Genomic DNA, 72,089 nt, shown 5'->3' with positions numbered 1-72,089 from the left:
AGGCTCTGACAGACTGGGGTGCTCTCTTGCGCCCACCAGGTACAGGTGAATAAGGTGCACCAACGTTCTTGACTTGGCTTCAGGTGTTGTCTCCTTCCCATCCTCCGCTTCCACTCAGCTCGCAGGGTGCTTCCCTTCTTTGGAAGCAGTGGTCTGGCTCTGGTGGCCAAAGGCAGACTGGGGTGCCAGGCCAAGGTTTTGCCTCAGCCAGCTGCTTCGTCCCGGGCCTCATTTCTTCCTGGAAAGACAGAACCACAGCCTCACCCCACGCCTGAACTTTTCAACTCCAACCAGGTGGAGGAAATGCTCTGTGGAGTCAGAAAGGCCGAGACAGGCATAGGACAAAGCAGTGAGTGTGGCCCCAGCAGGCTACAGGCCTAGGGAGCCGGGGCCACACTAGACAAGCCCTTCTGATGACAGGTCCCAGCCTCTTCTCTGGAGTCAGCAAGGCCTGGCCTTCTTAATGCCCAGGCCATGGCTCTGGGGAGAAATCCATGATGGAGGGCACACATGAATCCCTGTGCCTGAGGGCCCAGGTGCCATACCCAGGGCAGACTGCAAGGCTGTCTCGGCTCGTCTGCTTTGTCCAAAGGAGTCTGGCCAACAAGCTGAACCAGCCACGTGTGCCAGGCCCCTTTCAAGGGGACAAGTTCTGGAGCAAAGAGCCCTGGGGCCTGCCGCCAAGTTTTCTGGGGCTTGTTCTGGGCCCCGTCAGAGGAAGAAGCAGCCTGGCAACCGGTGTGCCAGACCTGAGATCTGGCGCCCTACCACACCCGAGTTCCATTCCTGCCCAGGCCTCCCAAGGGAGGAAGACGGACTTGGCAGTGGCGAATATGGTGGGGCTGGTGCTGAGCATTTCCTGGGATGCCCCAGGAGAGGGCGCCTGGGGATGGGCTACCCCTGGCCAGGTCTCAGGGACCAAGCCAGCTCAGAGCTGTCGGGAGCAGAGAGAGAATCCCCCTCCGCACTTTCCCTTAAGGTTCTTATGACTGGCCAAATCATTAACAAGTCAGGTTAGCTGGAGAAAATAGTACCAAGCTTAAGAACTTGTGTACATGGGAGAATCCCAGGAAACTGAATCTCTCAGCACAGTAGCAGAGATTGTCCTGTTGAATCCTATTTTCCACTAAAGACAAAGGAGGATGTTGGGGGTTAGGTTTTGGGATTTGAGAGGGGAAGAAGACAATTCCCATGGAGAGTGACATGTAAATGTTTCTCTGAACCCTTTGCCCAGCACTGGGGTCAGGTCCAGAAGGGCCAGAATGGAGAGAATCAGGAACCGGCCTCTCTGTGGTGGGGTTGGAATGGGTGAGGGCGTGGGGGTGGTGGGGGAAGTGGTATGGTATATGAGATGTCACCAGCGGTGGCGGCAGAGACTAATGGTCTGGGATTTCTCTCTCTCTATCTCTCTCTCTCTGTGTTTCTCTCTCTCTGTGTCTCTCTCTCTCTGTCTGTCTCAGGGACCTGACAAGAGGAGGGGGGCATGCCCTGCGCACCTTGCCTACCTCTCCCATGGGCCTTTCTTTCTCTGGCCCCTCCTGGGGCCCTGTGTGCTTGGGTTCAACCTGTCAGGCCAAGGGTGCATGCGTGGCCACTGGGGCCTATGGTGGGCCTTGGGGGTCCTTAGTGAAGGCTCCCCCCATCTGCGAGACTCTGACCAGCTTGGGCATTCCCTCATGCCTGCCAGGTGCAGGTGAAGAAGGTGCACAGCCATTCTTGACTTGGCTTCAGGTGTTGTCTCTCTCCCATCCCCCACTTCCACTCAGCTCGCAGGCTGCTTCCCTTCTTTGGAAGCGGTGGTCTGGCCCTGATGGCCAAAGGTGGACTGGGGTGCGAGGTCAAGGTTCTGCCTTGGCCAGCTGCTTCGACCCAGGCCTCATTTCTTCCTGGAAAGACAGAACCATGGCCTCACCCCACGCACGCACTTTTTGACTCCAACCAGATAGAGGAAAGGCTCTGTGGAGTCAGAAGGGCTGAGACAGGCATACAGCAAAGCAGTGAGTGTGGCCCCAGCAGGCTACAGGACTAGGGAGCCAGGTCCATGCTGGGGAATCCCTTCCAGCGACAGGTCCTAGTCTCTTCTCTTGAGTTGGCAAGGCCTGGCCTTCCTAGTGCCCAGGCCACAGCTCCAGGGAGAAATGCACGATGGAGGGCACCTGTGAGACCCTGTGTCTGAGGGCCCAGGTGCCACACCCAGGGCAGACTGCAACGCTGGCTTGGCTCGCCTGCTTTGTCCAAAGGAGGCTGGCCAACCAGCCGAACCAGCCGAACCAGCCACATTTGCCAGGCCCCTTTCAAGGGGACAAGTTCCGGAGCAAAGAGCCCTGGGGCCTGCCGCCAAGTTTTCTGGGGCGTGTGCTGGGCCCCGTCACAGGTGGAAGCAGTCTGGCAACCTGTGTGCCAGACATGAGATCTGGCAGTCTCCCACACCTGGGTCCCTGCCCCACCCATGCCTACCTTCATCGAGGGAGCACGACGGTCTTGGCAGTTGCGAGTGTAGGTAGTCATTAGAGACTTAACTTGGACTTGTAGTAAAAGAGCCTAACATAAGAACATTGGGCTTGGGCTCTGCCATTTGTAACCTGGGTGAGTTTCCTAGCCTGTGTACCCAGTCTCTTCATCTATAAATTGTGAGAAGAAAAACATCTACTACATCTGGATATTTTGAGTGTTATGTGCGTTAATGTATGTTCAAGCGCAGAATTAACATTCAGAGTGTAGTCCCTGGCTCAGAAGAACTGTTTGATGCTATTATCATAATTATCATTATTTCACGTCCTTATCATCCTCGTCAGTTGCCTGTAAAACCAACCATTATCCACAGTGTCAACAGTTTTCTTCCTGGTCCCTGCTTAAAGGCCTGCAGTTGGTGCCTCGTGCTCTTAATCTCCTGTTTTTATCCCAGTCCTTGTAGGGATACATTTATTCCTTTCTTCTTTGCACTAAGGTGCTGAATTGGGGGCCCACACCCAACCCTGCATGTTCTTTTAATATCCGATGCTTTTGAAACACTTATTACTGTTTACCTGGTGGATTATACTCCCTCACATGAACAACGTACAGAAGATAGGATGTAGGAATCGTTACATGTAGGACTCTGAGTTTATCATAACACAGATTACAGTTGATCAAGGACCAAAGTAGTGTTCCTTAATGCAAAAATCTTCAGAGATGAGTGTGTTCTAATGTGACACCACCTGAAAATAAAACAAGCACATAAAAGCATAAGTAGTTTTAAAAGGAAAAGCACACAACTAAAAGAATTGATCCCATTAAATACACTATTCTATTTGTTTATGTATCAAATTATTGATAGGAAATAGCCAGGTGTAGAGATAGTAGAATTGAAGAATTTCATAGAGAATTATTTAACAATTGTTCATATCTTGTGTTTTACATCTTTGATTAGGGTAATATTTTCACCTTTTCCTTTCCTGGTGTCTCTATCTTTCTCAACTTTTCCAAGAGATATATTTATATTATCCTCTAAAATTTTAGAGAAATTTTTAAAAAGTTCTGAAACATTTTAATTTGTATTAAATTAATGTTGTTGATTTTGTATATTGGAATAGCACTAGATTGCAAGTTAATTAGTGATAATTCGAGATTTAGTTTGGTAAAAGATGGTAGTTGGAATTAATACCAGGATGTTTGTAACCTAGTTTTTCTTCATTATTTGATGTAGTTTTCAAAGTGCCAGAGCTGGTCATTTTTAATATAATAAAGAGTCTCATTTTAAAATATGTGTTCCTGGAGAGGGTGATGGAAGTAAGTAGAAAATAATTTACTGTAGTGACTTGTTTTTCTCTAATGGATCTGTTATAAACCCAACAGCCATATAGCATTCTTTTGTCCAAATGACCTGATGGCACATAAATTTTCTTGCTGTGAATCGAGCAATCTGGGATCACACTATCTTCTCCCTCTTAGTCAGGCTTTCAGTTGTAACAGTGACATTGTCAATAATATAGTGACAAATTTGCACACAGTCTAATATTTACTAAAATATATATATATCAATTGCAAACTTTGATAACATAATTGTTAAGTAAGGAACTATTTGCAGTGCACTTAAGAACTGATTGCTACACATTACTGTGTAGTGACATCATGGTTAAAACCATTCTTTGCAACATGTGGCCCATTTCAATTTTATTTTAAAGGAAAAGGTTCAATAATCTTTCTCTTTTTGAAGAAGAAAGAATTGCATTTCCATCTCAGAAAATTGAGAACTTGTTTTTTGCCTTCGTTTTTCTCTTCAGCTCTTTATATTGCTTATTAATTCACATGTCCAGTTACTTCAGATTCATGGTGCTACCTCCTCTGCCTTTTTCATGGTTCTCACTTTAATTTTTTCATAATCCCGTCTGTGAGAGAGGTTTCTCTCCACCTTCATATATCAAGGAAGGAACTGACCCTCCTTTATGTGAACTTGGAGACAGAGGCCAAAGTGAAGCCTCAGTGCCTCTCCCCACCAGTGAGTGGCAGAAGGGCTGCAGATTCCTGTGAATCTTTTCCTCCCCTCCTGGCTCTCTACATAGTTGGCATTGTCTCCATGGAGGAGCCCAGCTTGTTACAATGGAATTTTTGAAGTCTATAGGAGCTGGCTGAAGGATGAGACTGGCTAGAAAGGACACCAACAAGCAGTGTGTTCCTAAAGTTGGTGGCAGAAACATTAAGAAGAAGAAAACCTTTGCATTTATCTTCTTTTGTCTTTATCTTCTCGCTCTTTGTTTTCCTTTACTTATATGGTACAAACCCTGTCCACCCCCCATGGCGGTTTTTTTTTCCCTCAAATCCCCAGTACTTAGCTGTATATCTTGGTTGTGGTTCAACCCCTGGTGGTTCTTTTTCCTAGAGTCCCCTTGCATTTTATACATATCTCTTTAGTTCAAATTATTTCTGTAATGTAATTTATCTGTTTATACATATCTGTCTTCCTTGCAGACCCCCAACATTTCAAGACCTTTGGGCACATAGTATATACTTAAGTATTTGAGTGAATCAATGAAGATCTTTTGTGGAATAAGATCTAAATAAATAAAATACCTACCCAGCAAACGAATGCAAGCATTTGAGAGAGAGTTTTGTGTCTGCTGAAGCAGGCTGTGGACAAGTTTAGGGGCTCAGTGCCAAGGTTACTCAATAGATTTAGATAAAATGAAAGAGATAATTAACTTCAGTTTTAAAATTCATGGAGAACAGGAGCAGGATATCTAGGTGTGACTCAGGACTTGATCATTCTTGTTGCATCTTTGAAAAATCCAGTGCTTTATCTTTCTATGAACATGTGACTGGCCAAGAGAGTGAACAGAGGACTGGCTTTTAGAAAGGCTATTTTGTCACAGGAAATCCTGGAGGAAAATATATGGAAGGAGAGCTGGTAGAAACATGGCAGAAACTTTTTGTGTAGAAACCCTAAAAATTGTGTTTACATGCTGGCTGAAAGAATTGTAATCCAACTTTTCTCCAATATAGATTTGAGCAGCTTTTAAATATCTAGGTATACAAAAGGATTACAATGGAAAATAGATCAAACCTAAAGGAATTTAGGATGGAACAATGAAATGAAGCTGAAATAAGCCAGTGCACTGAAATGTGTTTCAGAAGGACCTGCAGTTTTTTTTTTAATGTTTTAATTTTTTTTGTGTGTGTGTGTGTGTGTGAGGAAGATCAACACTGAGCTAAAATCCATACCTCTCCTCCTTTTTTTGCTGAGGAAGACTGGCCCTGAGCTAACATCCGTCACCAATCCTCTTCCTTTTTTTCCGCCAAAGCCCCAGCAGATAGTTGTATGTCATAGTTGCACATCTTTCTAGTTGCTTTATGTGGGATGCAGCCTCAGCTTGGCCAGAGAAGCAGTTCGTCGGTGCGTGCCTGGGATCCGAACCCAGGCTGACAGTAGCAGAGCTTGGGCACTTAACCACTAAGCCACGGGGCTGGCCCGAGGACCTGCAGTTTTTAAAAGTAGTTGGAAATGTATCCCTCAGGTTTAAAGTAGAAAGGGAAATGGGAACAATTCTCTATCATCTCATGTCCATGAGATTAAAAGCAACAGTCTCTCAGAGAAGCAAAACTTTTCTGGCCTCTAATGTCCCAAAAAAGTGTTTTGAATGGTGCCTAATGAAAGAGATTCTGTGTGACGTAATGCAAATACAGTGTCATCAGCTCATTTTCAAGTTTAGTTCAAACACTTTAGGACACGTTCGGTTGAGGCAATGCAGAATTCTATAAGGGGCCAAGGAAGAGGCTGACAGCATTCCCTCTCTCAGCTTCTCACTTGAAGGGAGAAAATGTTCTTGAACAGAATGACCATGTCTCCTAAAGATAATGCTCCATCTTCAATTTTTCTTTTTGTAAACTCAGCCCACATTTCCCCTTACATATGCAAGCTAAAGCCTGAGTGTAGACATCCTTTGTTGGCAATGAGGAGCAGATCCATGCTATTAAATGATCAAATAGGCAGAACATACGGTTGGGCCCTTTCAGGAAAATTACAGGTTCAACCCCACCTTCATTGGTGGAGGACATGGTATACCAGAATTAAAATATCTACCATTTATTATGTAGTTAATCATAAATCATGTTATTTAAATGAAATTTAATGAATTCTTCTTCTATTAAGTTGACTAGACTTTAGTCAACCTGATGTATAATTTCATATAGGTGCATTTTTACTTAAAATGTAAAACTCTTTAGAGACAGCTTCATTCAGTTTTAGAGGTGTATTTTGTATATTTTGGTGTGATTTTATTTATTTTCCTTCATAGCAGAGAGGCACATCCTAGTCTTTTTCTTGCTGCCCTCTCTCTACAAGATAAAACTCATCCAAGTTTATTTTGTTTTTTAAGGCATAGGCTTACTTTGTGATGATACAGAGATCATTTCTGAAACATATTTAGAACTGTGGGGAGCCCAGAATTTTAGATTATGCTCAGAATTTTGTGATGTAACTTCAAAAAAAATGGAACATTTAAAGTTTTGCCAGGAAAGTTTTCTCCTACTTTGCTTCACAGTAATTAAAAAAAAAAAACTGTTTAGTTTCTTAATTCTTCAGAAGGGTGAGTGAAGGATTTGGCAGGTTTAAATGTACCCTTGAGAGAGCTCTCTCTGAGTTACTCTTTCAAAGCAACCATCCCAGTTGATGAATATTTAATGGGGACTCTGTCAGTCCCAGAGATGAGAGAGGCAGTTCCTAAAGCTCCAGCAGGTACTGGGAGAGGAGAGCACTGATAAGCAGTGCCATCAGAGCTTGGATGAAGAGTGGTCATTCTCAAGATGTTAGAACTGAGTGGAGTTCTCAAATGCAGCCCAGGGACTCTAGACCTGAGCCCTGTTCAGAAGCCAGTTGAGTTGTCATTTGCTCTGAGCATGGTGTTGTCAGGGAAGAGGGAGGAGCCCCCTCTTCCCTTTTCCTTAAGGTTCTTCGGGCTGGCCAAATAATTAAAAGACAGGTTAGCAGGAGAAAATAATACCAAGTATAATAACACGTATACATGGGAGAAACCAGGGAAACTGAGTTTCTCAACACAATGGCAGCGATTCTCATCTTAAATACCATCTTCAGCTAAAGACAAAGGAGGATGTTGGTGTAGGTAGTGTTTTCGGATTTCAGAGGGGAAGAATGCAATTCACAAGGAAAGGGCAATGTAAATATTTGTCAGAAAATTCTTTACAGGGCTGCCTATAGAGAATGTGGTTAGAGAGACAGAAATCACAGTAATCAAGAGTATATAAGGCCGGCCCCGTGGCTTAGCGGTTAAGTGCATGCACTTCGCTACTGGCGGCCCAGGTTCAGAACCCAGGTGCGCACCGATGCACCACTTGTCCAGCCATGCTGCGGCCGCGTCCCACATACAGCAACTAGAAGGATGTGCAACTATGACATATAACTATCTACTGAGGCTTTGGGGGAAAAAAGGAGGAGGATTGACAATAGATGTTAGCTCAGAGCCGGTCTTCCTCAGCAAAAAGAGGAGGATTAACATCGATGTTAGCTCAGGGCTGATCTTCCTCACACACACAAAAAAAGTATGTACATTTAAGACCTCTCCTTCTGTACTGATAAGAGTTTCCAGAGACAAGGCCATACCCCCCCTTCCCAGTACATGGAGGGAGATACCTTTACAAATGTAAATATTTGGTAAACAGAACATTGAAAAGAATGGCCTTATTGAGGACCCTGCCAGGCTGTCCATACCCAGAGTTAAATTCCCTTAGGCAGTTAGTGGGGAAGGTCAAATGTCCGCCAGAGAAAATAATCAAAGTAACGTGATATATTTCAGGGTGGTCAATTTTGATTTCCCACAGTGTGTTCTCTCTGCTCGTGCCCCTTTTTGCCATTTCTCATGCTTCCCCTAACTCTTTCTCTTTCCTACACCTTCTTTCTTCTTTTTTCTCTCTTTCTTACTTTTACTCTATCTTATATTCTTTCTCCTTATCATTTTTTTCTTCTTCTCTCATTGTTCTCATTCATTTTCTTTTTATTTTGTAGTACAGTTACTCTGTACATCACTTTCATCTTAAAATCTTGACCCTCTACAACTCCTATACTTCAGCTAGCTATTTTGAAGAGAGTATTTTGATAAATTTCTCTTAGATGTTATAACATGCTGATTCAGGGAAATAAAAACTATCACGAAAGGGATGGGGATGGAGAATGAATTCAGTTCAGGTAGTCATGAAATAAGACAGAGGGAAACTGAGAGCTTAGGTGTGGGTGTTCAAAATATTTCCTGATACATCTTTGTAGTTCATTGGTGTGGTAAACTGCACACAGTCTTATTTACTGTTGGAGCCCAGAAGTTTGCTCCTCTGGGCAAGTCAGCATGTCTTGGCCTATAGAAAAGACTCTAGGAAACACTGCCTGCATTTCTAATGTAAAGAGCTGTTCGTGTTCCACCAGGAGACCCTTTGGGCTCTTCCCTGCACTATCTGAATAGAAACAGAGGAAGAGAAGCTTTTCTCAATCTGCACAAAGCCGGGACCCTATCTTGAGTTTGAGAGGATTTGCATGTGACTGAAAACACAAGTGTTCCAGAGTTTGGATTTGCTTTAATAGGATCTATTGGCTGGCTTTGATGTTAAAGGTCTTTATTCAAAATTGACTACCTCTAGTGCTAAGTTCAGAGTGGAGATTTGTCAGTATAAGAGAGAAGAATCCCTTTTTGATTAACTCAGTGAAATATAGTATTTGGGAAAATGGTTATATTTGAAGGCCACTTGTTAATATTCTGTTGCCACAGTGACATCTGTTGGTAAGTGACTACTTCATGTTATTCTTAATCATTTCTGTTTGAAAGACACACCTTGAGCTTGATAAATAAATGGCAAGCAATAGGATATATTGGAGTATATGAGGAAGCCATTTGGGGTAAAGCTAATTCGGCCTGAATTTGTTTTTCCAAAAAGGCCTGTGGCCTGCATTGTGTAACTGCTTTGCCATGTCCCAAAGAGAAGAGTAAATGCCTTTAAGATAAGGATGCAACTTCCCCGCCACTGGCATTGCCTTAAGGATAAGCATTTCTCCCTAATCTAGGATTTGATTGCTGCAGTCATCCTGTGACCACCCAGCTCCAGACAACAGACCTGACACCAGCCAAGCCCATCGAGACAGCAGACCTGCTCCCCGCTGTGTCCATCTATATCTATTCTGGCAGGGCAACCTGGCAGGGCGGATCTTGTTATAGTAAAAGAGACATTGCAATCATATGTGATACTTTCTCTTTGACAGTATGTAACTGCTCTGTACACCCCACTTCTTTGTTGCCCTTCCTTCCTTAGGGAAGGAAGGCCCCGGGCCACGGTCCTCAAAAGTTGGCTCATAATAAACTCACCCCAATTTTGATTTATAGTTTGATTATGGATTATTTACATCGACAAGCTGACATACAGGAAGTAGTAAAGGCACAGTGGTATCTGTGTTGCCAGATATAAAATCTTTCCTCCCTCTTTCCCTTCCCAGGATGCCCACTCTTCATGGTTTCACCTACTTCCATGCTGTGCTCATTCTTCTGATTACTCCTTTCATTCCCTCCTACAATTACTCAACAAATATTTAAACACCTACTCTATGCCAGGCTTGGGATACACTAAGGAAAAAATTTTCTACAAAATCTCTGTCTTCACAGAGTTTGTTTTTGTTGGGTAAGAGAGATAATGGCTAAGTAGGCAGACAAGTGAATTACATAGTCTATCATGTGATGATCTGTTTCATGAAGAAGGTAAGTGACAGGCAATGGGGAGAGCTAGGGAATGAGTGGGTTGCTACTTTAGAGAGCCCAGGGAGGCTGGAGCAAGGCCCAGAGGGAAGAGACAGGGCAGGAGGACATGCAGATGTCCCAGGGCTGCAGAGATGCTGTGGAGGGACTGTGACTCGGATGTCAGTGGGCAGCAAGAAGCCAGTGTGGCTGGAGCACAGTGAGCAAGAGCAGAAATGCAGAGAAGGTTTGAGATGTCAGGGAGGGTGAGCAGATGAAAGAAGGCCCCTGGGCCCATCAAAATTGTGCTGTAAGTGAAATGAAAACTTTCAATATCATTTAACTATACGTTATACAATTTAGGTAGTAAATACCTTTTGTTTTTCTATAGCCTTGTCACGTACATCAACTAAAATGTTGCTAAATTGGGAATGTCTAAATTATCCCCAGGAGTGACTGCTGTATCTTGTCAGGTGTCTAGTCTGCACAGCAGTCGGAGGTGGGAGTGACGTGACAGTCAGGAGATGAAGTCTAGTCTTCAGGTTGCCACCAACTGCTTGTGTTATGTCTCATCTGTAAAACGTGGAGGATGGAAAAGACGAGTGGTTTTCAGACTCCGATCCATGGAGCACTGGGGATTCCTGAAGGCTTTTTGTTTTTCTTCTTATGTTTGTAAACATCGCTGCAAGCTTCACGTAGAAGAAAGTGTCCCCTAGCTTTAAAAAGATTCCTAGACTTGGTTATCCCTCAGGTTTTCCAGTATGAAGAATTTGCAGTCTCACAGACTCCTAAAGGACAGACTAAAGGAGCACAATCCCTTTCTCCCGAATGTCTCTGGTGACAGTGCTCATCATCTCTCATTCAAACCAGAAGGTGATTTGTCAATAGTGAGATGTGGCATTTGAGACCCCATCCTTCAAGATGGCTGAGTTGTCATCTATCATTGTACAGACTTACGATAAGTGAATAATATAAAAAGTGAATGTCTCAGCAGGTACTTTCTGGCACAAAATAGAAACTAGGAATTGAGAAAAGTAATTATGATTGATGTCTGTCAATAAGGGCATAGGGCTATTCTAATTCCAAAAGTAATTAACTGCATGAGTGTTAGTCACTGTACATATTAAATATATTGAAAAGCAGTCATGTTCTCATAACACAGAAGTATAACTGGAAGATAAACTGGATGTTTTTGGTACTTATAGCTAAAGATATATTTTATTTAGTTCTATTTTCTGATTGAGAAAATGAGAAAATTTATTTTTTAGTATACTGACTATCTTCTTCCTTTCCAACATAGAATCTCAATCTGCTATTTTGGAAACTCCGAAAAAAATGTTCAGATGTTGTTCAACAAGTAAGAAGATCTTGTTAGGATGTGGAATCCTTTTCTCTCTTATTTGTCATAAAATTGTGACAAACTCTGATTTATCTTCCTGTCTGCCCAGCTGGCTAGGCCACCTTGTTTCTCTAAGCCTGCAGGGGAATCCAATCAGGTGGAAGGGGATGTTTTCTTCCACTTAGACTTTGCAGAGGAAATCAACCTTGAAGTGGAACTGAGCACATGCTTTTCAGAAGCTGCATCATTCTCTACCCAGCCAGAACATTGGACCTGACAACAACTGGATCCAGCAGAAAACTGGCCACTCTAGGAGATGTCATGTGGAAATGTGCTTGGTTGGACTAATAATGACAAGGATATGATTTTTAACAAAATCTCTCAGAGCTTTTCTAAAATCAAATAATATTCTTAAGTTGCTTTAGTAGATGAAACATTAGTTAGTGTCTTTTTAATTTTCACAGCTTTTTTTTCTGTTACTAAAGAAGCCACATTTTATGTCTTTTTTTCTTGTACCAAAATGGACTCACTATTAAAAAAAGGAAACCTGCAAGAAAGGAAACACTCATATGGGATAGAAATTGTGGATAGCAGTTGCTACTTTTTATATAAAACTATCTGTTTAATTTATTTATACTTTCTCCCAACTCGGCTTTTGAAAATAACTTAGCATTAGAAATTACCAGTAAGAAGAGGGTGTGCTCTCTTGAGTGTGGTCCAGTAGAAGTCAGGCGACTGAGACATGAGTTCTAGGCCCAGGTCTGTTTCTGGGTAGTGTGTGAAAATGTACTTAGGCTCTCTGGAATGTAGTATTCCTTTCTGTAAAATTAAAGAATTTGATGATTTTTGAAAACTTTTCCAAATATTAAATGACTTCTCTTTTAAAAAGAAGCAGACATATCCTCCTTAAACTTAAAAATTATCAAAAATGTTTTGTGACCTTTCACTTGTCAAGAACAACTGATGTCCCTTTAATTATATTTATTGAAAATAAAGATCATAAAAGTATAAATTTAGGAATCTAATAAATGAATTAGCATAAAAATGATCCAGGAAAAAATTTATGATCAATCAAGATACTACATTATGAAAGTATTACTGCTTATTACAGTATATAAAATTATGACACTAAAATAGCAGGTTTTTCCAGTTTGTAAGTTTATATTGTTACTCACATATCACTATTAACCCTATTATGTTTTACAAGTAATAAAATATCTTGAAAGGAAAAAACAATAAACCAGCAGCCCTGCATTTCACATGAAAGTTGTGCTCCCCTGGAGGGAAAATGAGGATACAACATTGGTCGAGTACTTCATTTTGTAATCCATTGGTGCCTCTCAAAACTATAGCTATTATTGTAAGAGTAAAGATACTCTTAAGAATAGTGCCACAAAACAGGTTTTCCCAGCTTCTTTTTGTCAAAGCTGAGACCTACATCAGGCTGGGGCACTTGAAGAGGCATGGTGGACTCAGCTGAGGGTTACTTAATTACTGTGAGATGATTAGCAAATAGCGAATAAGATGGAGAAAGATTAAAAAGAGGTAAAGGGAAACAAAGCTGGAAATAAGAATAATAGTGCCTTCAAAATATCCTCTCGTTATTTTTATAGCTTTTTTTTTTTTTTTGAGGCATGACTAGGATAGTATGTTAGATTTTTCTGAATCCTTATCTCCAGGGCATATATTACTGAGTTCTTCATTATATATGAAAATGCCAAAGAAAATCTGGACAAAAGTATTCTATATTATCAACAAGGACAAAACATGTACAACATGTTAATTTATTATTATTATATTATTTATTATATTTTATATAATTTATATATATAATTATATAATTTTATATTTATTATTATATATTAAGATTCCAGCTGTAATAGTCAAGATATATATTCACGTGTGTAAAATTGTGATGATTTTCTATTTTTCTCGGGCTATGAACCGTGGTAAAATATACAGTAATAAGCAGAAAACCTGATGAACTAGGTGATTTAAAACACCTGATATTACAGCTTGGCCATTCGAGGGTGAAATGGATGAATTTAAATTTCACAGCTTCTCCTTTCTTTGTAGCCAGTGAAGTGTCTGGAAGACAGAAAACACATAAAACTAATTGAGAGTTAACAGTATTTGGAAGCAGTTGATGTTAAGTACTCGACAATGATGTTCCTTACTTCTGGAGCTATTGACTCTTTGTTATGAGTTTATTGTATAGGCGGGTTCTCTTCTTAGATGATTTGTGTATGTGTCATAGAAGAGAGACAAAGAAGGAGAATTAACTGTCAATCTACTGTGCACCGGTTCCTTTATTGTATTATCTCATGCAATTCTTACAGTAATCTTTTAAAGTAACTATTATAATTCATATTTAACTGATAAAGAAAACCATGTTTACAAAATTGATCAAGGATAAGAGGGAAGATCTGAACATCAGTCTGTTGGGTTTTATGCCTCATATTCTCTCCACCGTGATAAAAATGGTACTTCAACATGGGTACTCACCGTCTGGCTATTTAATACCAGGTCCTGCCAACAGCATTGGATGAGATGAGATGAGAAGTTTATTTCCAAAGTTATTCTACTATATTTAAACTATATTATTTATGAGTCAGATGTCAAGACATGTTTTAGAGGCAGAGAGAGCAACTGATTAGTTCACCTACACATTTTTCAGGTTCACTATAACTTTCGTGTGCCACCTTGTGTCAACTTTACCAACTTTAGTGCTTCACTGTTCTTCTTTAAAAAACTCACAATTTCACTTTTCTTGTAAAGCACCTTGCTGTTTTCTTCTTAGTCACTAGATGGCAGTTCTGTATGTCTGTAAATTACCACTGCAGCAGGAAACGAGAGGTCTTAAACCAGTTTACTCTGTACAAATGATGGCCATAGGAGGATTTCTGGTCCATCAAGGCTGCCTGTGTTTTTCCGTGGCCGTAACGGGGATGTCTAGGACAGCTTAGTCAGAGGCACGAAGCAGAGTCAGAAAGCATCCTCTAAGTTCTTCTTCAGATGTGCGTTCAGTCACCTGCCCTCTCACCTGAGTACAATGGAGTTTGTTGAATGTGTTCTGACTCTTACTCTCTCTGTAGTTAATAAGTCTGGGAGCTCCATACCCCTAGAAAAAACACATGACTCATAAAGAATTTTCTCAACTAAACGGAGTTGAGGGTTGTGGTGTTGCCAGAGAGTTTGATGCTTAAAGAAAATACAGCTGGTGCTCATGAGGAAGAAAGAGGGTCACCTACTCCTGGAGGGCTTTTATTGATGCTCCTATAGAATGAGCAAGTTTAAAATAAAACCACATTGCTTAAACCTCACTAACTGATTGTTTTATTTTCAAATAATGTGCTCTGAAAATCTGCTATGTCTAAAAAACTATTTCATAAAACTGACACAATTCTGTTTTTTATTCTCTGGTATTTGAAATACTATTAAAACTGTAACTCCTTTAACATTCTACAATATACAAACAGGCAAATATCAATTATATTCTCTAAAAATGTTTGCTCCCATGCTAAATATTAATATATGGTAGCAAAACTGGTTACCACCCAGTTTTTAACTAATTTTTTGCTTTTGAAATTACATATAAAATTTGTGTTTTGAAGTATTTTCCTAAAACTCAACATCTTTCTGACATAAGTGGACTAGTTGAGAGGTAACTAGAATGAAATTTGATCTTTAAAACTCTAGCTTTATGTAAGAATTGATAATATCAGGCAGTTGAAAGTTGAGTCTCTCCACATTATATTTATTAATTGTGAATAGCCACATCTATTACCAAGTGCTGAATAATAAAAAGAAATTAAACAATATCAGCACTCTTACCCCACATGTGGTACAGTTTATATGCAAATAAATTCTCAAAGGTCAGAGAAATGCTTATGATTTCAGATAACTGGTAATATACTTGCTCATTCCAGTTTTAACCTCATTTGAAATTGACTTAAAATTCTTCTCTTAGGATCCTGGTCTAATCAGTGCCCCCTGCTCCCCTCAATGCCTCATTTGATTGCAAAGTTATCTGAAGAATTTAATATTCTTTTCCATTTGTTCTCTTTAAAATATCTGTGATAGTGATTTTTATACAATGACCAGTTGGTTCAATTTATTATTAGTTTCAGAAACATCTTTATTTAGGAACAAATCAAGGAAATGTAGCCAGAAAAACCCAGGACCCTGTCACCGTAGCCGAATCAATGAACGCAATGACCAGGGACCGAGGAAAAGAAAAGTGGTTTAATTTTGCCAGCAAAATGAGGCTGTAGTGGGCACATGCCCCAAAATCCACAGTCCTCCTGAGGCATTAGGAGTTGAGGCTTTTAAAGGAAAGTCTGTGGGAAATAATATATCCTTGGTGACTGATTATTTGTTGGAGGAGTGATCCCAGTCTTCTGGCGCCAAGCCGCTGTCATCTCTATCTACAGCGGGAGATCTAGGGCTCCATCAACCAATCTTCTCTCATCACCAGAAATTTGGCCTTGGGGTGTGGACGGCAACTGCTGCCAATTAACGATTACAGTTTACAAGGTTTTAGGTGGGGGAGGGGAGCTGCGGCTTTGCAGTTCGGCGTCCTCCCATCAGCCTGCGTTTAGCTGAGTTAGGGGAGCTGCAGGTGTCCTCTGTTTGTCTGTCCCTGTGATGAATGGTGGATTCGGCGCCAGGAAGCGGGAGTTGGGGAGCTTCAGCTTCTTGATAATTTTGAGATCTCAGTCTCCCTGTAACAAACCACAAGAACTGGTAATTAGTCAGAGTTTCAGTTTGTAGACACCTGGGCTTTCAACAATTTATTACCTCCATTTGTCTTGTGGAATTCAGGAACACAAAGGGTAAAACAACCCATATCTACATGTGAATATAACTTAGAGAAGCAGAGAAGGGGGAATGAGTGCTTTTTGATTTAACCCCATATATGGTGGGTTCAATGCTGGGGAACAGATATCAGGGCTGGTATCAGAAACAGATGTGAGGAATGTGGGGTTGCCTAGCTGATGGTGCTTGAGGGATTCCTCATGGGAGTCTTGGCATAGAAAAGTTTAAAGAGTAAAGCATCATTGGTCAGATCAAAAGTGTGGGGTGAACATAATTCTGAAGGAATAATGATGGAGATATAAGAACAAGAAGCCACTTGAATTGCGTTGGAAGGTATTAGACACATCAAAGAGCTGGGAAAAAAACCTTGTTTAATGTAAGTTCTTTCTAAACTCTAAGGCAAAAAGTAATATGAATTTACATGGTAATTATAAGCCACAAAACAAAAATTCACAAGACAAGTAAAGAACTAAAGTAGAAACCAGAGTAAGAAAAATAGAGGTTAAAGGAGAGATGGAGAGAGATGGTTGGGGTCAGAAAACAGACAATCCTTGAAGTCTCCCTCAGACTCTGATCATTCTTAGTGCTCAGTAAACACTTTGAGCCCATGAGCCTGGGGAGGGGCAAAGTGAGAGGTGGTTGGGAGGGACCACAATGCAAGGATACCCTTGTGGAGGCACTGACATTGAAAATCAGTGACATTTTGCCAAGGTGTTTACCATAATATATTAAGGATTATTCTGGAAAGTTAAGGATTTTTCTAGAATGTACATTTTCATTTTATGGAAACTCCAACTAGCCTGGAGAACGATTTAGACATTTCAGCTTTAGAAATAAACAGAGGGGTCGGCTCGGTGGCACAGCAGTTAATTGCGCACACTCTGCTGTGGTAGCCCCGGGTTCACAGGTTCAGATCCCAGGCGCGCACCAATGCACCTCTTGTCAAGCCATGGTGTGGCGGAATCCCATATACAGTAGAAGAAGATGGGCACAGATGTTAGCCCAGGGCCAATATTGCTCAGCAAAAAGAGGAGGATTGACATCAGAAGTTAGCTCAAGGCTGACCTTCCTCCCCCCAAAAAAAAGGAAAGAAAGAAATAATGAGAATCTTTTCTGTCAGTTTTAAGAATGAAAACCAGTTAGCATCTGGAAAACAGTTGCAATTTGACATGAGAATGTGAAGAAAGAATTAGATGTCACACGTTGTTTTTGCTTTTCTCTGGGGCAGTAGGGCTTGCAGGGGGAATGAAGTTCCATCTTTGCTCTATTGAGTTTGAGAAGGTGTAAAATTCATTTGTGCTGGGCAACACTGTTGACCTGTGGAGAAAGACAAATGGTTCCAGCAGCTGATCTAAAGGAATAACTGAGCTCATAAAAGTTCTTAGCTTATAAAAGGTGCTTCTTCTTTATTGAACTTTACTGGACATCCATTGACCTATATGTGCAAGATATTTGTGGTAGGTATTGAAGAAAATACAAAGAATTATAAGGTTCCAAGCTCCTCCACATACATGAAACTGTTTGCAAGATGTAATTAGGTTCTGCCAAGGTATTTAGTGTATGTTGTATTACAGAACCTAAAAAAATTGGGAATGTTATTCAGAAAATGTAATTAAGGACAGCTCCTTAGGAGAGGTAGACTAGATCAAGTCCTCAAATGGATCACTTTTGGGCAGGTGGAGGGAAGAAAGAATGAGGATTTCAAATGGAAGAAGAGGGGAAAGGTACAGACGTAGAAAGGAACATGGCGTTTGGGCATGGGGGTGGGGAGGCCATGACAGGCACAGTCTTCCTGTGACTGAGAGGCAGCTCAGTTTCCTCCTCCAGGAGCCCAGCACTGCTTCCCACCTCCTGGCCTCCTCCACCTGCAGACCCCCGGCCTGAACCAAGGCCTATTTATCTGGATCGCTGCCCAGTCTCCCAACAGGTCCCTCTACTTCCAGTCTTAATTTCTTCTAATCTTTCCTCCACAATACCTCCAGAGTTACCTTCTAGAATCTAAATTTGCTTAAATCTGATATCTGCTTAGACTGCTACAATGACTGCTCAGAGCATCCGAGAGAACATTCAGACTCCTGAGCTGGACACGCAGGCTTTCTCTTGCTGTCCTCATCTTTAGCCTCATCACCCACTGTTTCCTACATGTTGGCTTTTTTCCAGCCTTAAAAATACCCCCATACTCTGAAATCCTTAGCATCCTTTATATCTGTCTTTTTATATGTGTTTCTTCTGTCTTCCTACCCTCTTTTTTGATCAACTTAATTCCTATTTCTCAATCTAAACTCATGTCAAATGTTCCTTCCTCTTGGACACTTTTCCTGGGAGGTCTCCATTTAGAGACCCCTTTTGATGTCGCCACTCGGGGACCTTGTACTTATCTACTTTTTCTTAACTGTTGTTTTTTTCATGTCTCATTGACAGTGAGCTCCTTAAAGCTGAGACTATCCTTCTTCTTCATAAATAAATGGCAAGCAATAGGATATATTGGAGCATATGAGGAAGCCATTTGGTGTAAAACTAATTAGGCTTGACCTTGTTTTTTTTCCCCCCCAAAAGAGGCCTGTAGCCTCTGTTCATCCATTGTATATCAGCTTTAAGCAATTAACATGTCCCAAAGACAAAAACAATGACCTAAGGTGCTGATGTGATAAATGCAACTTCTCCCACATTGGCATTTCCTTAAGGATAAGCATTTCTCCCTAGGCTAGGATTTGATTGCTGTGCTCATCCTGTGACCACCCAACTCGAGACAACAGCCACATCCATGGAGACAGCAGACCTGATACCTACTGTGTCCATCAATCAACGTGCTGAAAGGTCAATGTCACGGCTATTATGAAAGGAACATTGCAATCACATGTGAAACATGCTCTTTGATGGTATATAACCACTCTGTACACCCCACTTCTTTGGAGTGCTCCATTTCTTAGTGAAAGGACTCTCCCCGGCTATATGGCCCTCAAATGTTGGCTCATCATAAACTCAACCCAATTTTGATTTATAGATTGGTCATGGATTATTTGTGTCAACATTCTATTTGTCCCTCCAGTATCTAAACACAGTACCTGACACCTTTGGGGCACTCAGAAAATGTTTGATGATTGAATATGTATGTGAGAGACCACACTGACTGGAGAAGAAGAGGCTTTTCGGGGCGTGCTAGAAAATTCGCTCACATTCCTACCACAGTGGTTGAGGCTGTGTGCTTTGGACCAGTTTGTCTGGGCACCAATCCCAGTTATTCCACTTTTAACTGGGGAACCTGTGCAAAGTATTTACTCTCTGAGATTTAGTTTTCTCATCTATAAAATGAGGCTACTGAGAACTCCTGTCTCATAGGGTTTCAGTGAGACTGAAATGCATTAACTTATGTAAAGTGCTTAGAAGAGCTCCTGGCGCATAGTAGGCACTAAAATGTTAGCTGTTATGTTATCATTATTGCTCTTATATATAAGCAATACTCTGGTTTTGAAAAGATGCTTTCATAGTATAGTTGATCCTCATTATTTGTGGATTCCGTGTTTGCACACTTGCACACTAGCTAAAATGTACTGACAGCCTCCAAATAAACACTCACAGGGCTTTCATGTCCATTTGCAGATATGCACAAAGTGGTGAAAAACTTGAGTCACTCGACATGCACGTTCCCAGCTGAGGGGAACAAGGTGACGCTCTGCCCTCTTGTTTCAGCCCATGCTGTAAACAAGTGTCCTTCTTGCAGTCTATTTAGTGCCTCATTTCTCATCTTTTTGTGCCTTGTGTTGGTGACTTTGCTGTTCAATATGTCCCCCATGTGTAGCGCTGCAATGCTGCCTGGTGTTCCTCAGGGCAAGAGATTGTGACATGCCTTTACAGAGAAAGTATGTGTGTTCGACAAGCTTCTTTCAGACATGAGGTACAGTGCTGTTGGTGTGAGTTCAATGTTAATATATCAACAATATATTTTAAATAAGGTGACTTTAAAGAGAAACACACAGAGAATAAGGCTACGTATTGATCAGTTGAAGAAAATGTGACTAAGGCTTGCAGCAACCTAACCCTGCATTTCTCGTAGGAGCAGTGGGTCATATTCACTGACTCAGTGTTCACAGTGACTTTATAGAATGTCACACTGTGCATAACAACCATCATTGTGCATATCTTATGTAATCCTCACATACTCCTTTATAGTAGGCAGGGTAGGGAATAGGTTGTCCACATTCTACAGGCTATTCCAGACCTTATGAGCCAAGTAGAGAATTTAAAATGTCTTGTGCTCAGCATAAGAGCCATGAGATTTTGAGCAAGGAAGATCTATGATGAACTGATGTTTAAGGAAGAATTACCTAGCAAGAGAATGTAGTATCAAGAGGAAGAGGGAGAATTGAGCCAGAAAGGAGGACCAGTTGTTAAACTCTCCAAGTATTGCCAATGCTAGATGAGGAGATTCGGAGCTAAGGTGCTGATGTGATAAAAGAAAAGTAGCAGACAAATGATGAAATAATGGATTTGGTAACCATATATAGGGTGTAAGTTAGGCTGTGGTTCTCAAAGTGGGGTCCCTGGACCAGCAGCATCAGCATAACCTGGGAACCGGGTAGAAATGCAAATTCTCAGGTGCTGCTGCACACCTGCTGAACTGGAAACTCTGGGGTGGGGCCTGGCAATCTGGGTTTCAACAAGGCCTCCAGGTGCTTCTGCTGCCCATCAAGTTTAAGAGCCAATGAATTAGAAAAATGATTCAAACACGTCACCATGCCCAGGTAAGCGACAAGGCAGAGAGGTGGTATTTGTTTGGAAGATAAGATGCATTTTAAACTTTAAGAAAAAGTAGTTCAACGTCTGTTTCATCATAAGGATTCCAGCATTTAAGATCTTTTAGCTCTCTGCATTTAAGATCTTTTTTCCACAATATGTTTTCCTTTAGAGAGCCCCTGGTAAGTTATTTACCATTTACCACATGTTCTGAGAATCCCTTCTTTCTTGAAATACCCTTTCAGACGTGAAAATGTACTTTATTTTTGTACACAATCTCCTCTATTTAAAATTCGGATTTCTCTTCTTATAGGATCATGTACGGCACATGCAGCCTTACTGTAAATTTGGAATGTCATTGGTTTGTTCCAAAACCTTAGAATGTTTTAGAATTTAGAACAAGATGAAGAGAGAATTTATATGTTTCTCTGTAGGACTCATATTTTTCAGATGTCTAGAGGTATCCCAACTTGCCAGTAATGTGGCCTTAGATTTAGCAGAACTTGAAAATCCTAATATAGTAGGAAGTGAATTACTTCTTTTTTTTTTTTAAGATTTTATTTATTTATTTTTTCCCCTCAAAGCCCCAGTAGATATTTGTATGTCATAGCTGCACATCCTTCTGGTTGCTGTATGTGGGACACAGCCTCAGCATGGCCAGAGAAGCGGTGCGTCAGTGCGCTCCCGGGATCCGAACCCTGGCCACCAGCAGCAGAGCGCGTGCACTTAACTGCTAAGCCACGGGGCCGGCCCAAAAGTGAATTACTTCTCTCGTATTAACATTTACAAAATAAATGATCACAATGTTAACTTACCAATAAGCACTTTCCATATTCCAGTCTCTGAAAGTATCTTGCTTACATAATAAACAAGATAAAGTTTCAAAGATGAGCCAAATAACTTTTCAGCAAAAGCTTGACTTGAGTCTATCTTGGCTTCCTTTTTGACAGTTTTAGCCTTAATGTTACAGTATTGTTTTCTTTTTCTAGGAATCAGATAACCTTGTATTTGGTGAAAATTTTAATTTTTAATGGCCACTTGTATTTTGTGATACGCACGTGTTTAAACAATCTATAATAACCCACCATTACCACCCATATATAAGATTATACAGGAATGGAAGAATTTTGGCTGACACTGTATATAATTGTTCAGCCAAGGCAGATGGCAGACTCTACCACTTACAATGATTTAGGGGTTTGAAGCAGTATTTTTAAATACAAATAATCTCAAAATTGGTAATATATAAAATATAATACTGTGTTAACTAACCAAAAGAGTTAAATTTGTTACCTTTCCTCCATTTATAAGGATGCACCCATTATATAGATTCTGTACAAAATTGCAAAGATCACTTTTTTCCTTTTCAAAGTTTATTTATTTTAATTTTTAATAGTGAGAAGCTTAGTATTGGGTAAACTGCTGCACAATTACTGGAAATGCTGAGAGTCTTTTTGAAAAGTGTAAAAGTCTAAAGACAATGAAAAGTACATTTCTCCAATGTCAAGTCCTTTGAGCCTCTGTCTAGTAGTACACTGAAGAGATGGAAGATTAAGTACCAGCACAGGACACAAGAGAACAGGCTCCCAACTTGAGTCCTTCCCACTGACCACAGTGTGCCTGGCAGACGCTTGGAGATTAAATCTGGTCTTTGTCCATGGGTGGGCCCTGAGAGGAGGATTTTGCTTAAATGACCAAAGAATAGACAACATTTTTTCTTGATAATAAGTAATACTTACCATATAAATTTCTTTATAAATCTCTGAATAAAATAAAAAAATATAACCCGTACAGAAATCAACTCTTACTGACAAGCCCCACAGCCTTCTCTAGAAAGCTCAACAGAAAATGTCACAGCTGACTGTGAATTGGTCTTCTCTGAAAGCCAGCCAGCCCTTCACTGATAGCTTTGGATGAGGAAGGCCAGATACAATTCTTTGAAGATGTTTAGCTGAATTCAGAACCAAAAATCCTACCTCCAGTTGGCTCCTCTGTGAGAATGGATGGCCGGCTTTATTTCACAGGCTGGGCAGATGAGGTTTCAGATGAGCTCTGTTCCCCAGGGATGGAAAAGCTGGATTGTGACATTGATTCAGAGCTGACATTTTGCAGATAAAGATAGGGTCATAGAGGGAAACAAATATTTCAGCAAATTGGATTTTTGTTCTCTACAGTGGGAGTAATTTAACAAGCAGATAGTCTCTCACTCCAACTTCTCTTCCCTCTTCTCGATCTGTAATATCGCTGTAAAAATTCTCTCTATAAAAATTTCAGTCTTTTTTCTTTGCAGTCTATTTATTATCATCTTTACGAATTCTTTGACTTCACCACCTTCTTGGCACCACAACGCTAGCCATTGAGATATTAGTATAGATTCGGTTTTGCAATTTCATCCTCTTATCTCTATTTCCTCTGCCATTTCTTGGCTTTAGTTCTTATTGTATTTTATGCTTGAAAACATTTGAAGCTTACAAAGTATATCAGTTCCTTATTTTCTCAACTTTTTATTATCTAAGTGCCCTCAACTATCACTTTTTTAAAAAAAGAAGTGAAATACATAACAGAACAATACACTGTAATAAACTGACCACTTGTAAAATTAAGTTCAACCTGAAATCCTTCCCCACTTAACAGAGACCATCTTTTATAATTCACCATGCTTTAGTTTGGGCAGGGTCAGTTTATCAATGATTTTTGGATGTTTTAGACCACATGAGAGAAATACAGTGTAAGGTAAAATTGTTAATCTTGCAGAAGTTGTAGAATTTCCTGATGGTTAGGGAAATCAATGGCGGAGAACCTGAATCATAGGAAAAGTAGTTAATTAATTAGCACCTGACAGAGTTTGTTAATTTGGTAAGGATGATGATAAGACATATATGTTGAAAAGATAACTTTGCATATCAGAGTATTGTCAGAGGCTACTGGGAAAATTCGTAATGTTCTCAAATACTACAAAAAATGACCATTTTTTGATAAAAGATGTCATACATGATGGTATCATATACTTCTGTCAGAAAATTTGTAATGAAGAAAATGAACACTTGAGTCATTTTAATTCTAACAATTTTTTCATGCCTATTATTAGGTTAAAAAAATTTTAAGTAGTAAAGTGGTAAGTAATGTACTTGCTTCATTTTTAATTTCTTTTAGGAAAACAACTTTTTCACATTTTTAAAAAATATTTGTATTTATTTTATGCTGAATTTATTCCTGGGCACAAAGCCTTTTTTTTAAATTAAATAACACCAATTCTTTTCAAACTCTTTCAAAAAGTTGAAGAGGAGAGACTATTTCTAAAGTCCTCCTGTGGGGTTAGCAGTATGCTGATATCAGAGCCAAAGACACTAAGAGAAAATAAAATGACAGGTGTTTGAAACTACAGAAATAGAAAACTATAATAGAATACAATAGAAGAGAAAAGTACAATTTCTATTGTAGAAAAGTACAATATCTTTGATGAATATTGATACAAAAATCCTCAATAAAATAGTAACAAACCAAATTCAGCAGCATATTAAAAGGATTATACATCATTTTTAGGTGGGATTTATTCCTGGAATGCAAGGATGTTTCAATATATGAAAATAAATCAATGTAATAAACTACATTAACAAAATGAAGGAAAAAATAAAAAGATCATCTTAATGGATGCAGAAAAAGCATTTGACAAAACTGAACATGCTTTCATGTTAAAAACCCTCAGATATAAGGAAGCTACTTCAACATAATAAAAGCCGTATATAGAAATTCACACAGAACACCATATTCATGGGTGAAAGACTGAAAACTTTTCCTCGAAGATCAGGAACACGGCAAGAAGGCCCACATTCACCACTTCTATTCAACATGGTATTAGAAGTTCTAGACAAAGCAATTAGGCAAGAAAAAGAAAGAAATAGCATCCAAATTGGAAAGGAAGAAGTAATATTATATTTGTTTACAAATATTATCTTATATGTTGAAACCCCTAAAAATTCCAGAAAAAAATTTTTAGAACTAATAAATTCTGCAGAGTAGTGGGACACAAAATCAACATGCAAAAATTAGTTGTTCTTCTATACATTAATAATAAGTAATCTGAAAAAGAAATCTAGAGACATTACATTTTTATTTACAATATCATCAAAAAGAATAAAATACTTAAGACTCAACTTATTCAAAGAGGTAAAAGTTCCAATGATGTTTTTTGCAAAAATATAAAAATATGTCCTAAAATGCATATGGACCCTCAAGGGACCCTGAATAGCCAAAACAATCTAGAAGAAGAAGAACAAAGTTAGAGAACTCATACTTTCTGATTTCAAAACTTACTACAAAGTAATCAAAACAGTGTGGTACTGGCATAAATACACACAATATACTAATGAAATAGTATAGAGAGCCCAGAAATAAACCTTTGCTTATACAGTCAAATGATTTTTGACAAGGGTGCAAAGACCATTCATTGGAGAAAGGATAAGTTTTTCAACAAATGGTGCTGGGAAAACTGGATACCCACATGCAAAAGAATGAGGTTGGATGCTTACCTTACACCATATACAAAAATTAAGTCAAAATAGATCAAAGATGTAAATGTTAGAGTTGAAGCTATAAAATCCTTAGAAGAAAACACAGGGTAAAAGCTGTGTGTCATTGAGTCCAAATGCCATTGCCAACAATGATTTCTTTAATATGACACTAAAGACATAAGCAACAAAAAAATAACAAATTGGACTTCATCAAAATGCAAAAGTTTTCTGTATCACAAGATACTATCAACAAAGTAAAAAGGCCACCCACAGAATGGTTGAGAATATTTGCAAATCACATATCGGATAAGGGCTTAATATCTAGAATATATAAAGAACTCTCACAACTCAACAATTAAAAAAACACCCAATTTAAACATGCACAAAGGACTCGAATAGACATTTCTCCAAACAAGATAAAAAATGGCCAGTACACACATGAAAAGATGCTCAACATCACTAAGAATCAGGAAAATGCAAAATAAAACCACAATGAGATAGATCTTCATACCCATTAGGATAGTTACTATCACAAAATCAGAAAATAACATGTTGGCAAGAATGTTGAGAAATTGGAACCCTTGTGCTCTGATGGTGAGAATATAAAACTGTGGAAAACAGTATGGTAGTTCCTTCAAAAATTAAAAATAGAATTACCATATCATCTAGCATTTCCACTTATGGGTTCTGAAATAATAGAAAATATATTTATTGGTCTCTGCCTCTAGTTCCTGGCACAGAGCTCCTAAAACCCTTGTAATTTCCTAAATGATAAGAGCACTAGGAGCATCTCTTGTTCTAATATTTGTCTTTGACTCCATCCCTGACACAGAGCTCCTAAAACCCTTGTAATTTCCTAAGTGATAAGAACACTAGGAGAATCTTTTGTTCTATTGAGGCAACTCTGGGTGGGCTCCTGGATGGCTCCTGGATGGGGGCTGGTCACCAGACAGACCAAGCCCTGATTAGAAGCTTGGAATATTTAGCCCTACTCCTTATCCTCCAGACAGGGGAGAGGGGCTGGAAACTGAGTTAATAATTGATCATGCCTACATGAGGGAGCCTCAGTAAAAATCCCAATAGAAGGAGGTTCAGAGAGCTTCCAGGTTGCCAATGACAAGGAGTGACTGGAGAGTGGTGCACCTGGAGATGGCATAAAAGCTCTGTGCTCTTTCTCACATACCTTTCCCTATGCGCCACTTCCATCAGGCTGTTCTTGAGTTATATCCTTGTATAATAAACTGGTGATCTGGTAAATGTTTCTCTGAGTTTTGTGAGCCACTCTAGCAAATTAATCAAACCCAAGGAGGAGGTTGTGGGAAGCTCTGGTTTACAGCCAGTCAGTCAGAAGTACAGGAAACAACCTGGGCTTCTAACTAGCATATGAAGTTGAAGTGAGGTTGGGTGGGTGTGCAGTCTTATAGGACTGAGCCCTCAACCTGTGGAATCGGATGTATCTCTGTGTTGACAGCATCAAATTGAGTTGAATTATCTGACGACCAGCTGACATTCCAAGAATTGCTTGTTGGAGGTCTGGGGAACCCTCCCACATGGGAGAAAATGAATCTCAGAACACCATTTATGGGTATACACCCTAAAGAACTGAATGCAGAGGTAAAAAGACATATACATACACCCCTGTCATTAACAGTGTTATTCAAAATAGCCAGAAGCTGGAAGCAAGCCAAGTGTCCATCAACGGATGAATTGACAAAAAAAATGTGCTGGATACACACAGTGGAATACCATTCACCCTTAAAAAGGAAGGAATTCTGACACATGCTATGGCATGGATCAACCTTAAAGACTTTATGCTAAGTGAAATAAAGCCAGCCACAAAAGTAAAATAGTGTATGATTCTACTCATATAAGGTACTTAGAGTAGTCAAATTCATAGGAATAGAAAGGAAAATGGTGGTTCCCAGGGGCAAGAGGGAGAGACAACAGGGAGTTGTTGCTTAATGTGCACAGAGTTTCACTGCAAGGTAAAAATAGTTCTGTGGATGGTTGGAGGTTATAGCTACACAATAATGTGAATGTACTGAATGTCACTGAACTGTACACTTAAAAATGGTTAAAATGGTCAATTTTATGTTATGCATATTTTATGACCATTTAAAAAAATTAATTATTTCCAACAAATAAACAAACACTAGCTACATGCAATAGCATAGATAACTATCACAATCATAATGCGGCATAAAAGAAATTATATTCAAAAGGCAATATATTTTATAATTCAATTTATATAAAATCCAAAATGACAAGGTCTGGCTTCCAGTAATGGTGGAGTAGCTTGTTGAACTAACACTCTCACAGATAACAATGATAAAATCTGCATAAAATATTATATATATTTATAGAGAATCATTTATCTATATGTAATATACATATAATAAATGTGTATGTGTGTGTATGTATAAATCTCTTCCAAAGCAAGCAGAACTGAGACAGCGTCTTCCCTTAAGTGATGGGAATTGCACCAGGAGATATTTGCAAGCTTGAGTCTTTTGCCTCAAAGCATTCCAAAATCTGTACATGGCCCAGACAGGGGAAAAACTACAGTCTTACTTGTAATGCTACAGGACATATTTTGGGGCTGGCAGAGTAGCTGGAAAGTTAGGGGAGAAATTCTGGAAGGGAGGGACACACAAAGAGGAAAATCTCAAAATATGTATGAATGTCTCCCCCCAACACACACCAAATTGGCAGATCTTTGAACAACACACATGCACGGTAGGCCCCAGAGGGCCTTGTGTAAACAACAGTTGGAAGATGAAAGACCTGAATGAGGATTTCAGCTATGCTCACTGTAAAGGAGACAGGATTGGAGTTTCAGTCCAGCCAAGTTAACTCTCTGCTAGAAAAACAACAACACTCTTCAAAGGAATACAATAGAATCCAGAGTCTCTATAACTATCATTCATGGTTTCCAGTACACAATTTTGAAAAATCATGAGATTTGAAGAAATAGGAAAATGTAATCCATATATGAGCAAAAGCAGGCAGTAGAAGCTATCCTCAAGGTGTTGCAATTAGCAAACAAGGATAAGAGAGTAACTATTATAAAGATGATCATGGTGGTAAAGAAAAATATTCTCATAATGAATGAACAGATGTTGAAACTCAGCAGAGAAATGGAAATTACAAAAAAGTACCAAATAAGAAGATGAAATAAAAAAATACTTTTGAGTTTACCGGTAGATGAGAAACAGTAGAAGAAACATGAAGATAGAGCAATAGAAATTATCTAGCCTGAAGAAAAGAATGTAAAAATTTTGAAGAAAAATGAAGAGAGCCTTACAACCTGTGAGATGATTGAGTCTCCAGCAGAGGGGAGAGACAGAAAAATTAAATGAGGCAGAAAGGTAAATCAATAAGTAATAGCATAACTTTCAAAATTTGGTGGAAAATCTAAAATTTTAGATCCAAGAAAGTCAGGAAACCCACAAAATAAAGCACAAATTAAAACCATACCTAGGCACGTGATAGTCAAGCTGCTAAAATCCAAAGATAAAGGAAAATCTTGAAAGCAGTCAAGGAACTACATATATACATGGGAAGACATTACATACAGGGAGAAATAATGTGAATGATGGATGATACATTATCAAACACAAAAGAGACAAATCAATAACAAAATGACATCCTTCAAGTGCAAAATGAAAACCCAAAAGTCAACACAGGATTCTATATTTAGCAGAACTCACTTTCATAAAGGAAGCAGAAGCCACAATAAGAGACCGCACACATATTAGATAGCTAGAATAAAAAATCAAATTGCAAATACCAAGTGCTGGTGCGGACTAGGAGCAACTAGAACTAGGAATGCAACATGATAGTTGCATTTGGAAAACAGTTTAGCAGGTTCTTATAAAGTTAAACATACATTTATTATATGACTCAGATATCCCCCTCCTAGGTATTTACTGAAACAAATTAAAAACTAATGTTTAAACAAAAACCTTTGTGTGAATCTTTATAGCCATTTTATTCATAATTGCCAAAAGCTGGAAATAAACTAAGTGTCCTTCATCAGGTGAGTCGAGAAAGAAGCTGTGGTGCATCGGGACATTAGAATAGTACTTGGCAATAAAAAGGATAAACTCTTGATTCACACAACAACATGGATGAATCTTGGAGGCATTTCTCTAAGTGAAGGAAGCCAGATGCAAAAGGCTATATGGTATATGATTCCATTTACATGACTTTCTAGAAAAGGCAGAATTACAGAGATGGAAAGTGATCAGTGGTTGCCAAGGGATGGAGTGGGGGAAGCGGTTGACTACAAAGAGACAGTATGAGAGAATTTTGGGGGTGAAAAAAACAGCTCTGTATGGTACTGTAGAGATGGATACACGACCATAAAGTTGTCAAAACCCGTAGAACTGTACACCGCAAAGAGTGAATTTTACTCTGCAAATTTTAAAAATCAATCAGGATGCTGGGGAACTCAGATGGAATGCAGCAACAAATGAATCTCACTGTATTACAAGCACCTGACATAACCACACAGAAGGGGTGGGGGTGAAAGGTCCTGACCTAAGTAACTTTGGAAGACAGTGCTTTGACGGGATACTGTAAATCTAAAGTACTGGACAAAAACACTGTACACTAGGTGATAAATGTGTTTCTCATAAGGGTATGGATTAGCAATTCTGAAACTAGTTGACACATTAGTAAATATATTGTAGATAACTGGAGTTAAGTTTCTCACTGTTGGTAAAAGAAGTTACATATAAACAAAAGGAGAATGCTAGAATAAAATCTGTGGTGCTGGATTGGAGTTGGAAGTATCAGTATAAATCCATGTCTCTTTTAATATCTCTATCCAGATAGATAGTTAGATTGATAGATAGATGGATAGATCAACAGATAGATGTGTATACCTGAGTTTATATTCATACATACATTTCCAAGCTCTGCTGAGTGGGTCTAGAAGCAGTTACACTCTAGTATCAATGAGCACACCTAGCTCCCAGATCTGCATTTATATCATTCTCCAATAAAAAGAAGCAGGTTTTCTTGGAGAAGTGGCTAATTCTAGGGCTGGAGATGGAAAATACAAGATGAACCTGGAACACCTTGTAATGCCAGAAAGTAGGAAAGTGCTTTAAAAAAAACACAGAAAATGATGAGATGTGTCAAAAGGAATCAATCTGAAAGACTTCCCAATGGCTCAAGCTGGAAAATTGTGAGCAACAAAATAAATAATGGTAGCATTGGATTATTACCCAGAGAACAAAATAAATATCCATGAGTCTATACTGATATGAAATAGATTAAATAAGAAAGGAAGAAAGAAAGAGAAAAAAAAAAAGAATGAGAGAAAGAGAGAAAGAGAGGAAGAAGGAAGGGAGAAGTAGGGGGGGAATCTTCCTCACAGAATTCCAAATAAAAACGTGGCTGGATAGCATGAAATAGAAAATTGCCACTAGAACACCACAGTAATAATTACTGTGAGCAAGACTGACTGAAGAATGCAAAAACTGTGGGTGAAACTTAAAGAAGAAACAGTACATTTGCAGAGCCTCAAAGCATCTCCCTCCAAATACTTAAATTTTTTCTCTTAATTTCTTTAAAAGACCTATGACTATTTAAAGCAAAAATTATAACATTGTATTGTGGGATTTACAACATGGGTAGATGTAAAATTTATGACAACAATAACATAATGGACAGACATAGGTAAATGGAACTGTTCTGTAGCAAGGCTTCCATATTTTACATTGATTAAACTGGTGCACTATTAAGTCTAGGTAGGCAGTGATATGTTAAAGATGCATATTGTAATCTGGACCAACCACTAAAAAATGCAAAGGTGTGTCACTTAAATGCTAATAAAGGAATTAAGAAGCAAAAAAAAGGGTTTGTACAAGAATGTTCACAGGAGATGACCTGCAAGACGAGCGCACTGTAGGGCAACCACAGAGCAGAACGCCCTCAGCCATGCCAAGGAGCAAACGCTGACACACACATGCTGGGTGAGTCTCATCAACCTCGTGTTGAGGGAGGCAAGCTGGACAGAAAACAAAACACTTGGGATGATTTCAGCCAAGATGAACCTATGATGAAAAAACCAGAGCAGTGGTTGCCTCGGGGGAAAGAAAAAATTGCCTGGGAAGGAACAGGAAGGAGTTTTCTGGGGGTGATGGAACTATTCTATTCTTAAAGGGGTGAAGGTTATATGGGCATGTTTATTTGCCAAAACTGTACAGTTGAGAGTTGTGTCTTTCAGTGTGCGTACATCTTACACCCCCCACACACAAAGGACTAAAAGAATAATAAAGTGAGGTGGGAATGAGATGGAATGTGGATGAAACAAAATTGGCTGACAGTTAGTAGTTGTTGAAGCTGGGTGACGGGCCTACTATGCTATTTTGTTTATTTTGTATATTGTTTAAATTGTTCTGTAATAAAAAACTCGTATAAGAAGACAAACTCGATATACAGTGTTTGCTGGTAAGATATCGCTTACCTTTTGGGAGGAAGGAGGGAGAAATGGATTGTTGGCGCTGGAATGAAGCTGGTGCTAGTTCTTGGTCACACAAGTGTGCTCGCTTTGTAATAATTCTTTGAGGTTTACATGGATGATTTCTGCATATATTTCTGTACTCATGTTATACATCAATAAACATTTTAAATCCTTCATATTTGCACAAAGATCCTAACTCAATATCTCAGAATAACAGCAATGTTTTGTTTTAAAGTGGAACACGTTCACTCATGACATCATCAGATGGATCTATTAATGCCCTCATCCTTGCGTGTCCCCCTGGGTCTTTCCATTTTTGCCTCAATTTGGCAAGTGGCATGGCTTTGAGTTTTTATGATGGGTATGGGCCCTTCAGGTGGGCGAGGTCCAAGGGAAAGATCTCTGCAGCGACCTTGACCACGGGAACCAGAGGGAGGATCATGGCAACCTGGAGGGATGGAGGGGATGATAGGACAGGTGGCCTTGTAAAGGCAAATTCCAGAATCCCAGGCACCCAATATTTCCATTTTAGATATAGAATTTACCCTTCAAATACTGGCCAGGAAGTTTCCAGGAGGGCTGCAAGCATCCTCAGCAATAGCCAGGCTGGTGAGCCCCACCCCTACCTGAGTGCTGGCCTCAAGGGATGTAGCCCAACCACACTGCGCATACTCTGGGGGGTGGGCAGGGCATAGAGAGTGGTCATGGTATAGAGAAGAGGCGGAATAGAGAGTGGGGTGGAGAAGCAGAGGGATGGGGACCAGGGGCGGGGGGACAAGGTAGGAGTTGGGGCCCCTAGCTGTGTATGCTGGGAGCTTTTGTCTCTTAAACGCTCCCAGCTGGGAGCTTGCAGGACCGCAGGACTACAAATCCCAGGAGGCTGTGAGCATGGGGCGGTGCCTAACCCTGGGGGGAGGAACAGGGCTGTGTGCGCTTGGCCGAGGGACACACCGCCCTTGACTCAGGACTCTGGTCCTGCACCCGCTGCACGTGGACTGAATCCCAGAGGGATGCGACGGGACTAGCGGGACCAGGGAGTTAGGAGGATGTGGCGGCTGCATGGGCAGCCAAGGGCCTGCAGCGTGCAACTGGTTTTGTCCAAAATAGAAGTCGGACTCGTGCCTCTTCCACACCGCCTTCCTCCGTTGTTTGATTCCTCCTCCCACCTGCGTGCCTGTGGGTCTTTCCACAGCCCCCTACCAAGTCCAGGGCCAGGTGCTTCTCTAAAATGCTTATGGGAACTGGTTTGACATCCCAGAAACTTTCCACTTTGCCTGCTGCCCTCTGCCTTCTCCAGCCAAAGTGCCATCCTTTCATCAGCTTTTGAGAGAGATTCCCCCTTGTGGCTGGTCTTGCAAGTACAACTTAAGAGCTTTGCTGGGTGGTAACACTGGCTCTTTCTTGCCTTTTTCACAGGTGTGGAAGTTAAGGCATCTGTGAGGTTAATCACTGGTTTCCCCAGGATCCGCTAAGAGCAGAGGAGAACAACCCAATTCCCAGGCAAGTATCTAGTAGGCCATTTTCACCAACGCATTCCAGGGCAGTGGCCTCCAAAGCAGCAACCTTAAGACGAGAATAGCTTAATCATTTTGCCCTTTAGATTGATCACCTAATCTCAGCTCAGGCCTGAGTGGCCAGTCTCTCAGGGACACGAATGGCGACTCTGATCACTCAGGAAGAGACTAGTCATCCAGCTTTGGGAGAGGGATGTTCAAGGTAGACAGCACTTGGGCAGCATTTGAAACCCGTCACCTTTAACATCTCTGCTTTGGATTCTGGCAAGGTTCCCACATAAACATGCCTAGGGATAGTCAGAGGTACCATATTCTTTAAAAATTGATTAGAGTTGTGAAAGGAACAGAGCATAAAATATCTTGCTTATTTGCAAAAGATAAAATGCAAGCAAGACCTTCCTGTTAATTTTTTTCTGCTCATTCTCTTAGCTGTACTGTATGTTTGAATGCAGAAACAAAAAACTTGAATTGCCAAATTCTCTTTTCCTGAGATTGGTAAATTAACTTAAATGTCTTATTGAAACCTGTGGAGGAATGGTTAGCAGCTTTCATGATTTATGTCGTCCCTAAAAATCTGGGCGTTGATCTACATGAAAAAAACTCCCTGTTTATATTACACATCCCAATAGGTTACATTTCCGATTCCTGAATGTGGGATATTATCAAAACAACTGAAAAACCTGGTCATGGAAACTGGACCCTGTCACTTTGTCAAGAATTTGCCTCTTTATGAATTAATGACACATGAATTCTTTAACAGTTTTGTAAAGAAAGAATGAGAGTGTGTAGTGTCTCTGAATGTGGTAAGATAGGGAAGTCTTGTTAGACCACATCCTCGGGTTCTTCTCTCGTGTTCAATAGGCCCAGGTGATAGTCCGTGTAGTCAGGTGCAGCGCCGCTCCCCCAGCCCCCAGTGTTCCATCCTACTCTGGCCTGTGTCCTCTTCAGGGGGTTCTGATGACACTGGTCCACAAGTGTTGGAAGGAGACATTGTAACATGAGAATATTCATCATCTTAAAACAAGGATTAATGGAGAGGAAAGTCTCAGGGTGTGTGTGCTCTGATGCACTGCTGTTGGGGTATGGCCGCAGTGACCACTGTGCTCCCAGCAGTCCCCACAATAGCAGTCTCAGGCGTTTGATCTCCTGGCGCAACCACAGCAGCTGTTGACAGAGCTGGGAACTCATCGTGGTTCAGTGTCTTCCATCAGATTTTGTCGCTCTGACCCTCCTCTGCTTGCCCCATTCCCACGCCTATCCGCTGTGTTGATTGCTTTGTAGTTGTTTCCTAGGAGCCACTGTGTGTAACTCTATTTCACAGTGTCTTTAGGGACCCACTCTCACTACACAAGTCACTGTACAACAGCCCCTTATCCTGGTGTAGCCCATGTTTATCCTCTCCAGTGGAGCTGTGAAGAACCCTGCTTAGTCGGAGCTCCTCTCATTCTCATGCTGCTGGGGCTGCTTACGAAGCTGGGCATCTCATCTTTGGTCATCAACATTATTCTTTTCATCGATTTTCTGAAGTCAGAGACGACTTTGTTAATAATGTGACACTGATTCTAACAGACACTTTTATGTATCTTCCCCAACAGCTCTGTGAAGTAGGCCTGTGATCCCCATTTTACAGGGGGGGGACACTGAGGCTCAGAGAGGTTGAGTAGCTTCCTTCACTTCACACAGTTTCTTGGTACATTTTGAGTCTCCACCTGGAACTCCGCCTCTCAGGTGTGTGCACTTAGCTGGTGTTCCACTTTGTGCCTCTCTGCCAGCCTCTCCAAAGGCACACGCCCCATCCTGAGTCCATTTTCTGCTTGATGGCAGTCACCCTGCACAAACCGGCCCCATGCAGGGAGTGGATTAGTCGGGCATGGTCCTCCAGCTTACCCTGGGGAGGTTCTAGGTTTCTTGGGAGAGCTGGAGCAGTGGAAGATACTGACCATCACTCACCTGGAAGGTTTGTTATGTAGAAATACTCCACTGACTTTTTGCAGGTGTCATGTCTTCTTTGTCTTCATTGCTTCTCTGGGCTTTCTCTTACAGTCCGTGCTGTGCAGTAACATACAGTACAGAGACTGGGGAACATAATGTTGTTGCCCTGCACCAAACGGTCACATTACTCATTTTTCTAATTATGAAAGAGTTACATACTGTAAAAAAAGTGAAATTACCCAGATCTGTGTAGAGCAAAGTGAAACCTCCCCCATCCATCCCTTTCCCTGCAAACTCACTCCCCTACTCAGAAGGAACTATTGTTAAGAGTTTGCAGCTTATTCTTCTGGGCATTTCCTATGAATTTATAAATACACATAAAGTTTTTTTAACATAAATGACATAACTACATCATTTTGCAATTTGTTGTTTCCCAAACCATATATCATAGATGTCTCTCCTTATCAGTGCTCGCCACTCTAACTTAGTTTTTTAGAAGTTTTAGAGGTACTCCAAAGAACAGGAATACCATGATCTGTTTATCTCTTCTTTGATAGAGATGGGATTATGTCCAGTTTCACTATTATACATAATGCTACAGTAAGATCCTTGCATGGAGTTTATTACACTGCTATTCAACTGCTCAATTTTCCTTGTTTCCTCTTGGTCAGAGACTATGATATATTTTTAACAATTTTATGGGAATTATTATTGTTATTATTATTATTATTTTTTGTGTGTGAGGAAGATCAGCCCTGAGGTAACATCCATGCCAATCCTCCTCTTTTTGCTGAGAAAGACTGGCTCTGAGTTAACATCTGTTGCCAATCCTTCTCCTTTTTTTCCCCCAAAGCCCCAGTAAATAGTTGTACGTCATAGATGCACATCCTTCTAGTTGCTGTATGTGGGATGTGGCTTCAGCATGGCCGGAGAAGTGACGTGTTAGTGCATGCCGGATCTGAACCCGGGCCACCAGTAGCAGAACACTTAACCACTAAGCCACGGAGCCAGCCCTATGGGAATTATTTTATAGGGAATTTAATTTTATCACTGAATAAAGACATTTATGGGGAAACTGGACTTTAAAGTCATCCATCTCAGTATTCTGGAGAAAAATCATGAAACTTAGAAGGTATGAGGCTTGTTCCATCACAATCTAACAAGTCATGTTAACAATTTAAAGTTGAATGTTTGAATAGCCACTACTCTCTCTGTTCAGAGGAAGAATGACTTTTTCTTGTCTAGAAAACATCTGACTCCAGGGGCTCTCAGTTGTGCTTCAGAGAGGGTAAGATATTGGTGTTGTATCTGTTTCTCTTCAGCTGTAGGCTGCATCTTCTAAAGATCATAGAATTGAACATGGTCCAATAAATGTATATGATTTGGGTCAAAAATTCAAAGTAATGAACCCAAGATAGGAATCCATAACTTTGGTTCTTAATAAAGAATTTCCTTTGATATCCTCAAGTCTCTGTGATTACTGTGTATACATGAATGAAGTATCCCTCTGTCCATTTCTTAAGTTGTTTCCATTGACTTTATGGATTTATCCTCTAATCCAGATTCTAAGTGTGAAAGAACATCTTGGTCCTTCAAAGAAAAGAAGCCATTGAAATTTGATTTTCTTTTAGCTCGCCATCCTACAAGTTTGAGGAATAAATTATCATGTAATGGTACAATGATTCTGAAATCTAATTTTTAATTAGAGGGGTGTAAGGTATGAATGAATGGTGGTTCATCCCCATGGTCAAGGGTATTGTACACGTGGACGTGTAAACAAGATTCAGGAAGCTGCTTCAGCCCTGTGACATCCCTGAGAACCACAGTGCAGGAGGATCTAGGCACACAGCCATCTGCCTAGATCTCCTGGGTTACATGTAGATCCAGGGGTCTTGAGAGTGGTGTCAGAGCAGCTAGCTTTTATCTATTTCTCCCCTTCCTTCTCTCCAGCTTATCTCAAACAGTCCTGACTATCATATTTTAAAGACCAATTATAGTTATTTACATGAGCTGCTTGTTCATTACTGCAGAGTAATAATCAGGCATACCATTAAATATCATTTAATCTACCTAATTAAATTTGTTGTACCTTTTGATTGATTAGAACACTAAAGTTAATTCAGAGTTTGATATTCACCAAATGTGTTAATCTGCTTACAACTGCCATGTGCCTCATTCCTCTTAGAAGTGTATCTTTGGCCCATCACAAGATTTTAATGAATCAAATCATCATAAATTAAGATAATGTACTGTCTTTTGGATGATCGGGAGGCATATGGGTCCATTTTGGAAATATGCCCATCTGTCTTTGCTCCCCATGGGAAGTTTCTGGTCACTAGGTCTCCAGGTGGCTTGCACAAGCCCTAGGTCTATAAAGCTTGGTGCCTCTCCTTCTAATTGAGGTAGAAATAAAAGAGGTCAGAGAGACTTATTAAAGTTTTGGTTGTATGAAGTCTTCAATGAAGACCATCCATGCATATTGTTCTGGATAGCTCTCTGTTCCTAAGACTACTAGCTACTTTAAGGGCTTGTCTGGAACTGTCAATGGTCTGATATTTTACCTTACCTGCAAACGAATAAGTTAGCTACCATGGTCTTACAGATGCTGGCAAAAGATACGAGACCCATGGGTCAGAGACACAGGACTTAATGACACAGCAATGGCAGTGGTCAGAGTATCAACATTTGCACTGGTTCACTAAATCCCACTTCCTGCAGGATGATACACAGTGGGTCAGGAGACATGCAGAGGGTTGCAAGAACTCAGAGCTTAAGGAACTCAAATCTTCAATAAGAGGCAGGAAATCTGCTGACCTTTGGTTTGGGGAAGGGTGTTATTTTTATTATACTGGGGAGTAAGCAAGCCTGCCTTTTGCTCCAGAGGAGGCCACTATTTCTATCTTCCAAGGTTGTCAGCTCTACACACATTCTTGAAAAGATAACCTGGTTTTACTGGCTTTCAAAGGTAAGCTTGAATGAGACTTCATCATCATTCCGTTCTTCTGTTACCTTTATTGAGATTGTCCAAATATGCTTTTTTCTCTGTAAAGTTCACTAACTTTATTCATACATAAGGGTTGCTTTTGGTTTTATTTATTAAGTTAAAATTTTCTTATTAGAGCAAATGAGGAAACTATTATGGGTTGGATCTGAAGGTATGCTTTTCCAGGAAAAATGTGAAAGAAGATCGGTGCTCACAGAACTTTGCCACAAGGAGTTGATATCAACTTAAATGATTTTGATTTGAATAGTGTTTTGTACAACTTTCTTCCATCTTACTTCATCCTCTCTGCTTCCTGTAACTCTCATATGGGAATGAGGCAGTTTCAGGGATTCACTGAACTCATTTACAATATTAAAATGGTTTTTTCTGTTGTTTTTTTTTTTTTTATTGAGGTAAAGTTAACATACAACATTAAATTAGTTTCAGCGGTACAACACAATAATTCAGTGTTTGTATAAATGTTGAAATGATCACCACAATAAGTCCAGTTAACATATGTCCCCATACATAGTTACAAATTTTTTTCTCTTGTGATGAGGACACGGCGTACTTCAAGGTGCAGAAGAATCAATGATGATGTCATACTTTTCCATATACAACTTGATGAATTTGGACATAAGTATACACCCTTGAGACTGTCACCACCATCAAGGCCACAAACATATCCATCACCTCCCAAAGTTTTCTCTCACCTCCTTTATTACTATTATTGTGTAGTAAGAACTCTTAGTATCTACACTATTAGCAAATGTGATGTACGCAATACAGTCTCGTTAGCTGTAAGCACTATGCCATATCCTAGATCTCCAGAACTTATTTATCTTGATTACTGAAACTCTGTATCCTTTGATCATCAGCTCCCCATTTCTCCATCCCCTTAACCCCTGGCAACCACCATTCTAACCTCTGCTTGTATAAGTTTGACTATTTAAGATTCCACATATAAATGAGTATTTGCCTTTGTCTGTCTGCCTTATTTCACTTAGCATAACGTCTTCTAGGTCCATCCATGTTGTCAAAAATGGCAGGAACTCCTTCTTTTTTCAAGGTTGACTAATATTCCATTTCTTTATCCATTCATCCGTCAGTGACATTTAGGTTACTTCCATATCTTGGCTATCGTGAATTAGCTACAATGAACATTAGAGTGCAGGTATTTCTTTGAGACCCTGAGTTCAATCCTGTGGGCATATACCAGAAGTGGGATTGCTGGATCATATGCTAGTTTTCATTTTTGGAGTAAGCTCCATACTGTTTTCCATAATGGTTTTACTAGTTTACATTCCCACAAGGGTTCCTTTTCTCCACATTCTCAAAAACATTTGCCATCTTTAGTTTTTTTGATAATCGCAGTCTTAACAGGTGTGAAGTGATAGCTCATTGTGGTTTTGATTTGCATTCCCTGATGATTAGTGATGCTGAACACCTTTTCATACACCTGTTGGCCACTTGTATGTCTTCATTAGGAAAAGTCTACTCTGGTCCTTTGCCCATTTTTTAAATTGATTTATCGTCTTGTTATTGAGCCAACACGAAAAAAGAGAACAAGATTTCCAGGCATTATGGATGCTTCCCAGTTGATACAGATGGTTTTGTATTTACAGTGGTACCAAAAGATCATGTTTCATGCTTTTTCTTCAGCTTGTTATAAGACCAGCAGTAGCTGCGGCATGGCAGATAATTGGGATCTTCTGGGTTTGGAGGTTTACAACATAAATGAGTGGTAAGGAATTTTTTATTATTCCAAGGAAATTATTGAGATCATAGTCCGTGGAATTCAGGATTGATAGGTGTAGGAGGAAATTAAGGTGAGGATCGGTGATCTGGCACTACTTCTGATCATGAGGCACAGGTATCTACTGTATGAGTGTTTGAATAAAAATATTAGAGATCAGGAATTTGTGGTGGGTGAATATGTTTTCTGAATTATTTACTTTTGAACATAACCATTTGGATTATGTGAACATCTGGGATATGGGAGTAAGTCGTTAACAGGGGGTGGTTGATAATATCACTATTGATTTAACTTCTATGAACACCAAGTGGTCAATGGATTAAGCAAATGAGTAATCAGAAAACACAGAAATGGTAGGATTTGGGATTTAGTAAAGGACTGGGGACCGACTGTCCTGAGAGAGAGTGCCAGGACTTATGAGGTTGAGAGTGACAAGGACAAGAATAGAAACACACTCAAACAAGGAGGGGGTGTTAACAGGATGGGGGAGGAGAAATGATCTGGAGTAGCCTTGAGTTTTGACCTTGAGCTTTCTGTTCTTGATGCAAATCTGCCTGATGACATCCCGGGACACAGGTCAGATCTATTCCCAGAGGATAGAGGGAGGGTGGAAGTACAAAACAGCCAGGATAATTGTCCTAAAAAGGCAGGCTTCCTTTATCATTTGTCTCAATTTCATGATTTACTTTTGTAGGGTAAGAGGAAAAGAAGGATGATAGCCACGTCTTCACAGAGGAAGCAGCATAACTGTGGGATCCAGTCCAAACCAAAGCCTGGTTTAAACATCTCCATCCCTATAAGGATGTCCAGTGACATATTCAAGAGGCTGGGTACTAGAATTCCATCCCATCCTGGCAATGAAGGGTCTCTGGGAGGACACCTTGGACCAGCCCCACCAGGTCTGCTGGCCAGAGAGACTGCAAGGACTCCAGGCCTGCAGCAATGCAGGACAACTGGTAACTCCTTTCAAGCTTGCCAAAGGGTTGCAAAACCTAGCACCTAGTCACACAGGTGAATCCCTGCCAGGTGTGCTCGCAGGTGGTCTGCACTCCAGGTCCCATGCCCACTCCTGCCGGTCTTCAGATTTGGCAGGGATGATTCCAGGAGCTGATCTGGGCATTCCACAGCTCCACTGCCAACAATTTCTGGCGACTGAGGAAGGTATCAGGAAGGAGGAAAGGGCAGTGAAGAGCACAGGAGAGAGACTGGTGATAGCACTGATGGCGGACAGACTTGCTAGTGAGGCAGAGAAAGTGAGGGGCCAAGAAGGCCGTCTTGACAGCAGATGAAATGGAGCAGGCACCTCAGTGAGGTCTCTTGGTAGCATCCCAAATGTTTTTGTGCTTTGAGCTCTTGAAACTTTGAAATATAACAATACGTTTCTTTTATTAAACTCTGCTGCGTGAAATAGAAAATATAGACAGTGGTTTCTTTCTGAGGTGAGAGGTTGAGTTGCAGGTGAGGAGAGAAAGATCTTCCTTTTTCATGCTGTTCTCTCATTTTCCTTTACTATGTACTTTATTTATTTGTACTTTCAAGTCAGCAGCGAGTTATCAACGTCACAGGATGATTCAGTTTTTCCCCATACAGTCACAGTAAAACCTACTTAAAGTGGATTATTCTTTTTGTGTAATATTCCAATAGATTCCAAAATATTATTTCCAAAGCACTTCGATGTCTATGTTCTCAAATTAGATATTTACTTCTAGGTCTCCATTTTTGTGTTCCTTCTTGCATGCTACTTCAGTGTTGCATCTAAGGAAATACCAGATTTCCCTCAGTTTTTTAGATCCATATGTGTTGGAAATTTGATTCATGAAGATGGACATGGCAGCTGGGGGATTATGCTATTATCAAGAGACCATTTTTCGGCATCAGTAATCTGACAAGAACTCACTGCTTGTTGAGATTTAATTGACTATTTGAGGAATCAAGCTTTCACTATTGGTACTTCTCTTTCTCTTTGGAGGGGAAGTATTGCCTTCATAGTCTTTCCATTACCAAACCACTTTCCTGGGTGGCTGTGCCCTGTCAGGAAGGGCCTGGGATGCCGGGAACCAGGATTCATCCTCAGCTTCTGCCTGTCCTGAGAAGGCTTCCCTGGCAGAGTCCAGCCTGTGTGTCTGGGTGACACTTGCAGCCATCAGAAAGGAGGCGATAACTCACAAGTGCCAAGCGATTCATCTGGCTCTTGTCTTACAGGGTGTTTCCAAGGGATGAGGTTTAAAATGCCATTTGGTAACCCCTTGAAAGCTCCTGGTCACGGGGTGGGTTCTCGGTGTGAGGTCAGAGCAGTGTCTATTCACCACCAGATGGGAAGCATTTCAGTATTTTAATTGCTAAGTCTGTGTTCATGCACGACCATGGATCATCTGTTCCGTGGCATTTCCTGCTGGACCACCCCACACCCCTGTCATGCCTCATCTTTCAAAGCTCCAAACAGGGTTCACAACCCATCAGGTGGTTGTAATGTAACCACAGTGCAAGACAGGGGAAAAAAACACAACCACCCAAGGGTGACACACTTTAATTGTTCGGGCCAAATTGCCCCATTTGGACAAGTTGGCAACATCAACACTGAGTATGTAAACTGGAGGACTGTCTAAGACCATGGACCTCAGAATGACACGGCCTCAGATGTCACCTGGACAGCAAGGGACAGTGTGGGGTCACTCACTGGCCAGGATTATGGTCCTTATCCTGGTAAAGCAGAGCTCACCCGGGATCCATCAGACCAAGCCAGGGAGGAGGCTGGGGGCCTTCTAGGGAATTTCTGCCCTAAAGTGAATGGCATAAGGAAGGCAGTTGTGCTGGAAATCCTGGTTCACAGAGAGCGGTCGGTCGTGTTTATGGAATGAGGCCCAGTGGTAGACTTAAAGCTGCGTCACAGATCTTTCCCATTGGATACAAAACAGCAGGAAACAGATTTCACAGTCCTGGACATGGACCCCAGCAGGATTCAATTCTAGGTCAGTGGTGAACATGGAGGCACTAGAGGGGTATCAGGAGGGAAAGTCCTGTCTGCCTTTAGTCCATTTGCAAATCACCTTTGCGGGCCTTGTCCTCTCCACATGCATGTTTTGATCTTTTTACATTGTTTTCCCCACTTACAGCTGATGCAATTCCAGAGATTGAACTAGAAAACTACAAGTTCCTAAAATTTGGTCAAAAGAAACCTCAACAGGAGAAGCAGAAAACATTCCTTCTTCCTCCAGAATGTAGAAAGGCACCCCCTGCCTATGGCACGACCTGGTCCTGGGTAGTGCTGTTTTAAAGACATCCACATTTCAGTGGTTGTTGCTTTGCCTGTGAAAGTACCATTAACCTTTAAATCCCAGGAGAACGGGCCGGGGACCGTGTCCGCCCCTGGAGCGGCTGAATGATACTGAAATGAACTTGTTCTCGGAGTTAGGGGGAATTGGGAGTGATGTCACTAACCAAAAAGGGGGCTGGCCTTTCTCCCTTCTCCAACATACAATAAGTTGATGACTCAGAAGAGTTCTTTTTTTTTTTTTATAATTTTATTTATTTATTTTTTTCCCCCAAAGCCCCAGTAGATAGTTGTATGTCATAGTTGCATATCCTTCTAGTTGCTGTATGTGGGACGTGGCCTCAGCATGGCCGGAGAAGCGGTGCATCGGTGTGCGCCCGGGATCCGAACCCAGGCCGGCAGCAGCGGAGCGTGCGCACTTAAACACTAAGCCACGGGGCCGGCCCAGAAGAGTTCTTGATTCAAGGAGAAATGTGAGATTCTGTGTCTCACTCACATGCCTACAGAAAGCGACAGAACCACACCACAACTCCCAAGCTGTAAAGGGAACAGGACTTTAATATAATATTCAAATATGTCATTTATTATTTACAACAAATAACCACTGTCTCTCCCCAATGGGTGAGTAGGTGCTGAGGTAGAGATGTCAGGGAGCTGGGATGGGGTCATCCCTTCTCTCTTGGGCTTCAGGGGACCCCAGGAATCAGCTTACAATGCTCCCCTTCCCATCAAATGGGAGGAGCTGACCCTGTGCATCGCAAGCATCCCAGCTGTGTCCCCGCTGCTGAGGATGGGGCTGTGATCGGCCACTGGTATGGGGTTCGGGGTTGGGGCCTGGGGGCTGAGTAGAAGAGTCGGGTTATCTTGCGTGGCCTCCCTCAGAATCATGGCCCCCCACCATGTCCCCACTGCACTGGGTGCTCCAGACCCTGTGCTCAGTGCTGTCAGCCACCAGTACCCCATTTGTCCCTGCCACGTGAGCGATCATTTAGTATTACCTATTTCACAGAGGGGGAAACGGAGTCTCAGGAAGCTGAAGAGAGTCACCCCAGTCACAGGACTGGTCAATAGTGGAGCTGGGATCCCAGTGCCAGCTATCCGACTCCCCAAGGCCACGCTTAGCCCAAAGCCTTACTGAACCCCTAGGAGTCAGTCACCCCGGCCCAGACACTCACTCACCCCTGACCTTGATGATGGCCGGTTCTTCTTGGCCTTGCGTACTCTGCAGGCCAACTAGGTCTAGCGCTCTGGCTGGCAGGACAAGGTGTAGCTACAGGACAGAGAGGCACCTGTGAGCCTACCAGGAACCACACCTCAGGGGTCCCCCCACTGCCTGCCCAGCAGCTGGAGTCTGGGTGTCCCAGAGATCACCATGTAATCAGGCCGGGGGATGAGTGGGGCACCATGGAGACAGGCTCTCTGGACTGGCCAACAGGGAGAGTCCACCCCTGCCCTCACCCAACTCCTGCCCGGCCTCACCTCTCATTCTCGTTGAGCAACTCCATGTCCTGGAACGAGGCCCCAAATGGCTCCCTCGGGCTCTAGCTTGTAATTCTTTGCAGCCTCCTGGAGCAGCAGGATCTCCCTCATGACTCGGTATTCCTGGGACCAGAGGGAAGGAGAGGATGCAGACAGGGCCTGGGTGGGGGATGCTGCAGGGGTCTTGTTGGAGGTGAGGAGTGGGGCAGGGGACCAGTCCTGGAAACCATCCTTCCCTCCAGTTCCATCCAGGATCTACCAGTTCTCAGAATGGGAATAATCAGCCCCTCCTCCAGGAAGATTTCCTTGATGCCATCCTCCCCTCAACCCACCCGCCAATTGGATGGGTCTCCCACTTCTCTGGTATCAAACTCTTCCACTCAATGTAAGATACAGCGGGTGAAGCCAAGGACTGTTCTGCCCAGAAGGTCTCTGATTTCCACCTCCTTCCTCTCCCCTGCAGGGAGTGCCACAGCTGCTCCTCAGTACTCTTCTCAAGGTTGATCCCATTCCCCTGGAAGGTAGACAGCCAGAGTACATCAGACAAAGACCCCTAGCCTGACTAGCTCCCTATGCCCACCCCTTCTCATGTTGCACTACTGCCAGATCCCCAGAGGGGGCCAGGCATGCAGAGAAAACAGGACTTGGACCTAGGCTTGCCTCTGGGCTCCAGAGGAGGAGGACATGGGGGTGTAACTGAGGGACCTGGCAGCACAACTCTCTCTGATGACAGACTTGGAGGCTGAGGCTTCAGGCAGAGGGGACTGCTCAGGCACTTATGTGCTTCCTGACTTGGGGGGGGCCGACTTCTTTCTCCCTTCATGGGCAACATGGGAGTTACAGGCTGAGTCCAGCTCAGATAAAACCTCACGCAGCTCTGCCATCAGGCAACTCTGAGCTTCCCCAGCCTGGGTAACTGGAATGGGTTTCTCTGGCAGAAACTCTGTTCACTCATCGCTAAAATAGGCCTGATGCCCCAGCTGCCAGCGGTGGCTGCAAGGCTTTCATGAGAGGAGATGTGCCAAGTGCTGAGAACTCAGAGCTCAGTTCGGGGGCTCCCGCATCCCAAGGCTCAGAATCCTGGTCCTTCCTGCCTAGACCTCAGGTGCACCCACCTCGAAATAGTCACCCATCACCAGGTGCAGCATCAGCAGGTCACTGAGCAGAGTTCCAAGATAGGGGACAACACCTTGTGACATCGGGGTGTGGGTGGGATGAACCTTTGCTCTCAAGTCGACCCCATGTAGACCCTCTCCTGAAAAGTCCCCACACTCAGCCACCTGGCCCACCCCAGGGTTCCCACGAGGAGCAGCCTAGGACCCTCAGCAGCCTCCCGTCAATTCCTACTCCCTTCACACCCCAAGAACACCACACTCCTCCTCCTCACCTCCCAGGGCCGGCTTCTGGCAAATCACAGGGTGTGCAGTCCCTTGCCCTCCCCAAAACACACTCATCCTGCACCAGCTCTTCCAGGCCCTCCTCTTGGTCACTTCTACTGGGGGATTCAGACACTGTGGCACCAAGATGAAGGGCCCTCATCTTTTGATTTCAGGCCTCCAGCTGGGAGCACAGAGCCCCTCCCCCACAGGCACACTAACCTGCCGCTGCTGCTGCTTCTCCTGCACTCTCTGGGGGTTGCTCTCTGGGGGAGCAAACGTGGAGGGCCCCTCCTGCCAGGGTCGAGGACAGTGTCAGTGAGGCCATACTCCCCTCACCCCATTTCTCTCCAGCACCACTGGCCTCCGACACTGGACATCTGACTTGAGTCAACTGGTACCAATGTCATTCCATCCTCCAAGGTCTTGTGATTCCAGAACAAGCCCAGCTCCAACTCTCACTCTGGGTGTGAGCTTGGGCTTGTGGCCTGGCCTCCTTGAGCCTGTTTCCTCATCTGGAAAGTGTGAGAACTCCGGCTACCACACAGGTTCTCATGAGGACTCAGTGTCACAAGACTGTCATCATTGTTCTGGCCCTCACCCCTCCAGGTGGAGTAGGCAGAAAGCTCCCACATTCCTTTCCTCCCTCTTACCTCAACACCACCCTGTGAGGCCTGCACCACACAATCACCATCCCTCCATTTCCCTGATGAGGAGACAGAGACCCAAACATAGGCAGTGTGTTGCTCAGGGGCCCACAGAAGAGAGGCCGCTTGCCCCTCTCAGTCAGAGGCCCTGTTCCAACATCCTTGCCTAACCCCCAGCCCCACCACTGACAAGAGTCCTGTCCCTTGAGCTCTCAAAGCTTGGTCCTGGGCTGAGTCATGGATGGAGAGGACGGGGTGTCTTGGGAGTCTGGTTGAGTGGCTCCTGCCTGCCCCAGTCCCGTGGAGTGTCTGGGCCCCAGGCTGGGCCAGAGGCCAAGCCAAAGCCTTCTCCTCCCCAAGGAACGCCTCAGGACATTCCCCTGCACTGAATCCTTTTTTTTTTTTTTGTGAGGAGATCAGCCTTGTGCTAACATCTGCCAATCCTCCTCTTTTTTTGCTGAGGAAGACTGGCCCTGGGCTAACATCCATGCCCATCTTCCTCCACTTTATATGGGACGTTGCCACATCATAGGTCGACAAGCGGTGCGTCGGTGCGCACCCGGGATCCGAACCGGCGAACCCTGAGCCGCCGCAGCGGAGTGCGCGCACTTAACCGCTTGCGCCACAGGGACGGCCCCTGAACTCTTTCTTTATCCACTCAAGAACTGGACCTCCAAGGTGCCACCTCTGATCAACAGAGAAGGGGATGACAGGACATTTTGATTCCCCGTTTACATGAAGCTCCTAAGGTCCTTTCAGCAGGATCCACTAAGAATCCATCAGTTGCCTAGACGCTTCTCATAAGCCACCGGGGGCATATGTCATTGCCAACCAGGCACTCAGGTTAGACTCCTGTGGTTGATTCAAGTGAAGTGACTGCTCTAGGGGTCCAGTGGGGAGTCCCAGAATGCACACACATCTCTCACCTGAGGATGAGCAGCCTGTTTTTCCACCTGGGCCATGGGAATCCTCTGCCACGCACATCCCTGGGGCAGGCAGGATGCAGCCCCTTGGAGATGTGGTGAAGATAGAAGGAGCAGCAGGGTCCTGGCTTCCTGAGGATAGGTTTAGGCTGAGGGCTAAACCCACCCCAACCACCCAACAGCCTGGAAGAAGCTACATCCAGCAGGATGGACATACATGGAAGCCAGAGACCTGTTGATGGCGCCAGCTCGGCAACTCCTCCTGGAACAGCCCAGCCAACACCATTGTGTCTCATGACCAGGGCCTCCCGCCCACAAATGGCACCCCACCTGCCCATGGGCAGAACAGATCCCTCTGCTTGTTAATCTGGATGAGATAGACGGGAATGTTTCAGAGAAAGTTCAAGGGAGAAACTATCAAAACCACAGCCTGCCCAGTGCCCCTCCTCCGCACCCTTCCTCTCTTTCCAGACCCCCAGCCTCCACTCTACCTTGATCATCAGTTCTCTGCTCAAGGACTTGTCTTGACTATTGAGTTCCTTAAGATTTTCAGAGCTCTCTCTCAGGGGAGGGGAAAGAACGAGGGATAAATTTAGGAATAATGTGAGGGGTCTGAATGCAAATCCCTTTTCTTTGCAAACCCAAGAGATTCAAACTGCCTGAAGGAGTGTTCTCACTGGGCTCCTCTGAGCGCTAAGGTCTCATGGTACTGGGAGGGGGCTCTCCTGTTGGTCACTGGGGTCTCCACTCCCCAGTTCTACAGAACAGCTCTGTTTTGACTGCTTTGAGTTTCAACTGGGCATGGGGTTCTGTTGCTATAAACACTTGAAAATCTCCAATTTGGCTCAACTTAGTACCTGACACTTAGGGAAGCCGAGTCCTAAAGCAGAACTGGTGCATTAAGGACCCCGGAAGGTTTAGAGACCCCCTGCCGAGGCCCAGGCCCTGTCCCCAGCATTTGCTGCCTCCCAGGAGTTCCCAGCTGACTGAGGGGCCAATGGCAGACATACAAGAGATCCCCCATCCACCCTGGTCCTCCTATGGAGAGAGGCCTACCCACCGGGAAACTTCCCCCGTGTGTTCTTCAGGTGGCTTGTGAAGGTTTTCTGCAGAGCAGAGTTGACAGTGCAGGACGAGAAGAAGTTCTTCAGGATCTCGAACTCCTGGGGAAGGGAAGAGAATGAGCTGTGAGGTGGGGCACTGTAGCCCAGCTTGCTCTAGCTTCAGTACCCTTCTATTTAAATCTCCCCTCCTGGATGAGACAGATGCTCAGGGAGTCCCAGAAGGGCACATTTAGGACCCAAAGAGTAACACTCACAGGGAGCAGGATTTTAGCTCAACCCAGGGAAGGAGCCAGGTAGGAAGTGAGCATCCTCTCACTGGGACCTGGAGTTAAAGTCAGCGGGCCCCTGGCAGGAAGGTCCTAGGGACTGTGCAGGGGCTTAGACCACACACTGCAATCCTGGGAGCTGATAAATGTGGAGAGGCAGTTCCCAAGGCTTCAGAGAGGGGCTCCACTGGGCCTCCCACAGCATACCTGGGCCACCTGGATCCAGCGCTCCACCACCCTCACCCTGTCCTGGGCTGTCTTGCTCGGGTCCCCGAGGCAGGGGATGATGACGAAGCTGGCCACCCTTCTGACGTGGTCGACGGTGGCCTGGACGTTGGGTGTCTGGTGCTCATTGCCGGGCTTGTTCCTCTTGCCCCAGGTGGAGCCCAGACACGGAGAGGACACCACCTTCTGGAAGAGCTCCTGGAGAACAGGGGGAGTGTCACCGAGCCCTGCCACACCCCAGGTCTGTGCCTACAGCCCCCAAAGTCCCACACAGGAGTCACAGTTTAGAGCTGGAGCTCAGAAAGCTCAGGATGTGGCCTGAGCCTTGTGACAGTCCCTGGCTTTTCTTCTCTGTCCACTGAGGACACCCAGCACAGGATGACCCAGGACCCAATACTGGCAGGGAAGGGAGAGGGGCATTTGAACCCAGCCCGTGCTGGCTAACTCCAAGCTCCAGATGGTGGCTCAACTAGGCTCATCCCAAGGGGGCATCTTCCAATACCCTGATCCCCCCTCTGGTCCCACTCCACATTCTGATGCACATCCCCGCGTGGCAGCTACACCCACAGGCCTTGTCTGTCTCCCTTGTAGTGGAGTACACATCAGGCGTCTAATAAGTCCTGAGGCTGTTGAGACTCCTGAGCAGACGGTTGGGCCACCAGGGTCCAGGCTGTACACAGTGAGCCCTTCCCTGCACAGATGGGCCAGGGCCCACCCAGCTTTCCATCTCTTCTACCTCATGGAGTTGGCACAGTCACTCTGTGCAACAGGTCCTCTTAATGTCCACCTCCACGGTCTGCAGGTGGACAGCAAAGGCTTGGGTGTTCAGAAAGTTGCCCAGGTCTTATGATTGGTAAAGGGTGGAGCCTGGATTTGGGCCCAGATCATAGGAGTCTGGATCAGGTCTGGGGCAACGATAGCAGAGGGAAGGCCTGCCCCACACCACCCTGAAAGCCCAGCTGCTCACCGCATCCATCATGGTAAACTGCTCCACCACCAGCTTAGGAGGGAAGGCCATGAGATTAAGCTTCTCACGCTCCTTAAGAGCCACAGGTGGAGATGGACTTCTCACTAGAAATGATGGTCCAGGTGACTCTAGCTAAGCAGCTCCTACTCCTGCTGGAGCCCATGTTGGCCCTTGCTCCACCTCCAACACTGCTGGTGGAGGGGACACTGGCTCCAGTGCTAGAGGGGGTGGTGTCAACGGAGCTGGAGCCAGCTCTACCTCCACCACTGCCCACTGCTCTTCTTCTGCCGCTGGCTGGAGCTCAGCAGCTGACGCTGGAGTGGGATAAAAACAAAGATTCACCCACATAGCTGACTTTCCATGTGACCTTCTAAACACAAGAAAGATCCCACTCCCTTCCAGGAATACCCAGCCTGCAGTCCCCCTTACCATCTGGCTCTGCCTCAGTGGCCTCCAGAAGCTCACACCGGACAAGGGTAAGAGGGTCAAGGCAGCTCATCTCCTAGCCAGGCAAGGTGACATTCATGTACATCCCCTTTAGCTTCAAAAAGGGACAGCCTGAGTCTGGTCCCTCCCTAGTTCTAGTCCAACCTCATCATCTCAAGCTCCTGAGTGTGGAGACCCTCTGCTCCTGCTCTCATCTCAGAGCAGCACTGGAAAGTGTGGGTGGCCTCATGTACCTGCCCCTTGTCTAGTGAGTTTGTGGAGTTGAAACCATTGGGCAGTTACTCGACAACCTAATGAGTGGAGTTCTGCAAAGACTGCCTGGGAACTGGGCCAGAAGAAATCAGGGGCTGCCTGCACACTGCCACTGGGGCCAACCACCAAGAGAATATCTGTTCCTCAGTTCAGGCACAGAGGGGCATCTCTGCAAAGAACTCTGGTCAGGGAGGGAAGGAGATGAATCCTCTAGTGCTCGGTAACAATATGAGTAGAGGTGCTCACCTTCTCATGCTGCCAGGCATGGCCTGAAGTATGAACATGACCTAGCTGTTAGGTTTCCGACACCTAACAACCAGCACCTGCTCAGGAATGACCCGCCCCTTATGTCCTGCCTTCTCTCCTCCTCACAGACACATGCACACACACACACACACACAAAGAGGGGCAAGGGGTGTGGGGCTGATCAGGTGGGATCACAGCTGTGCCCTGGCCTGCACTAGCCTCCCCTGGGCTGCCCCGTGTTACCTTTCACAGCCTCCTGCCAGATGCCCAGAGGCGTCAAGAATTAAGGCTGAGCCAACATCGCCAACTACCAAAAAGATTCTCTTTCTGGGATTTTTTGAGCCCAGATCCTCCAAAAGTTGGGAAACAACAACAAAACATCTTTGCCTGTTGACTGTCTCCAATCAAGTGAGGTGGATGGGGCAATGTGGGTGCCTGGTTACCAGAGTTCTAAGATCTGTTGAGGTCTATGACCCCACGTCATCTCTTGAACTGTACACAATGAGACCACATAGCCCTACCCACAGGTCCCTGGAAACCTAACTAGGGACCTAGTTTTGAGGAGACAGAGATGAATGCAGACCTCCTTTTCCTTACTATTTCTTCATCCTGGGATAGTCCCTGTGCCTCTCAGGTCCTCCCCAGTCTCTAAACCTGCACCATGGGAATCAAGCTAGAATCTACTTCCTAGGGACATCACCCGGTGTATATGAGATAATATCTATTACCCCTGTGGGCTGGTGTCACATGTACCTAAGGCACAAACTTAGAGATGGAAGAATAACAAGGAGGGGTGGGATGTAGTACAGAACACCACTCAAAACAGGCCTGGGCTCCAAGAATGTGATATTGGGACAGTCACTTCCAACTTGGCCTCATTTTCAGGTCAACACCATGAGGGGGTTGCAACTAATGGAAATTCAGATATTGCCATCTGTGGCATAAAACCATTCAATTGTTTCCTGTTTTATGGAGAATGAGACCGAAGTGCCTCATCTTGGCCTATGAGGTGGGCAGCCTCCACAGTGGTACCCAGTAAGCCCCACCCATGTTATACACTTCCCCGTGGAACCACAAAGAGGTTAGTAACTGGCTTCTGAACATAATAAGAGCCAAAGTGATGGGATGTCTTGTCTAAATTTTAACTAAAAATGTCTCTCACTTCCTCTTACTCCCTCTCTCATGTGCCATCTCTCTCTCTCTCACTCTGTCAAATCCCTGGAAGTGAGGAATCAAATACCGGTGTATTGGGGCTGCCCAATGTGGAGGCACATTGAAGAGAGAAGCAAGGGAGTGCCTGGGCCAACAGACAGAAAGGAACTCAGGCTCTCAATACAAAATGAATTCTGAAGGCTGAGAGTGAACTTGTGGGCCAGTCCTCCCCTAGTCGAGCCTCAGTTGAGGCCACAGCCCCAATCTGTTAAACTCACTGAGACAGAGGCACCCAGCTAAAACATGCCTGATTGCTGATCCACACAAATTGTGAGATTGTCAACATTTGTTGTTTTGAAATGCAAGGTTAGGGGCAATGAAGTCAGAGAGGGAAAGGTAACGAACACAGCCTACCAGGCCCTGGCCCTACCTTCCACCCTAGCTCCTGTTCTCTTCTCCCAGCCTCCCTCCAGTTGCATTGGCCACCTTTCTAACCTCCTCTGGCCAAACTCACTTCTGCCTGTGAGACTCAGGACCAGTGGTGCCATCTCCCTGACACACTGCTCCCAGACTTGTGCAAGGCTGACTCCCTCTTGTCATTCCGGTCCCAGAAAATGTCACCCTAGAGAGGTCTTTCAGACCCTCCTACCCAGTGACGCCCAGCCCTCCCTCACAGCCCCCTGATGTGTTTCTCTACAGCACTTGCTCTTTTCTTTCTCATGTCTTTGCTTTTGTCCATTTCCCCTCTAGACTGTGAGCTCCCGGCAGGCAGGGACCACTTGGTCATTTTCATCCTGCACTTCAGCCCACCAGGGCACCTGGCACAGGGTGAGTGCTCAGGACACAGCTGCTGAATGAGTATATGGGTAGATCTTGCACCCCGCCCCCTGCTTTTGACCAACTTTCATTGTGGAGATGAACACTAGTAATAGGAGGTACAAGTTGTTTCTGAGGCAGGGGGACAGCCAGAAAGACCTCTGGTTGACTCTTCGCTGCTCCAGGAGCTCAAGAATAGTTCAGTGGACACCAAGTAAATTCCAGGATTACAGCAGAATGACTTGATATATATATATATTATGTAATGGTTACCAAAATAAGTTTAGTTAACATCAATCACCAAACAGAAAAAAAGATTGTTTCCTGATGATGAGACTTTTTAGGATCTACTCTCTTAGCAAGTTTCAAATATACCACACAGCAATGTTAACTTAGTGCTGTATATCAAGTATACCTCAATACAACTGAAAAAAAATAAAAGCAAAAACTCACTGGCCACCACTGACACAAGAGGCTGCCCGCCCCCTCGTGGCCAGAACTAGCACTGCTGCCCAGGCCGGAACTCCAAACAGAAAGGAATCTTTCTTCAGGTGTCCTCAAGGCAGATGCTCTCCAGGGTCCCAGGGGTAAAGCAGCAGGACCTGTCAGCTTCGAGGGAGTGGGAGGAATCTCGGGAGCCTACCGTGCACCTCTCTTGCTTTTCCCCACCAGGTGTCCTCTTCACTCCTAAGGCATCCTAACTGCAGCCATGACAATGATTTCCCCTACTTCCAGATGAGGACCGCAAGGGTCCAACAAGGATTAGTCTTCTCCCTGGACTCTGGACTTGGTGTCCAGTGCTCTGGCATCTTCTTCCTTATCCTCAGTTCTCATCCACCCAAGCCCCCTAGCCTCGTCAGTTCTAAAGGATCTCCAGGGGCTGGAAATCATTTTCTCAGGGTTTCAGAGCACAGTAGGTCATCAACAGAGAACCTAGTCCAACAGACATGTAGTGAGTGCATGGAACACTTGGAGTCACTCGCTGGATGCACTCCACTTTATACAGGAGGACCCTCACTGAGATCTTCTCTCCTGTTCCCAATGTCTACACAAAGGGAGGATGGGCTCATCACAGTTTTGGGTGCCCACAGAGGTGGACTGCAGGACCCCAGTCCTGTGATCCCCAGGCTGGGCCAGGGATGGATCTGGAACAGGTAGACACCTAGGAACCTTAGGGATTCCTCTTCCCATCTCTGGGCCCCTGTGCACGAATCTAGGAGAACGGATGCTACTGCCCCGTGGGAGAGCTGCCTCCAACCTCTCTCCCTCCTGCCTCTTGTCACATCCCCGGTGTCAGCTCTTTCTTGACTGCACCTCAGTGTTCTCCATATGAGAAGTCAAGTGTGACGGAGTGTGCCTGTGCAGGTGTGATGATGAGGAGAGGAAAATGACCCCATATGGAAAAGGGTGCGCAGCAATCCTCTAGGATCTTAAAGCCACTCATTGCCAAAGGAAACCTGAGGGAAGAGGTGGAGCCTTGGCCAAGTAAGCTGGAGCTCTCTCTAGTCTTCAGGACTCTGACGACCTCCTGTGGTCTGGGACAGTACCTGCCTCTTTCTAGGCCAGTTTCCCAACTGCACAGTGAGGGGTAAGATGTGCAACAGCACAAGCATGTGCTCGGCCAGGACAAGTCATCAGGCCCCATAGATACATTAAGTATGTTTTAATGTGTATTGAAGTGTATTGAAGACATTAATATTGCTGTGCAATCATCACCACGATCCATCTTCAGAACACTTCTCATTTTACAAAACTGAAACTCTATACCCATTCATGAATAATCCCCCATTCCCCCTCCTCCCACCCACTGGCAAACACCATTCTACTTTCTGTCTCTCTGAATCTGGTGATTTCAGGAAGCTCTAGAAGGGAAATCACACAAGGTTGTATTTTTGTGACTAGCTTATTTCATTTAGAGTAATATCTTGAAGGTTCATCCATGGTGTGCCGTATATTAGACTTTCCTTCATTTTTCAAGGATGAATAATATACCATTGTATGTATATAGCACATTTTGCTCATCCATACATCCCTGGACAGATACCATAGCAAGGCCCACAACCAAGCCCAAAATAAAATGGGGCCCCAGCCAGATTTTTCTCAACAGTACCCTGGAGACTACTTTTTTAAGCCATATCCCATATGATATTTACTAAGGATTTAATCTTGGGCCGAGAGTTGCTTTTCAGAAACTCCATTTCTCTTCCTTAAGCAAGTTTCAACTACTTTGAACCAATGAGACAACAAGACGGCTTGCAAGACTCAAACTGCAACTGCATAAGTGACTGGAGGATGAACTGGGGGACCAAGAACTCCCCTGCCAATCATGTTAAGGACACCGTCTTTTGAACGTGGGATGTGTGACAGAACATGAAAATCTGTGCTTGCACAAAATGCCTAGGACTGCTCCCAAACTTACTGCACCCGCTCCTTTGCCCTTTTCAAGCCCTTTTCAACAGCCCATTGGGGAGAAAGATTTAACCTTCGTCTCTTTGCTGGCCAACCTCGTAATAAAGCTTTTTCCCCTTCTACAAGAGCGGGTATCCTGTTTGGCTAATGGGTGCATTGGGCTGTAAGCCCTTCCTTGATTACAATACTTGTGTGGCTTCCATGTTTTAGCTATTATGAATAATGATGCCATGAACATGAGTGTTGAAATATGTCTTTGAGAACATGCTTTCAACTCCTTGGTGGGGTATACACCCAGAATAGGAATTGCTGGGTCCTATATAATTATATTTTTAATTTTTTTTAGGAATTGTTATACTGATTTCTACAGCAACTATATATTCCCACCACAATACACAAGGGTTCCAACTTCTCCACATCTTGGCCAACAGTGGTTCTATTCTTTTTCTTCTTCTTTTTTTTTTCTTTTTGATAGATGCCATCCTAATGAATGTGAGGTGGTCTCTCACTGTGTATCTGATTTGCATTTCCCTAATGATTACTGATGATGAGCATCTTTTCATATGCTTATTGGTTATTTGCATATCTTCTTTGAGCAAATGTCTACTCATATACTTTGTTCAAATTTGATTTGAGTTGTTTGTTTTTTGTTGTTGAATTTAGGAGTTCTCTAACTATTCTGGATATTAAGCCTTTGTCAGATACATGGTTTGCAAATATGGTCGCCCATCCTATGGGTTGTGCTTTTACTCTGTTGATAATGGCTTTTGAGGCACAAAACTTTTTAATATCCATGAAGTCCAGCATATGTATTTTCCTATTTTATTGGCTGCTCTTGGGTGTCAGAACCATGAAATCATTACCAAATCCTATCTTGTCAAGTTTTGCCTTATGTTTTCTTCTAAGGGTATTATAGCATTAGCTCTTACACTTAGGTATTTGATTCACTGGGAATCAAGTTATGTATACAGTGTTAGGTAAATGTCCAAGTTGATTCCTTTGCATGTAGATATCCACTATTTCCAGCACAACTTGTTGAAAAGACTTTTCCCCATTTAATAATCTTGGCACCCTTGTCAAACATCATTTGATCACATGGGTGAGGGTTAATTTCTGGGCTCTCAATTCTGTTTCCATTGCTCAATATGGCTGTCTTTATGCCATGACAATGCTGTTTTGATACTGTAGATTTATAGTAAGTTTTCAATCAGGAAGAATCAGTCCTCCAACTTAGTATCTCCTTTCAAGATTATTTTTGGTATCTGGGCTTATTTGAGATTCCATAAGAATCTTAGGATGGGTTTTTTTCTATTTCAGCACAAAATGCCCTTGGGATTTTGATAAGGACTGCACTGCATTTGTTGATCTCTTTGGATAATGTTGACACCGTCACAATAAGGAGTGTTCCAATCCACGGTGATCGGATGTCTTTCATTTCTAATAGTGCCGGATGGCTGTTCAGGTGGGGGGGGGGCCCTCCTCGAGGTAGTCGTGAAGAAACCCACAGTTCCTCCTCACTGTGCCTTCACCATTTCCTTAGAACCCATCAACAGTCAACAGAGGTCAAAATGCATGTAAAATGCACGCAGGAAGTTTTCAAAGATTGGATGTGCATGGAGCACACATTTCTTCCACTCCTCTCCATTAGCAAGAACCACGGACTGAAGCAGCAGACCCTAACACATGGAGACTGCAGACTCACCCAGCAGACCCCAACAAACGGGGACTGTGGACTAACTAAGGGCCAGGGACTCGGGTTCCTGGCAGAACCATCTGGCAGCTCAAGCTGAACCACTAAGCCTTTGCCTGGCACTGCTGACTAACCAAGTGCTAAGACTGATGCTCTCTTAGAGCATCCTGTCAGTCTAGACTGACCCACTGACCCTGGACTGGAAAGCCAGGTAGATCAGGAGGTCAAGGCAAACAGAGTGGATCTCAGATCCAAGAGAAACTTACCCACAGCCCTCAGAAACAGTGAAAAAGATGGAGAACTCAAAGGTTTTGCTGGTACCAATGACTGTTTCTCATCCTCGAAGCCATCAGGCGTCTCCTTTGGATCCCACTGCTGCCACCAAACTGGTACAAAACAAAATAAAATTCAGTAAATTTTAAACATCTTATTGGCTTTATTCAACAGTTCATGAATCAGGCAGCATCCAGTCTAGCAGAGAGAAAGGACCTCCAAGGAGTTCTACAAAATGAAGGAATTTATAGGCAGAAGGGAGCAAGAACAAGGAAGTTACACTAGATAAAAAAGCGGGTTGGTTACTGCAAGGTTACTTTCCTTTAGAGGATGGCAGGGTTCTATCAGGAAGATGACCTACCTGCTGCGCATGAGGTGATTCCTGATTGACTGGTTTAAGATTCTATTCCTGGGCCAAAAGTCTAATTAAGTCTCGACTTGTTTATGTGAGGCATAGCCTAAGCGGCTCCATTTGGGTCTGGTGTCTTGTTTTAAACACATGACTTCTGCTGGTCCCTGCTTTCCCCAGTTACCCCCCGGCTGTCCCTTCACTGACCATTGTTGGTCACACACCCACTGCACCTGCCTCCAGTCCTTCCCCTTCAACACCGTAATCTCACACACAGCTCCTCCCGACACTATCATGACGTCTCCCACCACACGTCGCCTATACTTTCCACACTGCCATCAAGATGCTTCACAAACACCACCACCATTTATGTCCAATGGGCTGAGAGGCCTGCCCGTGCACTGGGAATCAGGAGCCGCAGGGTCTGTCACTTGGCCTCCAATCACCTATTGTACCCCAGCTGAAGGGCTTACCCTGCGGAGACACTCAGTTTTACCCAACTCAATCGCACAACATCTTTGCCCCAGGCTTCCTTCAAAATGCTCCACCCACTTTCTGCCCCAACTGCTCCTTGAGGAGTCATTTTGGGGTAGCCTTCGAGACCACCTTGGTGATTTTGTGCTCAGGCCCAAACAGATCTTGGCCGACAAACACTTTAACCATACCCCCTGAAATCATATAGCATAGGTAACTAGTGAATGGGTGCAAATTACTGGTTTTACTTCCAAAGGCCGTAATGAATATTTCACACCAGGAACATCCACTTTTGGGTTTTACTGTAGGCTGATATCACAAGGCTCTCACACAGTGAGGCTCTCTCTTCCCCAGCCCTCTGAGCAGATTTCTCCAAGCTATATTCTGCAATACATCATTGTTTCTATCTCAGCCTGCTTCCCTCAGGTTGCAGGTCCCCTGAGGTTCCTGCCCTGACTGGCTACCACCAACCCATAGAGACACTGTCAGTCCTATAGGACTGGGTGTTCAGTTCTACTAGGACTGACTGACTGGACTGGACACAGGTGCGGTGGCCCTACCCACGCAAAATCAGGTAACTGAGGCAACCAAGAAGTATCAAAAACCTTAACCCAACATCGACAACAACTCCATAAGACCCTATCCTAGCCCTTGTGGAACAGTCTCATGAGTCTCTTGCCTAAATGGTTTTAGAGAATGGCCTGGCCCTAGATTGTCTATACCAACCAACGAAGGAGGGGTTTTTGCCTTTCTTAGAACCACTTGCTGAATGTACATCAACACACAAGTTCAAACCTACCTCCACCAGATGGCCCAAGAGGTTAAAATATTGCGTAATGTTACCTAAATCTTTTAAAAGATACCCAAGGCCCCCGAGATCACTGACCTATTTTCATGGCTGGTCTTTCCAAGTTGGCGACAATGGAAACAGACTGGATTTTAGACTGTTGCTTGTACAATTTTAGGATCTGTTACTATAGCCATCATCGGATATTTACTCTCTTGGCTACAATGTGCCCTATCCCTAATAACTCTATTAATTACCCTTATTAACTATCCCAACCAACTTTAAATTAACTAAATTAAAATTAATCAATACCCTGATTAATTTAAAAAATTCAAAATTTTTATGGAGAATCTACTTAACACAGAATACACTGTTGTAAGCATTTAAAGTATACAGTTCAGTGCCATTTAGTACAATGATTATGTCGTGTGGTTATCACCACTAACTAATTCCAGAACATTTTCAACACCCCCAAACAAACCCATACTCATTCACACTATTTTCTCCTAACCCAAGCCCATGAAAACAACTCATCTGTTTTCTCTCCCTATTGATTTGCCTATTCTGGACAGTTCATTCAAATGGCATCATGCTATCTGTGGCCTTTGTGGACGACTTCAGTGAGCACACATGTTTCAAGGTTCATCCATGGCCGAGCATGTAGCAGTAGCTTATTCCTTTTTATGGCTCCATAATGTCCTATATTATGAATAGGGCACATTTGGTTTATGCAGTCATAACTGGATAGAAATTTGGGTTTGTTCCACTTTTGGACCACTGTGAATAATGTTGCTTTGAATATCCATGGAAAAGTTTTTCTTTGAACATATGTTTCCAATGGTCTTTTGGACATACCAACCTTGTGACTCTCCTGGTCCATGGTAATTCTAGGTTTAAGATTTTTAAAAATGGCAAACTGTTTTCTGCAGTGGATGCATCAAATTACTTTCCCACCAGTAATGTATGTGGGTTTCCCATTCTCCATATCTTTACTAACACTTGTTACTTTCCATTATGTGGAGTATAGCCTTCATTTTGAGTGTGAAATAGTATCACACTATGCTTTGAATTTGCATTTTCTTAATGATTTATGATACTGAGCATCTATCTAGTGCTTATTGGCCATCTGTGTTTCACCTGGAGACATGTCCATTGCAGCTAGTTACCCATTTTCATTGGGTAACCAATGAAAATGGTTTCATTTCAAATTTCTTTGAATGAAGTTTCATTTCAAACTTCTTTGTTTTTTATAATTGAGTTCTAAGAGATCTACCCCAGGTAGATTCCATGGCTCCAGGCTCCCCGGGGGCTACTAGGAACTCAGGCCCGTGGCTTAGCACACCACCTGCCAGTTCCAGCAGCCATAGACAGCTCTCATGGAACCAGGCTTCTGACAGGCTTCTGCAGAACCAAGCCCCCAGCCCACCCAGGTGCTTGCTGACTCAGGCGGCCCCAGGCAGCTCCCATGGCACCAGGCACTGGCAGGTTCCCATGAACCCAGTCTTCCATCTTGACCCAGCGCCTGCTGGCTCCTGCAATCTCAGGTAGCTCCTGTGGCCCCAGGCTACCAGGAATCCAGACTTCTGGCCCACACCAGCACAAACTGTCTCTCATGGCACAGGCTTCTGGCAGGCTCCCGTGAGCCAAGACTCTCAGATCATCCCAGCTCTGGCCAACTCTCATGGCCCTGGATGACTCCTGTGGTCACAGGCTCTCAATGAGGACCTGCCAAACCAGGGTCCAGTGGGGTTACTCGTGAACTCAGGGTCCCAGCTGTGCCCAGGGCCAGACACAATACCGTGGACCCAAGCTTTCCACTCACCCCAGTACCAGGCTGCTCAAGGACTCCAGCAACAAGCCTGCCCCTGGACACCACCAGATGGCCTACCCAGGACCCCTAGATGGGCTGAATGTGAAGGCTTTGGTTTACTAAAGCCAGTCTGTAATAAGTGGAAGAAATGCCTACTTCCTCAAATTTGCAGACACCAATGGAAGGTCACAAGGATCATGAATAATCAAAGATCCATGACACCACCAAAGAAAAAGAATAAAACTCCAATGACCGACAAAGAAATGGAGATATAGGAACTATGTGACAAAGACTTCAGAACAATGCTCTTTGAGAAATTCATAAAACTCTAAGGAAACAAAGATAGACTACTAAATAAAATAAGGAAATAGTGCATGAACAAGTGAGAAGTTCAACATAGAAACAGAAATCGTTAAGGAAAAATAAACAGAAATCCTAGAGTTGAAGAACACAATGACTGAACTGAAGAATTCAATAGAGACCTTCTAAATCAGATTCAACCATGTACAAGAAATAATTAGTGCACTAGAAGATGTGTCATCTGAAATCATCGAGTCAAAGGAGCAAAAAGAAAAAAAAGGAACAGATAAGATTGGGGAAAGGCAGTGTGAATTATGGGATACCTTGAAAAGAAATAGATAAGCATTATTAAAATACCAGAGGAGAAGACAGGGAGAAAGGAAAAGAAAGTTGACTTAAAAAAGTAGCAGCTGACACCTTCCCAAATCTGGGGAGAGATGTAGACATCCAAGGTCCTGAAGCTGATCAGTCACCCTAAAATTTCAAACTAAAACATTCTTCTCCAAGACACATTGTAACAAAACTATCTAAACTCAAAAAAAGGATCAAACAACATGATCAAGTTCAACATGATGCAAATCAATGAATGTGATGCACCACATTGATAGAATGAAAGATAAAAATCCTAAAATAATCTCTCAAATCAGAAAAAGCAGTTTGACAAATTCAACGCCCCTTCATGATAAAAACTCTCAAGAAAGGGTTACAGAAGGAACATACCTAAACATAATAAAAGGTTTACATGACAAACCCACAGCTAACATCATATTGAACAGTGAAAGGTTGAAAGCTTTCTTGCTAAGACAAAGAACAAGACAAGGGAGCCCAGTCTCAACACCACTCTTCAACATACTGCTGCAAGTCTTAACCAGAGACATTTGGCCAGAGAAAGAAATATAAAGCATCTAAATTGGAAATGAAGAAACAAAGTGGTCTCTGTTTGCAGATATGATTTTATGTAGAGAAATACTTAAAGACTCCTCCCCAAACTGTTAGGACTAATAAACAAATTCACTCAAGCTGCAGGAGACAAAATCAACATATAGAAATCTCTTGCCTTTCTCTACACTAACAATGAACTATTTAAAAATGATATAAAGGGCCGGCCCCGTGGCTTAGCGGTAAAGTGTGCGAGCTCCACTGCTGGCGGCCGGGGTTCGGATCCTGGGCGCGCACTGACGCACCACGTCTCCGGCCATGCTGAGGCCGAGTCCCACATACAGCAACTAGAAGGACGTGGAGCTATGACATACAACTATCTACTGGGGCTTTGGGGGAACAAATAAATAAATAAAAATTATTAAAAAAAATGATATAAAGAAAAAAATCCTATTTACAATGCCATCAAAAATAGTAAAATACTCATGAATAAATTTAACCAAGAAGGTGAAAGATCTAGAAACTAACAACTATAAGACACAGAGGAAAGAAATCAAAGACACAAAGAAATGAAAAGATATCTTATGCTCATGGATCAGAAGAATTAGTATTGTTAAAATGTTCATGCTATTCAATGCCATCTCAAGATTCTCTGCAATTCCTATTAAAATTCCCATGGCATTTTTCAGAGAAATAGAACAGATAATCCTAATATTCATGTGGATCCACAAAAGACCTCCAATAACCAAAGGAACCCCGAGAAAGAAAAAGCTGAAGGCATCACAATTTCTGATTTCAAATTTTATTACAAATCTATAGTAATAAAAACAGTATGATACAGGTATAAAATGAGACACCTAGACCAATAGAACAGAATCAAGGACCCAGAAATAAAACCACACACATACAGTTTGCTAACAGTTGACAAGTCAGCTAAGAAGACTCCATGGGGAATGGATAGTTTCTACAACAAATGCTGTTGGGAAAACTGGATAACCACATGCAGAAAACTGAAATTGGACCCCTATTTTACACCACTCTAAAAATGATCCCAAATTGAATTAAAGACTTAAAGGTAAGACACCAAATATAAAACAACTAGAAGAAAATATAGAGAAAAAAGCCCCATGAAACTGGTCTTGACATCGAGTTTTTTGGATATAATATCAAAAGTGCAAGCAACAAATGCAAAACTTAACAAGTGGGATGACATCAATCTAAAAAGCTTCTGCATAGCAAATGAAAAAATCGGCAAACTAAAGGGGTTAATATCCACAGTATATAAGAAACTCTTACAACTCAACAGCAAAGAAACCAAAAAAACAATATGAAAATGGTCAAAGGACCTGAATAGATACTTTTCCAAAGAAGACATAAAAATGGTCAACAGGTACATGAAAAGATGCTCGTAATCACTCATCATCAGGGAAATGAAATCAAAACTACAATGAGATATCACCTCACACCTGCTAGAATGGTTATTCTCAAAGAGACAACAGACAACAAGTGTTGGCGAGGCTGTATAGAAGAGAGAACCCTGTGCACTGATGGTATGAATGTAAATTGCTACAGTCACTATGGAAAAAATATGGAATTTTCTCAAAAAAATAAAAATAGAAATATATATAAATGAGCAATTCCACTTCTGCTTGTATATCCAAAGGAAATGAAGTCACTATTCTGAAGAGATATCTGCACCCCCATGTTCATTTCAACATTATTCACAAACAGAGAACATGGACACAATCCAGGTGTCCCTCAATGGATAAATAGATAAAGAAAATGTGAGATATATGTATACATGTAATATATAATGGGATATTATTCAGCCATGCAGGAGAATGAAATCCTGCATTTTGAGATACCATGGATGGACCTTGAGGCATTGCGCTAAGTGATATAAGTCAGACGGAGAAAGACAAATACTATATATTCTCACTCATATGTGAAATCGAAAAAAGCCCAACTCAAAGGAATAGAGACAAGAATGGGTTTCCCAGGGTCCCGGGGTTAGGGGAAATGGGGAGATGTGAGTCAAATTGCACAAATTTCTAGCTGTAAAATGAACAAGTTTTGGGGATCTAATGTACAGCATGGTGATCATAATTAACAATACTATATTATAGACTTGAAATTTGTTAAGAGAGTAGATCTTGAAAGTGATCACTAGAAAAAACAAGTTAATTATGTGAGGGAATGGAGGTGTTAACTCAGGGTATTGTGGTAATCCTTTCACAAATCACCATCTTGAACACCTAAAACTTACATATGTTATATGTCACTAATATTTAAAGAAATCTAAAAAAAAAATCTCTCAACAAAGTAAAACCCAGGACCAGATGACTGCACTGGTGAATTCTAACAAAACATTTAAAGAAGTATTAAAAACAAGATTTCTTACACTCTGTCAAATATTGAAAAAGAGGGAACACTTCCAAGCTCACTTTACGAGGCCAGCATTACCCTGATACCAACACTAGACAAGGACACTAAAAGAAAATAAAATTACAGACCATTATCCCTGATGAACATAGATGCAAAAATCCTCAACAAAATACTAGCCAATTAAAAATGAATTCAATAGCATATTAAAAGAGTTATACACTACCACCAAGTGAAATTTATTCCTGGTATACAAAAATCGATCAATGTAATAAGCCACATCCAGAAAATGAAGGGGAAAAAAATGACCAACTCAATTGATGCAGAAAACCAATTGGCAAAATTCAACGCCCTTTCATGATAAAACACTCAACAAACTAGGAATAGAAGGAAAGTGCCTCAACATAACATAAGCCATATATGAAAAACACACAGCAAACATATTACTGAATGATGGAAGACTGAAAGCTTTTCCTCTAAGATCAGGAACAAGGCAAGGATGCTCACTTGCACCACTTCTATTCAACACAGTATTGAAAGTTCAAGCCAGAACCATGAGGCAATAAAAATAAATAAATAAATAAAAGGCATCTAAATTGGAAAGAAATAAGTAAAATGGTCTCTGTTTGAAGATGATATAATGTCGTATGTAGAAAAATCCAAAAGACTCCACAAAAAAGCCGTTTGATCTAACAAATGAATTCAGAAAAGTAGCAGGATACAAAGTCAACACACAAAAATCGGCAGCATTTCTATACACGAACCATGAGCTCTCTGGAAAGGAAATTACAAAAACAATTCATTTATAATAGTATCAGAAAGAATAACATGCTTAGGAATTAACTTAACCAAGGAGGTGAAAGGCTTACACCATAAAAACTACAAAACATTTCAGAAAGAAATTAAAGAAGACGTTCATAAATGGACACACATCCCATGTTCATGGATTGGAAGGCTTACTATTGTTAAAGTGTCAGTATTACCCAAAGCAATCTACAGATTCAATGTATTCCCTATCCAAATCCTAATGATATTTTTTGCAGAAATAGAAAAACCCGTCCTAAAATTCACATGGAATCTCAAGGGACTCAGAACAGCCAACAACAATCTTGCAAAAGAAGAACAAAACTGGAGGACTCACACTTCCTGATTTCAAAACTTACTACAAAGCTACAGTAATCAATAGTATGGTATTGTCATAAAGACAAACATAGAGATCAATGGCATAGAATAGCAAGCCCAGAAACAAACCCTCACATATATGGTCAAGTGATTTTTGACAAGGGTGCCAAGACCATGGAATGGAGAAAGGTTTCTTTTCAACAAATGGTGCTGGGAAAACTGGATATCCCCATGCAAAATCTTGAAGCTGGACCCCATCCAACACTAGATACAAAAATTAACTCAAAATGGATCAAGGACATAAATGTAAGACCTCAAACAAGAAAATTCTTAGAAGAAAACATGAGATTAAATCTTCATGACACCAGACTTGGCAATGATTTCTTGGATATGACACCAAAGGCACAGGTAACAAAAGAAAAACAATGGAAAAATTGAACTCCATGAAAATTTTATAAGTTGGTACATCAAGAGGCACCCACAGAGTGGGACAAAATATTCGCAAATCATATTTCTGACAAGAGACTGGTATCCAGAATATACAGAGAAGTCCTAAATTAAACAACTAAAAACAAGCCAATTCAAAAATGGGCATGGATTTGAAGACTCCGTTGCGAAAGAAGACTTAGAAATGGCATATAAGCACATGAAAAGATGCTCAACACCACTAATCATTAGGGAAATGCACATCAAAACCACAATGAGACACCACCTCACACCCACTAAGTTGAGTGCTATCGAAAAGACAAAACAGCAAGTGTTGGCCAAGATGCGGCAAAATGGGAACACTTGTACACTGTTGATAGGAATGTAAAATGGTGCAGCTGCTATGGAAAACAGTGTGGATGTTCCTCCAAAAAATTGAACATAGAATTATCATGTGATCCAGCAATTCCACTTCTGCATATACACCCAAAAGACTTGAAAGCAGAGCCTTGAAGAGATATTTGTACACCCATGTTCATAGCAGTATTATTTACAATAGCTAAAACGTGGAAGCAACCCAAGTGTTTATTGACACATGAGTGGATACACAAAATGTAGTATATCCATACAATGGAATATTATTCAGTCTTAAAAAGGAAGCAAATTCTCCAATATGCTATACATGGATTAACCTTGGAGACATTATGCTAACTGAAATAAGCCAGTCACAAAAAGACAAATACTGTATGAACTGAGAGTAGTCAAATCATAGAGAGAGTAAGTAGAATGGTGGCTGCCAAGGGCTGGGGGAGGGGAGAAGGGAGGGTTATTGTTTAATAGGTATAGAGTTTCAGATTTACAAGAGTTATGTGGATGAATAGTGGTGGTGACTGTACAACTGTGGAAATGTATTTAACGCCATTGAAGTATACACTTAAAAATGGTTAAGATGAAACACTTTTTGTTATATATATTTTGACTCAATATACAAAAAGGAAAAAAAAAGAAATGAGCTATCAAGTCACAAAAAGACATAGTGGACACTTAAATACATACTGCTAAGTGAAAGAAGCCAACCGGAAAAGGCTATATACACTGTTCCATAGTTTTCATATATTCCAATTACACGACATTCCAGAAAAGGCAAAACTAGAGAAACAGTATAAAGATCAGTGTTGCCAGGAGTTGGGGGGCAAGGGACGAAGAGGTAAAGCACAGGGATTTTAGGGCAATCCAACTCTTCCGTAGGATACTGTCATGGTGGATACATGAGATTATGCATTTGTCAAAATCCAAGTACATGACAGCAAGACAATGAACTTTAATGTAAACTACGGACTTGGTTATGAACGCTCTATGAGCATCAGCTCCTCACTTGTAAGGAATGGACTGCACTAACACAGGTGGTCAAGCAAGATGTTAACCGTAGGGGAAACTGTGGGGGAGGAGGGAGAAATGCTCTGCACTCTCTGCTGAATTTCTCTGTCCATCTAAAACTTTCCTAAAAAACAATCTATTAATTAAAAAATAATCAATGGAAGGTAGGGAGTGGGTAGAAATATAGACGAAACAGGAATATCAGAATATTAATAAATGTTGAAGCTGGGTAATAGAAACATGGGGGGCTATCACACTTTTCTGTTTAATTTGTGTATGTTCAAGGTTTTCCACAATAAAACATTTTTAAAGCTCCAGATTAAATCTAGATTATATGTACAAGGAATCAAAGAATGTGAAGAAAACAGATATTTTTGAAGCAAGTACACTGAGGGAACGTGCAATCACACTGGATAGAGAGTGAACGTCCTGGTTCTACCAGGAAAGTTCAGAGCTCAGTGAGCAAGGCAGGTGACAGCACAGTCAGGGAAGTGACAGATAATGATCACAGAAAAATGTTTGCCCTCACTAATCACAGAAATGCCAACCATGGGCCCTGACAGAACTGCCCCAGGATTTATAATGTCATGACACCCAGAATTAGAGCGGGCTCAGGGACAGAGCACCACGTCCTGTGAGAATACCAACCAGCATCGGCTTTCTGGAGGGCAAATCTCCCTAACCCTGGAACCTGCAGGCCACTGGCTCGGCTGCTCTGTTGTATGGAATCTGTCCAAAAACAAAGGGATTGGGTACAGATGATGGACTGAATAAACACATGTAGAGCCCCTTTGACATAGAATCCCTTAAAAATGACCCAAAGATTCCTTCATTGATGAACAAATTCATAATAGCCTTGGGAACCATCAAGAGAGCCGACATTTTGATGAAAACATCAAAGAGAGTCAACAGTTGGTGATCAGAGATCCCAGTGGGGAGCTCCATGTGAGCCATGAAGACCAAGCCACAGTGTCCTCTCTCCCTCTCCCTCCTCCCCCTGCCGTTCACCTAACACCTTCTGCATCGCCCCTCCACTCCCAACCACTGCCCACCTCACGCTCCAGGAATACAGGAGCAGAGGCACAGGGCGCCCTTTCCACGACCACATCTGTCCTCTTGCTCTCTGCCCGTCACCAGGCAGCGGAGCTCTCTTGACATTAGTACAGCCATGTTTGGCCGCTCCATTGACCTACAGCCACCAGCACAAAAAGAAATATAAAAGCTGCTTTCTGCATGGTGGGAACTGGCCCTTCTCCCATGGAGATGGTTGCAATGTGTAAAAAATTCAAGGCCCCTCAAGCACCGCAGCCTGGGGCAGACTGGCCATCTGAGCTGGGCTGGGAGGATAAGCAGGGTAAACAATGCACGTACACAACTACTGGGCTGGGACAATAGCCAGAGGGTGGGGCTCAGTGCTAGTACGCCACTGATAACCATTTGTGCATGGGAACATTGAATGCTCTCTCTGTAAACTCTGTAACTGCTTATATAAACTGCTGGAGACTGAGACACGGTGAGAGTTCCACCTGTGGAAGAGACGCCTTGCCCAGGACTGTGATTCCCGCCCAGCAGTGTCAATTGACAGGACTCTCCCAGCAGTGGGGCATGGATGTTGTGAGTAATTGATTTATTGTGAAGTAATTGATCTGATGTGTTCTCTTTTCAGTCAACCTGGTGTTTCTCTTTCTGGTTGATTTGTGTCATTTCACTTCAGTCGATCTGGTGTTTCCTTATCCGATAGATCTGATGTTTTTCCCTCTTATTATATGACCTATTCAAATGTGCTGCTATCTCAGCCGATGGGGATGTTTTCCCTTTCCAGTCGAGCTGGTGTTTTTTCCCTCTTATTATTTGACCTATTCAGATCTGTTTGCGGACTATCACCTTTACCATCCTCTCTATAATAAAATATACCTTCAGTCCATTTGTTTGGAGTGGAAAGTTTCTTTTACCTCTCCAATCGAATCCCCAAACCTCTCATAACAGGAGCCCAGCCCGGCACCTCTTCAGGGCCCAGCAGACTCCTCCTCCCTATCTGGTCCTACCTGCAGCACAGACACCTTGTAGCTAATCTCCGCCTTACAAACAAAACTCTCCCTTGGACCCATGCTCCCTTTTGGTTATTGTCCACTTTCCCAACTCCCCTTCATGGCTAAACCTCTTAAATAAAGTGCCTCATACCTACTGCCCTCCCATGGCTTCCCTTCCCCCACTCTAGACCCAGCTTTATTCTCACCCTCTCAAGGAGACTGAGGTCACCAGTGATCCCATGTGGCCGAGTCCAGCCATCTTTTCTCCATTCTGATCAGAGCTGTATCCCATCCAGCTGAGCACCCTTCCTTTCTGCAATACTCTTTCCCCTCATGGTTCCTGCAACTTCATGCTCCACCATTTCAGGCCCCTTTCCTGGACCCTCTTCAGCTACACCTCTGCAAACACTGCCTGCTCCTAGGCTGGGCCCAGGGCCCTTCCACAGCTACAGTGTCTCCAGGAAACCTCATTCAATTCCACGTTTTTAAATATCTCTGACCTCATCCCGACTCTGCTGACACACCAATGCAACTTTAAGAGGTTAGGTGCTAGCTCCCCAGCATCAGTACCTAAGGACTATCTCAGACTCGATTCGTCTCAAAATTTCACTGTCATATGAGTTCCAAAAGAGCATCAAATCTTTCCAAAAGGAGGAAAAATTTGGATACAATAAACAGTTGTGAACAAAGTAACCAATAAAACGTATACTTACATCCAATCCTGGTTGCTTGATGGGGAAAATAAGAACACAGAACTAAGATCAGATATTCTCAAGCCGGGGACCGGAAGGTGATGAGTTGGGAGTGTAAAACACAGGAACTGATCAACTCTAAGCATTTACAGAAAGAGAGGCAGAAATGGTTGTTCCTAAAAGCTGAAAGACACCCACTAAAGGAATAGAAAAATCATGAGAAAACCTAATAAATTAAAAATTAAATTAAATGGTAGACTCACATTCCAATTTATCAATAATCACAATTGTAAATAGATCAAATTGCTCTATAAAAACATGAAGGTTCTCAAGTTGAGTTAAAATATTGTTATAAAATAAAGGGATATAATATGGTTGAAAATAAGGAGATAAAGAAATAAGACTTTAAATGGGACAAAAAGGGGTTCTCTGTGTTGATAACTGTCAGGGACACTTATGCACCTAACAATATGGTCTTGAAACATAAAGCAAAACTGGACAAACAAGAAGACACAGGCACCCCAAGGGAGGTGCCTTCCCTTTCCACAGGGAAACCTACCTTACCTCTCTTAAAAAGCCACAGGTCAAGTGATACAGTAAGTTAGGAAACAGATCTGCTGACAAACACAAAAAAGCTAGATCTAGCCTCAGCCCCAGGGACAACGTAAGCATCTAGTGGAGAGCGAACATTCTCCTCAAACCACGATGAAACAGTCACCACAATGGACTGTGTGCTAAGCCACAATGAAATCTCTAAAGAGTCCAAAAAGCAGAAATCTATAAGTGACTATATTACTGGAACTTAAAGCAATAAAAGTAAAAAATAATCACAAAATATTGGCTCCCCTCCCCCAACATAGCCACTTGAAAATCTGTCCACACCCTTCTAAATCTCTCAGGTTAAAGAGGGAATCCAGACAGACAGGAGAAACTCTTTAGAAATGAACAGCAATGAGAGCAGCATGAGGCAAATCCATGACGTGGGGACAAGGGGACGGAAGAAGGGACACAGCCTCCACTGCAGGTATCAGGGAATATCACCTGTACAGCAAGCTGAGCACTTCCCTCCAAGAGCCAGAACAACACCACAATAAAACCAATGACAGCAGAATGAAGGGAGAATTCACCAGACAGGAACAACAACATAGACCTGAGCAATGGAGTCAAGGGCTGGCTGTCTGGAAAGACCTGTAACAGTGAGAAACCTTGGGCAGTCTGACCAAGAAGAACAGACAAAGGCACCAAGAGGAACAGACAAAGGCACCAAATTGTACCATCAGGTACGAGAAACTACAGAAACAGCTTTAACGTGATAGGAGAACATAGTGGATAACTCTGACCAGGACATCAGTGGTCCTCAACTGGAGCCGTCCTTCCCATAGGATGCATCTGGAAACATGCGGGATGGGTTTTGTTTCTTGTTTTGGGTTGTCCTACTGGTTGTTGCCCCAGGGGTCCCGGAGATCCTGAATAGCCTGTCACATAGACCCGTTTCCCTCTTGAAGTGTTACTGACATCTGGGAAGACAAGCACTGATCCAGATTAAATGAGCAATGTGGTAGGAAAATGTTTTCCATGGATGTATAACAGGGAAAAGATGGTACCCTCAATATGTAAGGAATATCGAGAAACCAATGTTTACAACTACTAAACTGTAAGAGAGCAGGAAAATCAGAAACATAGCAAAGAAACACACC

The 72,089-nt window shown here is 42.8% G+C and overlaps 1 protein-coding gene across 7 annotated transcripts; it reads right to left on the bottom strand.

Moving 5' to 3' along the window:
- Positions 1–15,957: 15,957 nt before the first annotated feature.
- Positions 15,958–50,563, bottom strand: LOC131403222 (ral guanine nucleotide dissociation stimulator-like). 7 transcript variants are annotated; one of them, XR_009219297.1, is made up of 8 exons: positions 50,480–50,563; positions 49,495–49,710; positions 49,018–49,120; positions 47,961–48,085; positions 46,610–46,681; positions 45,344–45,525; positions 44,712–44,802; positions 15,958–16,262 (listed from the first exon to the last, which is right to left on the bottom strand). XR_009219297.1 is itself a non-coding variant. In XM_058537511.1 (7 exons), the coding sequence occupies exons 1-7, from the start codon at positions 50,528–50,530 to the stop codon at positions 44,772–44,774; spliced, it is 780 nt and encodes a 259-aa protein (XP_058393494.1). In that variant the 5' UTR covers positions 50,531–50,563; the 3' UTR covers positions 44,507–44,771. The 7 variants fall into 7 exon arrangements, 3 of the variants coding, with proteins under 3 accessions (XP_058393494.1, XP_058393493.1, XP_058393495.1); XR_009219299.1 differs by lacking the exon at positions 15,958–16,262 and adding an exon at positions 31,198–31,666; XR_009219298.1 differs by lacking the exon at positions 15,958–16,262 and adding an exon at positions 44,033–44,069.
- Positions 50,564–72,089: the final 21,526 nt, after the last annotated feature.

This window comes from Diceros bicornis, unplaced genomic scaffold (genome assembly GCF_020826845.1).
Source record: "Diceros bicornis minor isolate mBicDic1 unplaced genomic scaffold, mDicBic1.mat.cur scaffold_56_ctg1, whole genome shotgun sequence".
NCBI lineage: Eukaryota > Metazoa > Chordata > Mammalia > Perissodactyla > Rhinocerotidae > Diceros > Diceros bicornis.
This window is presented reverse-complemented; position numbering and strand designations above follow the sequence as displayed.

Coding starts and splice junctions, on each gene's coding strand:
- LOC131403222 (XM_058537510.1), bottom strand. CDS start 50,530: ATGGCCTTCCCTCCTAAGCTGGTGGTGGAGCAGTTTACCATGATGGAT. Junction 49,121..49,494: donor GCTGGATCCAGGTGGCCCAG/GTATGCTGTGGG, acceptor TCCCTTCCCCAG/GAGTTCGAGATCCTGAAGAA. Junction 45,526..46,609: donor AGAAGCAGCAGCAGCGGCAG/GTTAGTGTGCCT, acceptor TCTACCTTCCAG/GGGAATGGGATCAACCTTGA.